The 60,948-nt window shown below is 41.4% G+C and overlaps 1 protein-coding gene across 6 annotated transcripts; it reads left to right on the forward strand.

Moving 5' to 3' along the window:
* The first annotated feature begins 30,220 nt into the window (after positions 1-30,220).
* KMT5B (lysine methyltransferase 5B) lies at positions 30,221-57,548 on the forward strand. Of its 6 annotated transcripts, none has more exons than XM_083863599.1 (10): positions 30,221-30,663; positions 37,394-37,630; positions 38,243-38,390; positions 47,561-47,726; positions 48,943-49,052; positions 50,701-50,867; positions 51,507-51,526; positions 51,679-51,815; positions 53,549-53,745; positions 55,066-57,548. In XM_083863599.1, the coding sequence occupies exons 2-10, from the start codon at positions 37,477-37,479 to the stop codon at positions 56,529-56,531; spliced, it is 2,565 nt and encodes an 854-aa protein (XP_083719725.1). In that variant the 5' UTR covers positions 30,221-30,663; positions 37,394-37,476; the 3' UTR covers positions 56,532-57,548. The 6 variants fall into 6 exon arrangements, with proteins under 6 accessions (XP_083719725.1, XP_083719726.1, XP_083719724.1 ...); XM_083863600.1 differs by lacking the exon at positions 30,221-30,663 and adding an exon at positions 30,907-31,342; XM_083863598.1 differs by lacking the exon at positions 30,221-30,663 and having other exon boundaries at positions 37,254-37,630.
* The last annotated feature ends 3,400 nt before the right edge of the window (positions 57,549-60,948 follow it).

Genomic DNA, 60,948 nt, shown 5'->3' on the forward strand with positions numbered 1-60,948 from the left:
CACCTCACACTGACCATGATATTGCCAGTAATGGCATGTTTGTGTCTCTTAATTGAAAAATCCTTTTCCAGTTTGCTGCACTGTGTTAAATCCTAAGAACATCTCTCATGATGTAGGAATCTCTTTCCTTGCTCTCTATGCACAGTTTTCCTGCATTTTGTAAATGTTTTAACAGTGACCTGGGTCTCTTACAAGTTCTACATATTTCTTGCATCATTTGCACTGATTGCCACACCACTGATATTGTCTCCTGCTTCTCATATTTCTGCCCTCCATCAAGTTTCATTCTGTTAACTTCTTCCTAATACAGACAGCTATGAGCACCAAGTGACCTTTTCAGCACCTTTATCTTAAGGAAAGACAGAGCATCCAGCATCTATCTAGTCAGTAAACTTTTTAATATTCCTTAATGATAGAAATAACTTCTTAGTCCTGAACAACTCACTGTATTGTTTTCCCTTTGCTGTTACCTTGAGCCCTTCCATGGTAAATTACTTTTTTTTTTTCTTTTGGCAAGAATACTTTAGCACTTCCAGACTTTTCACAAAAAGTCCTGCCTTACTCCCACACTCCATCACACAGTGTCACGGTTTCATGTCACACAGCTGGGTCTGCACTGTGGAGCAGCCTTTTCCTGCTCCTCCAGATCATTGTCCCACTAACTTTTCATTTCCATTTTCTACAACCACACATCATTTGTGTGTCCCGTGATTCCCAAGGCTGCTCAGGCTCAAGAGCATCTTTCAGTATTTCATTTCTTTCCCAGTCTCTCACGTTTTGTACTGCTGTTTTCTTGATGAGCAAGACAGGTTTCATGATAAGTCCTTCATGACAAATGAAAACAATAACTGGAGTAAGGTTTGTTTTTTTTAACATCTGCTCTTTCCTTGATGTAGTTTGTCACCACACTCTGTCCCTGTGCTCTTTTGTTTGACATTTAGCAGCCTGGTGTGCTGAGAGACACACTTGAAGCCCACTCATATGCCACAGCTGGATCTTTGCAGAACTTCTTATCAAACGTGCATCTCATTATGTTTCAGGTTTCAGTGCAAACACACTGTTTCACTGGATTATCTGAAACCTGCTGACTTTGAGAAGCTTTTGGCTTGACTGGAGTGGTAACTTCAGGTGGAAGTAATGAAAAATTTGAAAGTTTTGCTTGGATTCACCCCAATTTGACCCCAAAAGCTCAATTCTAAGCTGAATCTTAAAGGGTTTAAGATAAAGCACAACAATCTGAACTCACGTGACATTAGACATTTCCAGTAATGGAATAACACTTGAAGCTTCATCATGTTTATGTCACTGTAATTCTGCTCTCCTCATGTAGCTGCAGATTGCTGTAAAACCAAATATAAACATATACATTTTTCAGCAGTATTTGATAATGAAATTCTGAACTGATAGTTCACACTTGAAGAAACTGTTATTATCAAATAAGTGCAATTCTACCTTTTCAGATTGACTATTGGGACTGGCCTTTGCAATATTGTGCTCAGCCAGTTCATCTTGTTGATACAAATCTGATTTCCCTCAGTGACACATCCATTGACCATGCACCCCTTATACAGAAGAGAGAAGAAAAAAAACCTTCCAGCTTTGAGACTTTTCCCTACCTTTGTTGTATCAAATAGGTCTGAGTATCAGAGCGTTCCATGAATAAAACCTTCACCCAGTGCCATCCTGTCTCTGTTTAAAGTCAATATGAACATGCTCATGGCTAAGGGCTCTGGGAAGAAGTGTTGCCATTCTGAACACAGTTTGCAACATCAAAAGATTTCCACATGGTTGAAAATTTTCACTGCTCCAGGAATTCCACTGTAACACAACGTGTGTGTCAAACCAGCTCTGCCTCTCCTTTAGCATATTAGTGTCCAAACACCAATCTTGGTAAACTACAATCCAGTGTCAACAAAGCTCAGAGCTGAAGAACTAGCCTTCCTCCCCTCACTCCTGACCTGCAGCTGTGTTTCTGCTGGCTGTGCTCTGGTCACACAGAATTTTGTGTCCTCAGGAGGGGCAGCAGGGGTGCTAACTTACACAAAACTCAACTGCTGGGGGGCCAGAGAGGTTTTGTGGCAACAGGGATTTTTTTGGGGCTCAGCCTGTGTTTCCACTCCCTGTGAACTTCACTCTCCGTGTGGCTTCAACACAAATGGCACGAAGTTAAGCAATAATGAGGGCAATCTTTTTGTCATGCTGAACTGGATGAACTGTGGAGTTACTAGAGATCTCATGCCACCCTTACCAGTGGAGAGGATTGTCCCTGAGCTGTGATCAGTCTCCCCCTAGATGTTTGCTTCTATTTCCTCTTGTCTCTTCTGCTCTGGCATCTTCAGTTCCCCATTTACAAACCTGTGTATAACACTGAGGGTCCAAAGAACACTAGTGCAAGGGCATGTGTAAATATGTGTGTAGGAGGAAGGGGGGTGGAGCACTTCCAATTTCCAAAGTGCTTCTAGATCAGTCTGTGGCAAATAAGATCTACATTTAATGCTATTTTTATATACACACATATGTATATGGGCAATCCTGGATGCACAGACTGGGGAATGAGATGCTGCAAAGCAGCACTGTGGAAAGGGCCCTGGGGGTCCTGGTCTGTGGGAAGCTGGATCTGAGCCAGCAGTGCCCTGGCAGCCAGGAGGGCCAACCCTGTCCTGGGGGCACCAGGCACAGCAGGGCCAGCCAGGCAGGGGAGGGGATTGTCCTGCTCTGCTCTGAGCTGGGGCAGCCTCACCTCCAGTGCTGGGGGCAGGTTTGGGTGTCACAATGTAAAAATGACACAAAGCTGTTAGAGAGTGTCCAAAGGAGGAACATGAGGATGGGCCTTGAGGAGAAGCTGTATAAGGAGCAGCTGAGGTTACTTGGTCTGTTCAGCCTGAAGGAGACTGAGGGGAGACCTCACTGCAGTTACAACTTCCTCATGAGGGGAAGAGGAGGGACAGGCACTGATCTCTTCTCTCTGGTAACAATGACAGGACTCAAGGAAATGGCCTGAAGTCAAATGAGGGCAGGTTTAGGTTGGATATTAGAAGAAGGTTCTCCCTCCAGAGGGTGGCTGGGCACTGGAACAGGCCCCCCAGGGAAGGGGTCACAGCACCAGCCTGATAGAGTTTAAGAAGCATATGGACAATGCTCTTGAGGCCTGTGATGGGATTCCTTGGGTGACCTGTGCAGGGCAGGGACTGACTTGATCAATGACCCTTGGGGTTCCTTCCAACTTGATATATTCTGTGATTCTGTGATGTATATGCACATATATGAATGCAAGGTCCATATCCTATCATTTATGTAACTACTCTCATCTTCAGACTGTCTCACAGTAATAAAAACATCCTTCTGAGTTAGGATAAAGGGGCATCTTCCCTTTCTAATATGCTGCAGAGCATAGTGGTGTGAGCTTTATCTACAAGAATAAGTCTCCCCAGCCTAATTTGTAAGTATTGATTGAAACTGAATGATTGAAACCACTGTAGCAAGAGGCAAGCTTATGGACTCAGGTAAGCAAAATTCATTAATTCTTCCTGGAGCAGCCTACTATATCATCATCCTTAGGTTTCTGCTAGCCCTGCTGCAGCAGGAGCACACCTTGCAGCCCAGCTGGCAGAATGGGAGAAGCTGCCAGGTGCTGCAGTTCATGGACTCATGTCTCGGTTCAAAGTCCCCTTTACCTGTAACTGAAGCTGAAATGTTTGTCTGTGAACAAGGGGCAAGTATACACTCCTTTGCCTGCATTTTGGACAATGGACAGTCCCATCCAGCAGCCACACATTCAGAGTTAGTGCTGTCTGAAACCTGTGTGAACAAACATGAGTCAAGACCTCATGTGGGATATCCATGATGGTTAGACTGGAGCTATGCTAGTAGCAGGGTGTTTCTGGACACCAGATTTTACTGTGATCCATAAGGACCCCCCCATGGCTATCCTTCAGGGCAGGGGATTTTCAGCAGGCAGCATTACTAACCTCTCCAGCTTCAGAAAACTAAACAGCTGGACTTCTGAATTGACCAACTCTGTGGTTTAAGTTATTTTGCACCCCACTGCCACAGTTTCCTTACCTCTAAACTGGCATGTGCTGCCAGGCAGAAAAAATACACAAATACCCTCCTCATTCACAGCTCAAGGCAAAGGATCAGCAGCATTCTGGTTCTTGTGTCCAGATGAAGACATCAACTAAAGCAACAGAGCAGCAGCCCCACCATTCTTCTCTCCCTTCCTCCCATCTAACTGTGCTCAGTGATAAAATTTACAGCCTTAGTATTTGGAAATGCCCCAAATGCCTTTCCCTTGGATACCACGTGCAAACTGAATTAGGTCGTAGTTTAAGAATGTTGTTAAGAAATTTAACAGCTCTGCAGAAACAAGTGCAAATCACCCAGTCCTCCACCTTCTTCCTCCAGCCACTGGGACAGTCATAAAAGTGCTATGAGGCTACCACAGAACCAAATCTGCTGTAGTCTCTGTGGATGGAATTTAAATTTTGAAGACAACATTTCAAGAATGTAAAGGCTTCATTAACCAATGAAGACTCAATGAGCAGGAAGGAGGGACAATAAGATATCCATAGCTAATGATAAGGTTTGTGTTACTGTGGAGATCATTGGTGTAATATGGAGCCCAAAGCACACATTAATTTTTGCACAGCCTGCACTTGAGAGCAATAAGGGATCAAATATGTCAATCTACTTTTTCACCTGGGCTTCCCACTTGTCTGCCAGAAATTCTTTGTGGCCAACAAGAGCTATGATTCAGGTTGTCCCATGTTCCCTGAGAAATCTTTTTTGGAAGCTTTTTGGGCTAGGGAAAATGAGTTTGTGATTCTTCTGCCTTCCTGTTAATGATGAGATGTGACAGACCCAATCCACTATTTCAGATTCTGAGATTTTCAAGGCAAGGTTTTAAGGCTTGAGTAGAAATCTGAGCATGCCCTAAACTGCCATGGAAACCCAACAACTTGTCAGCTCAGGAAGGATCACTGCTACTGTGTGGAGGCTGAGCTCGTGCCTGATGACATTTATGCTGCCTGTCCATGGGTAGCTCACTTTCCAGAGACACAGTCCTCTATGGCTCCTTGAAGGTACAGGGATGGGCTGAGTTTCAACAAATGCTGAAGTAAGCACACACTTCCCAGTTGACCCCAAGGGTCATTGAACTTACTGAGGTTTGGCACAAACCATCGCATTCCCACAGGTAAGGGAAATTTACTTTATCAGCTTTACCTTATCAACTTCTTAATGAGGAACACCTCTTAGCAAAGGGCATTATAAGATGAATATTTTGTGTCCGAGGGCCCTGAAAAAGGGAGTGAGTCACACATCCTTTTTCCATCATGCTTTGCAAGATGATGGAATATGACTTCAAGCATCACAAAAAAATACTCTTCTTTCTCCTCTTGAAGAAAAATGTTTCTTTTTCTTCCATAAAGAAGACTGAAGCTTTGGGGCATGACAAGTTGAGCTCATTGTGAAAAGCAAGAGGCCAGCATGGCTGATTTTCAGAGCATAAAACTAAACCCAGTGTTAAATAGAGAAGTTTATTGCTAGTCCTAAAATTAAAATCATGTTAGTCAATGCTTTGATTTTGTCAATGAATAGACTATTTCCCTACAATGGTTTTCCAGATTAGATTGATTCTGTAATTGAAAATAAAATGATGCAGAGAAACATCAATAACACTTCTATAAGGTTCTGGTACTATCACCACCCTGTGTCAGTCAACAGCTCTTTGGTCTCACAGTTCAGTTAAAACTGGGATCCTATTGGCAGAGATTGTGTTGTCTAGGAGTGTTTTAAGAACTGGGCTATATGATTATACTTCTGATACTGTGCAAGGGAAGCAGAAGGCTGGTTTATGCCTCTGGGCCAAATTCAATTCAGTAATTTGCCCCATAGACACAGCAGATATCCCTCATGCCAAGTGAGATTGCACATGCTTGTACTGGGGAAGATTTTGAACTACCACACACCTCCGAAATAAACTCCAAAAGACTACATTGCAATCAAGAAATGCATAAAAAATCCTAAATAGAGTTTAGAATTGCTGATGTTCAGAAATTCTTGAAATAATAATGTTTTTACAGTTTAAATATTAAAAGAAAAACTCAGACCTTGTCACCAACACAGGACCAAGTGGTGAGAAGGTGATTTTGTTACATGAAAAGCAGTACAGGCTGCTGTGTGCACCCATGGCCATACTGCAAAATAGAGTTCCAAGTGCAGCATGTCCTCAATGTGAAAATGGACAAAAACATCCTACCTGCATCTTTCAAGGGAGTGAGAGGTTACTGCTTAGGTCAGATGTTGTGGGTATTTCTGCACAAAGGAAGGATAGATAATAATGTGTACACTGGCATAATGGACTTTAGCAACTTCCAAATTTCTGTACTGAGATCTTAGTTTTTACAGTACCATTCCTGTTTCTTGTCAGGAAATAGCTCATGTCAAAATCCAAAAGTATTATGATCAACACTCTATCTACAATTTTGCAAGTAAAATGTTATATCATTTGCCTTTGAAGTGTAAATTACTTTAGCACCTAAGAAAATATGATTCTAGGGAAAACAAACTGCTGATCTGATCAAAAACACCAGAATTTTCTCTGGTATCCTCTCCAGGTGGAGACAGGTATCTAGGCAATTCTATTCTTCAGCCAAAAGTTACAAGATCCAACTCAAGACTTCCAGCAAGAAGCTTTGTGCCCTCTGTTAGATGGGAAGGGCGGAGCTAGGCAATAATAGTGATCCTTTCTGATTTAATTTCGTAACTGTGCCTTTCTGCAGTAGCCCCATGGGAACAATCACACAGATCTCTGAAAGCAGCAGAGCTTATAAAAGAAGAAGTAGTGGGAAGGCAGGATGATCCTCATGGCAGAGCTGACAGTGGTGGCGGCTGTTGCTTAGGAATGCACAGAAGAGAATTACAGAATGTCTGGGAGTGCTTTCAAGAAAGCAATGGCTGAGGCTTTGTCAGAGAGTCTTAAAAAGCTGAATCCTAAGGGAAGAGGAAAGCAAACTGCTAGCATACACTAAATAAGCCCTTTTGTGAGTGGTTGGGCTTTTTTTTTTTTTTTTTTTTTTAGTTTGTTGTTGTTGTTTTGGTTTGGGTTTTTTGTTGGTTGGTTAGTTGGTTTTTTAGGTTGGGTGTTTTGGGGTTTTTTTTGGTTGGTCGGTTGGTTTGGAGGGGTGGGTTTGGTGGGGTTTTTTGGGGTTTTGTTGGTTTTGGGGTTGTTTGTTTGGGTTTGGTTTTTTTTGTGTGGGGGGGGGGGTTTTGGGGTTTGTTTGTTTGTTTGTTTGGGGTTTTTTTTGTTTTTGTTTTGTGTTGGGGTTTTTTTGTTTTGTTTTGTTTTTTGTTTGTTTGTTTGTTTTGTTTTGTTTTGTTTTGTTTTGTTTTTGTAATTTAAAAAGTAAATTGCCTGAGTTTTAGAGCAGGTGGTGTCCGTGCCTGGGCAGTGCAATCAGGAGCTGCTCCATCGGCAGCTCAGCCCGAGCACTACAGTGCAGCAACAACAGAGGAGTTGAAGAGAAAATAGCGGGGAGGAGGCACAGACTGCACAGAGATTAACTCCTTCCCTCCACTTCCAATCTCTCTGCAAAATTCTGCCGGAGGGAGAAGAGAAAACTCCATTTATGTTGCTTCCCCTCCTGTATTTGGCCAGAAGCACACTATATGACTGATATGGGACCTTCTGCGGAGGGACCTGCTGGTCCTGTCCTTCCCTCCTGGCATCCTGCGATGAAACCGGTCCCTTGCAGTGGAGACGACCATACAGAGCTCGGAAACACCAGCCGGGTTTTCCTTTCAGCTCTCATCAGATGCTGCTCGGTCCCCTTAATTCTTTGGGTTAGTTCCCGTTTTCATTATCTCTGCCTTTGTCTTGCTGCTGGTGGCTGCATCTCGGTCCAGCTGAACCCGGGCTGTGCAGAGCATGATGGCATCCCAGGCACAAAGGTTTTGAAGTTGTTTCTCTCAAAAGCGGACGGGAAAGTATTTCTCATCCTAAGGAACAACCTCGGGAGGTGAAAAGCCGATCAGGTGATTCTGCCGTTTAACTATTTTCTAGATGGACGAAGAAATATCAGTGTAAATTAAACACCAGTGTTCACACACGCATCCCCACCCCAAGCCCACGCTTCTTATTTGCCCTTTTTGCCACTTTGTTCCAAAGGTTTTTGTTTAGCCGGGATGCTCGGGGAATGGCAGCATTTCATACCAATAGCTGCACACTGATACAAACAGAGCAGAAACAAAGGAACTGCCTCTTACTCGTTTACTACAGTCTTCATGGATTAGAACAAAAAACCAAGCCAGTAGCCATCCAAGACACCAAGAACCAGAACAAACCCTCAGCTAACCGGTAATTTCCACAGCTTTGAATTCTCGGTCTCACTTTCTCCTGACATTCTCTGTGTTGTGTTTTTTAAGAGCAAGTTTTCAAGAACAAAGCACTGCAGAGAAGCAGCTAATATGCACATACGGTGCCTTCTACTTGGCACCCAAGTTTTTCTCCAGGCTGTACTGGAATAATAGTAATGTACAGAGATTAGTCAACCCATGATACCAAAAGCAACTCAAACATGCTAAAGCAACCTCCTAGAGAACAAAGTAAAAAGAAAGTAAAAATTACACATTTTGCTTAACAGCCACAACAACAACATCAAACCCATCAGCAAGTATGAGATTTAATAGCCAGGGCATTGTCTCTTTCAATAAGCAGTATGAATATGTATCAATTGGCAGGCTTAGGATAGAATTCCTTGAGATGGGGCAGCAGGGGTCTAAAACAGGGAAATCAGCACTTGAGCCTTCTCCAGTTGCTTCAGTTTCTCAACTGTAGCAATTCCTTATGCTCTACAGGTCAAATTTATAGTCCTGTGGGACCCAGGGTTTATGTAGGGCTGCAGATTATGCATTCCTGCAAATGATTTGGTGGGATTGCCACTGCTGTGTTCCCCACAGAATGCATCTGCATCATACCATTGAGGCAAAATTAAAGGAAGGTATAAAAAATTGACTACTGCATATTCAGCTACAGCTTTCAATGTGTGCAGGTGTGCAGGTGTGGGCCAATCCCTGAAATAAATGGAAAGTGAGAAAGCACAAATATTTAATCACCATTTCTTGCCAATGCTGCCCCTCTGTAGGAAAAGTGATGCAGAACTAGGACTGCACATTTTCACTTTTTCCATATGAAAATCACAGAGGTCTCAATGCAAGAGAAAGCTGAGAAGGCCAGAGGAAAACAGTAGAATTAACAGGTAGATCCTGTGAGAAAACCTTTTCTACCCTGCCTCTGTAATCTAGCTGGAGCATCTGCTATCCAAGTTGACATCAGCAGTCTGGCTATAGAGAAATGCCTCCTGTCCCTTTACAGCTCCTGATGTGCTGCATCAAATGCTGTCAGTTCAAATTAAGCACTGCTGTTTTCTCCCTGTGTCCTGCCTGCTGTCTGACTGTTGCACTTCTGTGTGCAGCTGCAGTGTATGCAGCCTGGCAGAGGCTGGTAACTTCCCTGCTCCCTGGATAGTTTGAGGAAGCAGCATGGCCAAGTGGGCAAATCACCACAGTAAGGATCTGACTTGCCCAGCTCTGCACATCTCTTAAACTGGTCCTTTCCCTCCCTGTTTATCTCCAACTTTTTGTTTAGACAGAAAGATTGCAGTCTAGCAGCCATTCAGGAGTCTTGTGCTTGTGCAGCCCCAGAAAACAGATTTCCAGACTCAGCTAAGTACATGGTCTCAAATGAAACGGAGCAGCACTGAAAATGAGCAGAGTGCACCCAGCTTCTGCTGTACTGTATATTTAATAGTGTTCCATATCCAGATACTTCTACTTTCTCCAAAGACCAGTTTTCTACTGAGGTAAAACATCAACAGGGACCATTCAAAAGGTACAAATAGATACAATACTGAAGCAAGGATTTTTGGAGGAGATTAAAAATCTCAAACTGTCAAGACGTAAAATTATATTCTTCTGAAAACTGGAATATACAAAACCCATACATAAGTTTTTCAGACCCTGTGGCTTGTCCTCCCAATCCCTGGGTTAAATATCTTTTTGGATCTGAGACTGTCATGGTTCAATACCAGGTGGCTGCACAGCCAGACAGAGCCACTCACACAATCCCCACAGTGGGATGGGGGTACAAGTGAAAAGGGTAAAAGTGAGAAAACTTGTGGGTTGAGATAAAGACAGTTTAATAGGGAAAGCAAAAGCCATGTGCATACAAACAAAACAAGTAATTAATTCACTTCCCATGGGCAGGAGTTCAGCCTTCCCCAGGAAAGGAGGGCTTCACCATGTGTAATGACGATTTGGGAAGGCAAATGTGATCCAACCCTTCCTTCTTCTTCCCCCAGCTTTATGTGCTGAGCACAATGCCATATGGTCTGACCACAGAATATCCCTTTGGTCAGTTGGGGTCAGCTGTTGTGGCTGTGTGCTTTCCTAACTCCTTGTGCACCCCCAGCCTCCTTGCTGGTTAAGTGGTGTGAGAAGCAGAAAAAGGCCTTGATTCTGTGAAAGAACAGCTCAATCATAACTGAAATATCCCTGAATTTTCAGAGCTGTTTCCAGAACAAATTCAAAACACAGACCCACACTACCTATTGAGAAGAAAATTAACTTTACCCCAACAAAATCACTCTTCATTTCCTCTCATCTCTTAAATGACGTCACTGGACTGTTGAGCAAAAGAGATTAGATCACAGCAAACACAAATTTTCCTTCATAACACACTGAAGATCATCTTTGACACCATGCCAGACTCTTAAAGGCTACCAAATTAATGCTGTTTCATCTCTACAAACTAGCAGGCCCTGAGACTGCAGGACTTTTAGAAGCCATGTGTGCAAGGTTTCAGACTGGCTACTTCAGGAAGACAGTTATGGGTTAGAAAAAACCCCTTTTGCTCCAATAATATTTTAGGGCTTCATCTGTTGGACAAAATGACTTGCACAGTCCAAGCTTTCTTCCTATGTTCATCCTGTAGATGTTGCTCTTTCAAACATCTCGCCTAATGTAGCCATTGAGTCCAGCTGCCATTATGCCCCTAAGTCCGTGTGGCGATGGGAATGTCTTCCCTACACCCATCTCCTTGGAGCAGCTCCTTGCCAGGACATACTTTTGATTTGTCAAGACACACACTTCACTGCAGAGCTGTCCTTTGTTGAGCAATAAAAGGAGACTGCCTTCTCTTGCTAGTACAAAACAAGTGGCTCAGAAGGAAACATCTCTTCTCACAATTTATTCACAAAGCCTGATCAAAAGAAAAAAAATAGACAGAAAAAAGTGCAGGTTTAGGTCCCTTAAAGTGTCCTGAGAATTATATACACTCTCTATTTGATTAGACTGTAGTGTGATATAATGGGAAACACGACTGGAGCTATAATGAACCCTCAGGACATCTTGACAAGTTTCCAGACAACCATAGTCTCTTGACTATTTAATTTGTGTTTCTTTTCCCCTTGCATTTCTTCTCTGGTTCCCAGTGCAATAATTTATCTTGTCCACAGACCTGAAAAATATCTAAACACTGTGAATACTGTGCTCTTGCCTGCTTCCTATCAGGCAGAGCATTGCCTTACTACTGAAGGCTTCAAGAGGGTTTCCAGCCAGGTAAAGAAGTGCAACTGACACTTGCTGGGACTTGCACACACCCTTTCAAACCCTTTGGAAGGAGTGTCTCAGAGCAGGTTTTCCCACTGAGAGACATGATCTTCCACCTCTTGACCTCTGGAACGGAAATTAAGAAGGAATGTCTCAGTAGACCATACAAGTGTGAGAAATCTTGCTCCTGATACTGCTGAGAAAATCCTCTACTCCACTTTTCTTTCAATCCTTCTTTCCAAATTGAAGAAACACTTTTCATTTGACATGTCTATTAAATTTAGAGACACCCTGCTGCATAAGAAAGGCTGATGCAATGAAGGATCCTGCAGTCTCTTTCCAGCATCTCATAGTGCTAAAACAAATACCAGACATTCACCATGGAACACCAAACAGGTGAGCACAACCCAGCTCAAACTGGTCATGCCATAGGGAAAACCTCACTCACAGCAATATGGAGATTGAAAACTGGTGGGCTTCCAATGTCATCATAGCAGGGAGTATAAAAAGAGCTAGCCCAGATCCTGAAAACTCTAAAGCATATGCAGCAGAAAGATTCATACAGGCTAATTTACACCTGCTACTCTGCATTGAGTATCTCCTTGGAGTTTTCCTGAAGGCAAACACAGAGGGAGAGAATGTCAAAAATTTAACATACTTTGGAGTGTTTACTATGAGGACAACTAACAATGATCCCTCTGTGATCATATAGCAGAATAAATTGACTGGAAAGAGCAGGCAAGAAGTGTTTGTTAAAGCAAAGAAATCTACTGAACTTCATTCTTTCCTCCATTTTTTTGCACAGCTTTCGCACTTTTATTTAGCAAGTGTTGTAGTGCCTCTCACTGAACAAGAATTAGGTGTTAGAATAAGCCCCTGCCAATAATGCTGACTAAACACTTGTGATGCTGAGCAGATGGAGAAATGCAGCTGAGTGGCATCACATGCATTTTATTAATTTCTCCTTTCTTCTTCTGTCCTAGTCTTCACTATTGAAATAAAAATCGCTGCATCTACTGAGTCCTTACCCCTATAGGGTCAATATCCAATTGCTATCCAGTAATATGGTCTACTGCTTTATCAGTCCAGTCTTACACATGTCAAAACAATGCTTTCATCAATTTTGTTGTGAGGTAATTCATCAGTCTCCTAGACAACATTATAGTAGTACATAGGTCTGAAAATTAGGCAAGAGAAGCTGTATTCTAGTTCCTCTGTAAGACATCTGGTAAACAAACCTGGCTCCACAACTTCTCTCTTCACATATTTCAACTACCACCAGATAGTTATCAAACCTCTGTAGCATAGCCAAGTTCTTTTTTGAGTCCCTTCTTTTTCCTCATTGTCTTGTTTGAATGGAAATGCAATTCCTGGTTAGAACCAATAGCTGAGTATTATCACTAGGTAATTTTTAGTCTTGTTCCACACACACTGAAGTGACCAAGCATTTCATTTTAATCCAGATGTTCCTAGTTCTTTATTGAAAGTTGCTAAGGTAGGTTTGACACATTTTTCTAACCACTCTGTTTTTCCTTAGCTTCCTGTGGACATTTTTCTCATTCAATAAAAAGCCCTTCCTCTGGCAGAATAAATTATGTTGGATCAGACATTTTTTTAATGTCTGGCACTTGTCCTTGTTAGAACAGAAATCAAATAAACCCATAGAGAAGATTCCTAATTGTGTAATAAATGGTCCTTGTTTAACCCAAAGTTGTATGTATGAGCAGAGGCTTCTACACAGCTGAAGTTGCAACAATTTTTAGTTTGCTGGTTACCACACATTTGTTGGAAGTCTTCAGTGACATCAACACCAATGCCCAAATCCTAAGAGGTTACTTAAGCAACAAAATGGAAATTAGAAATCTTGTTACTCATGAGTTTGCAACAAAATAACTTATTCAAAGTGATGACCAGGACACACAAAATTCAGCAACTGTGAAATGCAGCCATGCTCAGGAACTTCAGGCCAAACTCTCTTATAAAACAGGTTGAGTTATGATGAATATAACTGCCTTGAAGATCTCTTAGAGACCACCAGGAGCTTGCCACATCTGTGCAGCAATAATCAAAAGTAGATTCATCCTTGTCAAGATTTGAACTGGAATACTGTCATATATGAAACTTGAAGTTAATTGATAATTATTTCTATAGGCAGTAGTGTGTTAAAGTCTTATAATATGGGGACTGGAATCAACATAACAGGAAGAAAGTAGCAACTAAGAAGAAAATTCAGCAGAGAAATTTGAGGGGATAGTAGCTTTTCTCATATCTTACTTATTACTGAAAGAAATGCACCAGCACAGGCTGGGGGGAACCTGCTGGAAAGCAGCTCTGTGGACAAGGACCTGGGGGCCCTGGTGGACAACAAGCTGTCCATGCCCAGCAGTGCCCTTGTGGCCAAGAAAGCCAGTGGTACCCTGGAGTTCATTAGGAACAGCATTGCCAGCAGGTCACAGGAGGTGATCCTGCCCCTCTACTCAGCCCTGGTGAAGCACATCTGGAGTGCTGTGTCCAGTTCTGGGCTCCTCAGGACAAGAGAGACTTGGAGTTCCTGGAACAAATCCAGTGGAGGGTAAAAAGAGGGTTAAGGGACCAGAACATCTCACTTAAGAGGAAATGCTGAAGGAACTGGACTTTCAGCCTCAAAAAGAGAAGACTGAGAAGAGACCTCATCAATGTTAATAAATATCTGAAGTGAGGATGCCAAGAGGAGAGAGCCAAGCAATAGGAAAAGAGGCAATGGGCAGAAACTGATGCACAGGAAGTTTAATCTGAACACAAGGAAGAACTTTCCTGTGTGGATGATTGCAAGGTGGATTGCTGAGAGAGGGTGTGGAGTGTCCCTCACTGGAGATATTCAGGATCTATCTGGACACAGTCCTGTGCCCTGTGCTCTGGGATGGCTCTGCTTGAGCAGGGGACTTGGATCAGATCACTCTGGTGTCTTCCAACCTGACTCATTCTGTGATTCTATGAAATGGTCTCAATCAGACAAATCTGGTTATAGACTTATGGCATTGTGAGTCTAAAGAAATCGAGATTCAGTGCTAAAGCATGAATCTGTAATACAAAATGCTTTTTTAAGTAGAATTAAGTTCAATATTTTGCTAAATCAGTAAGATAACTGCCTGACTGTTGACTTTGAAACATTTCCATCACCTTTTTAAGAAAGAAAATTTAGTATCTTAATGATTCTCCCTACTCCTGAAATACTTTTCTTCTTTAAATGAGCCATCACTGATAAACACTCAGAGATGCACAAGGAATGCACAAAGCAAGAAATGGTGTAATACAAGCACGCGTTTTGTTCTCCCTTTAAAACATACCGCCTATTAAAGATAGAAAACACATCTCTTAGTTTAGCTCCAGACCATTCAGAGATGGATGAAATATTCATTCAGAAATTCAGGAATTAGTTCATGTACAAGAGGGGAGAACAAAATGCTGTTGCTGAAAGGAATAAGAAAAGGGAGGGGAACCTTAGATATGAAACATAATATTCCCCGGGCTATTATGTTACCCACTTGTGTTAACATCCAATATTTCTTCTTTTAAATTGCAACTTGTATGCCCTGTATTTTAAGGCATCATATTATACTGTCATATCGAGGATTATTTAAACAATCCCAGTAAGTAGGTCAGTCAGCAATTTACTCTTGGCTTATTAGAGGATGCTAAAAGAAAAGAGCAACACTGTTATTTGCTATATGAACAGCTGGACCAAAATCGTTGGGGGAGAAAAAGTCAGTAGTTGAGGAAGTGTCTTTTTTAAGATTTCTAGCATAATGAGAAGTATGGTAAAACCTTTGTTTACCACAAAAATTTGTGTAGGGAGCAAACACAATTAGAGCAGCCTCCTTTGCACAGCAGGTTGGGTTAAGCATCAGGAGGAACAAAGCAAAGAAGAGCTCTGAGGACCCAGGGGACCAAGATGGGGGATGCATTTGGTCATGTGCAGCCTCATTAGAACAGGTTTTTCCACAACCAAAGTGGAAAGACTCCAGAAGCTGCCACTGAGAGAAAAAAGAGAAAAGGATCTCAGTCAAAATCCTTTAGAATCACAAGCAAGAATCATTCAGTTATGATTTTGACATACACAAAGGCAAAAAATTATTAAATTGTGTTTACAAAACCAGAACAGCCTTCTGGCACCAGACCTCAGATATTTACTTGGTAACTAATCTCCAATTTCCCGATGTTCCCACTGGAAATTCTCTCCAGTACTGTAATGCATCAAATGAATTCTAAAGAGACCATATTGATTTTGATGTGTGGCTGTAGGTAAATATATAAGGCTCAAATAAAGCTTTTAAAAGGCACTAGCTGAATGGCATAGAAGGGGTGAAAAGGGCAAAGATCTGGCCTTAAAGCTGACAGATCAAGGCTCTGACACTCATTCTTCCTTTTGAAAGCAGCATCAGCAACTCCTCCATGTGAGTACTGCGTGGTGAGGGATTTTCACGGGTTTGGATAGAGATGGTGGTAATGTCCTGCCTGTGAATCCTCATCCTCACCATCACCCAGAATGGGCAATCGTGTGCACTAACACCAAGCATTCGTAACTGACGTAAATGGTCACATTCTTTTGGCTCCGTTATTTTACATCAGTATAACTGTGCCTGGGGTGTGGTAATAAACCAAAAGTTTTGCTGATGTTGGCCTCAAGAGCTTCCTTGAATGCTAGCTCTCAGTATATGGTTTGTCTTTTCCTTTGCTTAGAAACCTTGCTCCATAAAAACAAGTTTTATTCATGAACCTAGCTCTTCCTGGCCTTCCTCAGTGCAAGAGACTGATTTTAAAAGTTCAACTTCTTTCCCCTCCCTCACAAAGAATTTTTTTTTAATAACCTCTGAAGCAAAAACATAATTAAATTTCCAAATCACTGCTACAGGATTTTATGGGAGGTTTAACTTTCCAGAAGAGTCTGCAATAAATCAGAAAGGCTTTACTAAGGTGATTTTTTTGCCCTTATAGGAACATAGAGAGCAAGTAAGATCATCACATTGTTCTGCTATAGAAAAGAAGTAATTTAGGACAGTGAGCAAGAAATGGGTAGTCAGAACGTCAGTAGTGGGACAATCCCTGGTCTCTATTTAGTTCTCAGTTTTCTAAGTTCATAGCCTGTGGAGGGTAACAGGATCTTCTTAATGCTAAGCAGTTACAGAATACAATTTTTGAACTTATTACAAGAAGCAGCTTTCCACAGAAGGCAGTATGTCCAAGTCCCCACTGTTCAGAGCATTAGGAAACTTTGGACAAATGCATACACACAGGCATCTGCATTTTTAAGGACTCAGGAAAACAAGTATAGACACAAAACCTGAAAGTCAATAAATTAGGATACCAGCTTGATGGGGAAAAAACATTTCATCAGAAATTCATTTTCAAGGAAAGCCCTTGATCCTTGTCTGGCACCTGTCTTGTGGCTGAAGAGTTCATTAGCCCAGATACCTCAGTCAGGCTTGTAACCAGCAGTATCAGTTCCTCTTCTCCAGGTAACTAGGAATCAATCCATTTAGGACATCATGTATCACATTTCATCTGGCAATTCGGAAGTCAGCAAAAATTGCACAGCACAAATAGTTGTTTCCTGAAGAAAACACTCTGCCCATTGACTCTTGAAGTTCATGGCTAATTCTGAGGCACAAGCAGTGTGAAGAGCACAGAGTTTGTGTGAAATCCTTCAGGTGGCACAAGCATGGACTGCTGTTTTCTCCACATTCCTAACCTAAATTCATTCCTGACAGCTGTGGTGACCTCATCTGTGTGCAGCCCCATGTCCTGCCAGCAGGATAATGCATAGCTGACTAAACAAACCCAAACAAGAAATTCAATACCTTGCAGATGGCATGGCCCGCGTAGTCTCACTGTTATCTTGAAATGGTCTAGCACTGAGGAGAGGCTGACAGAAAACCTGACAATTCTCAATTCACTTTGAGATGAGGAGGATGACAGAGTCAAAACAGGTAAGCCAAACTTATTAGTGCCTTTTGCCAAGGCCATTAGAGAACGTGTGTCCCTGCCACAATGTCTAAGCATGTCAGTATTTCCATGGTCAAGGGAATCAGAGAGATGATCCAAAAGGATCAAATGTTGACCACAGGCAACCACAAAACTAATGCAGTCACCCAAGTTTGTACAGGGTACACAAACTATCCAGGCTCCAGAGAGTCAGAGGGCATCAGGCACCATGAGGGATGAATCACCTTCTTCACAATTCTCTTCTAAAATAGGAGGACTAAGAGCAGACTCATAAATAAGTCTGCAAACAGCAGGAAAGCAAACAAGGATCCAGCAATCCCTTGTTTGAAAGCAAGCTTGACTCTGTGCTGTCCTTGCCCCCACAAAAATGGCCTTGTCAGTCTGTCCTGTCTATACCTACCGTCTCACCACAAGAGATTACAGAGACACAATGCATTAACAGATTTCCTCAGAAAAAAATTCCACTTCAGAAAACTTTTTACTTCAAAAGAAACTGGAAATTCACATAAAAATCAGATCATCTGACCCGTGAGATAGGAGAAAACTTTCCACAACATGAAACAGACAGATGTACAGCTAGAATATGGCAGCAGGATTTTGCAAAATTCCTGCTCTGTAGCATCTGTCTGATATCACGAATCAATAGATTACTGGCTTATGACCTGTGGAGCTTCCATTCCTTTACGGAGCAGAGAGGAATATGGTCTAGGACACACTCTAGGACAACTCAGCAGTACAGCACTGAGGCATTAGCTCCAAAATGCTGATGAAAAATACACCAAAAGTAGAGCCTTTCCTGGAAATTCCACTTACTAGTATTTTAACCAAACACATTTTTCTGTCTTGAGTAAACAAGGATATGAGGAAAAAATGAACAGCTAAGAGAGGTTTCAATATTTTTTTTTATTTTTTATGTCTAGCTTAAGTAACAAATAGCTGGCTTCTACACTGATGACTTCTCACTTGGGGGGGTGGGCATTTAGCTTTCAAAAGCTTAACAGGGACTGTAACTAGACCACTGGTGCTTGTTTGTCAAATTTGTAATCTAAAATCCCATCCCCAACACAAAGCAATTAGAAGAAGAATGCAAAAGAAGTGTCTGCATTTCTGTGTGAATGCAGAAAGTGTGGCCTCAAATCCACACACAGAGCCCAGGTTGAAAGATGCAGCAGCCCCAGGAGGGGTGTCCAGTGCCCAACCCGAGCATGGCCAGATGGTCAGGGCAGCTCTGACACGATGCCTGGGGGAGGAGGATTCACAGGGGAGTGGCCTCTTTAGGGCAAGGATGCTGAGACTGGCCAACCCTGTCCTACACGCTCTGCCTGCTACACCTAATGCATGGACACTGGAGGAAAAGGATAAAAGCCTAGAGAACAGGCTAATGGTTTTTATGGGGTGTAATAGGACTAGCAAACTGGGGATCATACACAGACTATAGTCTCACAAAGAAGCTGAGGCAGGGTAGGATCTTGTAAGCTAGAATCCCAGAGTTTATTTTAATATTAAATAAAAACCGCAAAACAAAAAACATGTAATTTAAAGCATTGATCTGTTCTGTGTATCTACAGTTTCTGGGCAAAAAAGGATAGCAGAAACCAAGAACATACCTATATCAGATGTTAGGTGTTACAATGAAAAAGTTAAAGAGAATTTATATTACTTAACCGTAATGAAAAGAAGAACAAGACCTGTGAGGGAGCTATAATAAAGAACAAGTTCTGATTTCAGTTGTGAAGTCCTTTAAAGACATGGCTCTCACATACCAGGTCTAAGGCTTTCTTGAGGAGAGGAATACACTACCAAAAGCAAAACTGGACTGGAAAAGGAAGGTTATTCTTCTGTACTTTTCAGTTTCAGCACAGAAGCTGTTTCAAAGCAAAGAATAAAGTTGCTGTATTTCTTGAGGCAGCTGAGGAAAACCTTCAGGGTTTGCTGTGAAGGTGCAGTAATCTCTGCATTCAGCACAACACTGCACATGCAGCATCTTTGGCAGCTGAGCCTTACACACAGTGCCCTTTATGCACAGGAACACAAGGCAGTCCTTAATGCCTGATCTCAAGCCTGGAATTCTGTCCATAAGACAGAGTCTATCAGACTACTTCAACATTTAATACGACACTGCTCTTACCCTCAAGGTTCCTCAGTGAAACTAGGGCCTTCCCACTGACTTTAGCTTTCCCAGAAAAATCACTGCAGCCACCTAGACAGCTGTTCCCTGTTCCCTACAGATTTGAACCTAGCAGCCTTTTCTTGGGACTAATCATTTATTACCTGCCAGTAAGTAGCTGTTTTTCCAGAGTATCTGGAATGTGAAAAAGGCTGTATTGATAAACTGGGCTCTGAGCCCCTGAGAGAGAGAGAGCAGCCTCACTCTGCTCACAGCAGGTCAGGCAGATAGGACCTCTCATGTTGGAAGCAGCTTTCTGACAAGACAGCACATTGTGTTCCTCCTTCTGTGAAAAAACACTGACTAGAAAAGCCAGAGAAAAAGGGGGTTCCCATCAACATTCAGAAGAATCAAGAAAAATTTCCCCTATGATCAGATGTTCTTTTGCATTCAGGTAATGGGAACGAGAAAGGTCAGCAAAGCAGAAGCAAAACTGATTTGCTTTATGTAGATGTGTGCAAGCATCTGCTCTGATCATCTCATCCATGTTCTCACTAACTCTGAACAGGGAAACTGCTTGTTTATCCTGGTGTGTCACTGACCAAGTCTCCCTTGGTTTGTCTCCACCTCCCCTTAGAGGCATCTTGGAGTTCTTCAAAGAAATAAATGGCTTTGGGATTTAAGTGTCTGGCCTTCAACTACAGACTCAGCACCCTCAATCCCGTGAGCCAGACCTGCCCTCAGCCCTGGAGCACAGGCTGCTTCTTTGTCAGTGCTTCATTAAAGCAGTATCTGCACACTGGGCCCTCCTTGCTCCTGCTGGTGAAACTATACCCTCCTAGAAAGCTGATCCAGATCTTCAAAACCCGCAGAATTTTCAAGAAAGCCAAAATTTCCAACCAGCCTTCATCTTACAAGACCTATCACTGCACTGCCATGACCATGGTTACTTTTGTCAGAAGGATGAGAAGACATGTCAGAAAGTTACAGCAAATCAAAAAGAACATTTTTTCCAGTTCATCTAGAAAGCTGGATACAAGTTCTTTCTTCCTCTAAATAAAGGGAAAGGAGGAAAATGTGAAAGGCTGAATTTCAAGACAATCTTTTACTGCAATGCACTTTTTAAACACTCTTAAATCACATAACAAACCTTTGGGGTAGACTTCTTTAACTTACTGATAGGGTACAAAAAAAGATTAGAAAGACAATGAAATAACAGAGGAAGACAGGAGATTAGTCAAATGTTTCACATGCAAAACTAGAATTGCATTGAGGAATCTGTCATCCCAGCCTCTCCCTATCCTCTAATGGCACCATTTCCAGCAAAGGATTTTGTGTTTTCATTATGCTCCCTCTGTAAACTGCTAGTGAAATGTTACAACTAAGAAAAGCAGATAGACAGTTTCTGGGACCGACCAAGAGGAAGGTGCTGTCTGCAGAGAAACAAAGTCAGAAGAATAGGCAGGCATGTCTAGAACACATTACATCCTCTCTTTTCTGATTCTATCCTTCTGTCATTTAAAAGTATCAGCCCACTCACCAACTTCAGAGCTTGCAATCCTGCCTCTTGCATCTACCACTTTGTCGTCTCAGACAAATGCCAAAGTCATCAGGATGGAGTCTGTAAAGGAGGGGGAAAAGAAAAAAAAAAAAAAAAAAAAAAAAAAAAAAAAAAAAAAAGCAAACCAAAAAACTACCACACCAAACCCTGTCAAGCCAAAAAACCCCCTTGTTGCCAAGGCAAAGCCCAGTCCAGATGTGCTGTAATTTCTCACTTGCCTGTATGAAAAAATGAGTACGGGTAAAATTTCCATCTCTTGCCTTCCATTCTGCCTCCAGGAATAACACAGTCTTTCCATACCTTAGAATAGAGGCATCAAGCCTCCCCCATGTACATTCATAACAGTAACCAAATTTTTTTCCATGCTTCGGTCCCAGACAGAGCTGAGAGGAGAATGAAAAGGCTTCTTACAGTAACATATTTCAATGTGCTTTACAGCCACAAGGAAGCAGGTCAATTATGACAGTTCCTGAAGTGATAATAACTGAGGCAGTTTACTGCATTGCTCATTGGAGTCCAGCAAGACTTTCTGTCATATTTAGGGAAGACATCTTCTCAAAGCTGTAATTGCATTGCACTGAGATACACATACTTATCACAAGCACACCGAGGGAAAGCCTCAAAAGTAAGCACAGAAAAATGATCTACTTTTCTTTCACTCTGAGTAAACAAATTATTTATCAGAGACTTTAGCAGAACTCACCATTACATGAACAAAGTAGGCAACTGGGCATTATGACCAAAATTTTGAAAAGCAGTCAGAGTGCCCACTTTGTGACATTTTACAGTGATCTCTGATTGCCAAAAGAGCAGAGCAACAATCTCTCTCAATCAACCTAAGCTTGGTACCTTAAATGGGTAATGATTTTGAAAAACCAAAGGGAAAGTCACTGAAAATTCCATCTCTACAGAGTGAAATTGCTTTGGATCTTCATGAACCTCTCCTGAGGCTGATCAAGTAGTTTTATGGCCAACATCATGTAAAATGGTGTGACACTCCCATCTGCAGAATTGTAAGGGCGACACAGCAAAGCAGAGACACTGCACTCTAAAGTTGAATCACCAGAGGAACACCAAGACTCCTGTATGCCTTTCAACATCAAATAAAACCAAAGTGGTTTTTCCCATATAACTGATAGCTGGTACTGTATCCAAATGTCTAACAAAAATTGGCTGGCTTTGAAAGAGATTTTTTCTGGCTTTCTTCCAAACTGTTCTCAAAGCTACCTCCATAAGATGCAAGCCTCCAATGTAACAGACATACAAGAAAAAAAAGATGCTCAGTAGTTGCATATATTAAATCCTGAGACATTTTCCACTGCTGCAGGTGTTGATGGATCATCTGGTCCAAACTTACTCCAGCTCAGATTTTTTATTCTTCCCCAAAACACATAAATGAAGCAAAAATGGACAGAATTTTTTTAAACTCTTCATCCTTCCCTCTCCTAAATTAACCTCTTGCATTCTTCCAAAATGTGTAATCATATGGTAGAAGACATTATTCCCCTTTCTGAGCAAGTAGTGAACAAGAAAACTCCATTTCACTTGATGGAAATGCTGCAGAGATGCACTCAACTTATTTTTTGCCTCTTGACAAATTCTCTATTTTTTTTTCCCAAGGAGAAGAAAAAAATCCTGAGCCAGCCCTGGGATATGAAGTCAAAATCACAGGCACACAAATTACCCATGTTACTGCACCATTGCTGGGTAAGGCAGCCTCTCTGGAAACAATAGCTGGGGCTTGAGGTATCCACAGGGAAAAGGGAATATTGTGCTTGATTTACTGCCCTTCTCATGGGATTTACTCTTGGCAAAGTGCCTGTGTGGTTTATGTCAGAAGAGATACATGGTTTGCATGTGCATCCAGTGCTCACTGTGAGGTAACTCTTTAGTGCTGATGGAGCATAAAAGGACTGAGCATCCCATAAATTAAAAGAAAAAAAAACCCACAAAAAAACAAAACAACAAAACAAAATCCAACCAAAAAACCACCTGAGAACTATCCTCCATCAGAAAAAGCCAAAGGCCTGACAGGCTCCAGTAGGAGAGGAAGAAAGATGAATACCCACTCATCTCTCCAACAAATCCAAAAGCAGCGATGAGAAGAAATTACTGTTAGATTCCACAATTAGATAATGGCAGAACAGTGTCAGTGCATGAAAGTCTGCAACAAGAACAAGAAACAAGCACATTTCTGGATCCTTTTTGACCCTTTTCTGCTCTCTGGATCATTTCAGAAACAGGCACTACTTTTTCCAGGTGTGTACTAGCACAAGTAATGTAGATAAATAGAGATAGACAAATAACACTTTGATCAGCATACTCTGGTGGAATCAGATCAGTATCCATCAGAAACACCCCATGATCCTGTATGTTTAAGACAAACCAACCAAACAAAAAAAAAACTTGCCTCAAACTCAAAATAACTCCCTCCAAGAAAAGAAAAGCATGCACCCAAACATTTTACAAGGACAAAACCTGCAAGGTGAAATCCATGGTTTTGCTCTATCACTTGACACACAGGTTCCCACTGCTGTTCACATGGCTGGAGACTGTTCAGTAACAGAACTGCAAATACCATCTCTTTGGATTCAGCAATCTGCAATGGATGAATGAAATTCCTTCCTCCCTTCTAACAGGTGTGGTCCAGGCAGCCCAAAGAGTCTGCAGAGCAGAACACTGCCATTTACCATGAGAGATAGTAAGCAGTGCATTCCTTCTTCTGGTGGCCACTCAGGATTAGGTCAGCTGTAACTGCTTGTCTTCTTTGTCTCTCTTTTAGAGGACTTGGGGAACTGAGAGCATCAGGCATCTTGCTGTTGTTTGTGGAACAAATTGTCTCAGAACTTGCAGGATAATCAGCAATGGGGAGAAACACTCTGTATCATAACTCCTTGGGACTCTGTAGTCTTGCACTGATTTACTGATTTGCCTGTCTGTGCAGGGAGGAAAAGGCTGGTTATTAAAAAAAAAAAAAAAAAACAAACCCACCCTCATGCCAATATAATGAATTTCTGAGTAACAATGGAGCTTTGGGAAGACAGTAACAATGCCTCCCTCCAAAGCATGAAAATCACAGAGATCAATACAGCTTAAGGGAAATACTTGCCAAGCTCTCAATGTTTTTGCATAGCAGCCTCCATACAAACTGCATCCAAAGTGAGCAAGCAAAGCAAAGACACAGAGAGAAAAGGTAAAGCAACCCCAACCAACCTAAGCTGAGTTTGAAAAGGAAAGGAATGGATTCGGGTACAATTCAAGAGGAAACGGAGGATGCTCTCCCAACTGCCCTGGAAGTTGCAAATCATGGGCCAGTGGTGGTCCAGCTGGTCATCTGCTGTATGTACAGTTCCTGTGAAGTTAAAGGTGAGCCAGGAGAGTCGAGCTTCCAGAGATGTACTACTACAAAACTATACGCAATTTTAAAAGGATCCAGAAGCAAGTATTTCATTCCAGGAAAAACAAACAAACAAAACAAAACACCACATCTTTATTTAAAAATATCTTTTTGATACCTGTCTGTGTATTTGTACAATAGCTAACATTGTGGGTCCCTGATGTGATTGGTCTTTGTCCATGACACTGTAAGAGCAATAACAGGCTCACTGAAATTAGTAAACTCATAATGAATTGGAATGACTTTGCCTCAAGGCTGTGAACAATACCGGGAGCCTGTTTTTCTTCAAGTTCTAACCTTTGTTTTCTGTATAAACAACACCTTCCTTCAATTCATACCTCTTACACAGAGACAGGTCAGAAAGACAGACATTGGTGAAGGAAAGCAGGAGCAAAGCAGTACTTGCTCAATAGCAAACCAGCATTCCTTGCTGAGGACAATAACTGCAGCACTATTCCAAGGACTGGTGCAATCTAACTATCAACAAACAAAACTGATCTCAGAGAAGAGAGAAAACTGGAAGGGTTTTCACTGGGTTCTAACTGGCATCCAAACATTTGCTGTGAGTTCTCTCAAGAAATTCTGCATCTTTAGCAAATGCCATGTGCATAGTTATTTGCAAATGAATTCTGACTGTTCCTTCCTGCCATACAATTCTTCATAATTTATTCTCATCTCCCTTTTCCTCTTCCTCTACAACTTGAATTACATTTTGGAAATGCATCCCTTGTTTGAGAAACAGGATTTAATATCATCCTAATCAGCTCCAGTTCTGGGGGGAGGGGGGAAAAGGAATTGAAATTAATATTGTTTCACTTGCTTGCATATGTTCATATGTTAAAAGGGTGTGATAAATCTAGGATCCATATTCTGAATATTTTTTATTTTCACCATTCAAGAATTTTATGGAAGAAAGGAAGGTTTTCTCCCTGAACAGGGAGAGTCTCCTCCCTGCACACAAAGACTTTTGGTTTCCAGGCACCTTTTCTAGCCTTCTCTGTCTGTTGCCTTCTTTTAAAACAGCAAAATCCAGTTATTAGAGATAGCACTTAAAGCTAAACTCTGTTTAGCTCTCAACCCTCTTGCAGCTTTTTGTGCTGGACACGGCCCAGTGTGAGCAGAGGCTGTGACTGCAACACTGAGCGACAGAGGTTCCTGGACCTGAAGATAATGACATTGTTTATATTTGATGGTGGGAGGAAACAAAACCCAAAACAGGACTTGTGTAAACCTCTACAGATACTGATTAGCTGATTTCAAAACTAAAGAAAAGGGATGATGTTGATATGCAGCAGTTTAGAAAATCTGCCTTTAATCACAGGCAGGCATCTGAGCTTTTATAGCCAGCATTTCTTCACTGTGCCCCTGTATTAGTCACAGAAGAGATCCCTACAACCATCAAGAAATTCAAACCTACACATTTTATAAATAAAAATCTGCAGATCCTAAGTGAATACAAGGATGTAATTCAGTCTAGGATTTCTGCAGCTGTTAATAAATCACTCAAGCTGCACTCTGGCAGCTTATGACATCAGCAGATCCCCTCAAGTGAATTACAGCCATTAATTTACACAGAGGAGGCCATCTATCATCTATTATTGACCATCTGCTACTAAGAATATGTACATTTTTGATAAATTAATAAGACTTTGGCGGGAAACATCTTTTATTTTCTTCCTAAGTATAGTCATTTGTGATATCCAGCTTTGGGTTTGTGACTGTCAGTCAAAACCAACTTGTGACATCAGCCAGAGGTGTCACACCTGATGGCCTGGGCCCACCTGCCAGCACCTCAGGCCAGGCACAGTGGCTGGAGTTAATATCCTGCTCCTGCACAGAGGGAAGGGACTGCTCCCCTCACAGGAAGGTATTTACTCACCCAGCACAAAAAGGAAACAAATTCTCAGTGTGATGACGCCAACAGAAGAGTGCTGTTGTTTGCAATGTGAAACCTGTTACCTCTTTGCACATCATTTCTTCCCAGTAGTGAAAGTGATGGCTACAGAGCATCTCCTTGCCCTGTACAGAATATAAAACACCACCAAAAATGAAAGAACAGGCTCATTACACCTGATGATTTCCTTTGGCTCCTTCCTTGTAACACTCTCTGCTTCCTCATACTCGGTGATACTGCTGGGCTTCAAGACTGTCAGAACTGATGGTAAGGATTTGGGCACAGTATTTCCAGTCCAGAATTCCAACACAAGTTCTACATAAGACATAGCACAAGTCATGGTGTGCTTTAAAACTTTTATGGCATGAGGGTGCCTTAGAGCCTGGCAGGCGTGCTAAAGAGCCAGAACTTACATGACAACTCGGCTTTGACACTGGCACAGGAGCACTCCCAGATGTCTGTGTCACAGCTGCTGGTGCTGGGGCTCTGCAAAAGCTCTGCAAAATACAAGTCAGAAATAAAACCCCAACACCTGCATGGCAGAGTAAAACTGTCAAGCAGATGATGGACCTTTCAATCGTGGTTGTATGTTTGCAGTTCTCCAAATTACCCACTGCCACGGCCTGCAAATCAGATTTACAAATAAAGTCAGGGGGGGCACACAGGCACAGAACACCATTTGTTCAGCTAGAGCTGTATCTTTTTCAGCTTAAGCTGGATTTGGCTTCTTTTCAATGGCAAGGTTTTGTAGCAGAGATGGTTTGGAAAAGGAAGGCTCAGGGCTGGATTCTGACCCTGCAGCCATGGGCAGAGGTCTGGGCCCACACAAAGCCCCAGAGATCACAGTGCAGCAGCTTCTACCCACAGCTCAAGTCTAAAGTTCACCTTTTGCTGCTTAAAAGATACGGCTTGTACAAAATCACTCATCACACGAATATTTTAGTAACCACAAATTTTCCATAAAAACTGGATGACCAAAAACATTTACAATATTAGAGCTGTGCTGTCATAGCATATACGGGATGCTGAAAATGTCAAAACTATTCCCAAGGTGGGACCATCTATAAAATCTGCAAAAAGCAAAATTTTTTTAGAACTGTAACAATTCAGGAATACTACTTTGGGAATTTAAAACTACTGATTTTTGCCAATGCACACTGAAACTTGTCTAGGGCTTGGTGCATGCTGAAAATCTTTTGGTCTAATAGTACCAGGAAAAAGAAAACCTCCAGAAGTGACAAAAATCAACAGAGATATCTTGAGTGATGTGTGACTGACTGAAATTTTTATACCTTTAACAAATGATTCCATCATTCCCATCCTTTGATAAGTAGAAAACAACAGAGGTTTACTACCTGAGATTTTTCATCTTCTGGTGAGGGTCTAGGCTGATGTGGTAACATTAACTTAGAAAGTAAAACCAATGTTGAAACAAACCTAAACAGTTTCTAAATTGAAGTCTGAACATACTATACAAAATATAATAAATTATCCAAATTACATTTAGTGGAAGATAGTTGCCATGTACCTGCTCATTTCCCAAAAAAAACCCACAAAAAAACAACTGAACAAAGCAAAACAAACAAAAAATCCAAACCAAACACACCAAATGGCACATATAACATAGTAAACTTATTCTTGAAGCATCCTATCATGGTTTGACCATGGTTTGATCACCCAGCTTTCTTATTTTCAAAGACAGTATTTTGTTTTATTGAATCAAAGGCCTACAATGTAGAAGAAATAACAAACCCAACTGTAACTGAAGTGAAAATAATTATTATTTTTTCATTAAATTTTTGTAATTGTTACCAGAAGAACAGATGAAATAAGTCTCAGATAAATGAATTCTGGAAAAAAAAATAAAAATTGTCCTTTCAGATGTAGCAAGGGCTTTGTCGCCAGATCACCTGCTGGAGCCTAAGGAAAGGACGTAAATAGGGATTTCTCTGCTTTCAACCACACTAAGGATTCACCAGCCATTGCCAGAGCTATGGAAAACTCTTATTGCCATAAAGACTGAAGTCAGCATCTTGCACTCCAGTAATATCCAACCTTCCAAGAGGACTGTGGCCACTCCCATAAACCTACAGAGCAACCAGGTGTACCATAAAGCAATATACACATGTTGTTACTAATATCATACTGCCACTGCTTGCAATGCTGCTGACAGCCCATTCTGGTTTCAATTAAATCTTCTAGATGTTTATAATTCACCTGTAAAACTCTATGTTAACCTGGTTTAGCAACTGAGCAGGCAAAATCTCAGCTTCAGAGGCAATTTCTTGTTATCAAATTAGAGTAAAATCAATTTGCCCAGCAATTTGGCTTGTTGAGACACACGGCATTTCCAAATATGGTCTCACCGGTGTTATTAAAGCAAAATTAAACAAAGTCACATGCAAAATTGTGTTAAATTGAAAATCTTTAGCATCCTGCTATGCATAAAGCTGAGGATTTGGTGGTCTGGGTGAGCAGCTGTTGACAGGATAAGGTGTTACACAGAAAAGCTTTCACTCTTCCACAGGCCTTTCTGGTCGCCTCAGAATGAGCGCAAACAATCCAAATGCTTTGGAAAACTTATAAAAATAAAGCTCCTATTTGAAAATACTTCGTACTGCCACAACAAAATACACAATCTGCAACATGAAATATCACATCATAGAATTCCTGCACTTCCAGCAGGAAAGCGTGGGCCTCTGAGCTTTCCAAGTCAATGTAGTGTGGGGCGCTCAACAGCGACTGCCCTGACAAGCCTTTTTTCCCCGCACAAACTAATGCGTGATGTGCCGGTGCTGGTGGCGGCCCCGGGCGGTGTCCCGGGCGGTGTGGCGGCCATTGTCCCGCCCCGCTGTGGCCACACGGGCGGCGCCGCCTTTGTTCGGGCGGGGGTAGTGCCGTGCCCCGCCGCCAGGGGGCGCTCCCTGCGGGCCGCGGCCTCCGCCCGCCCCGGGCACGGGAAGGGAGAGAGGGAGGCGCCGTCCCGGCCCCTCCAGCGGGGGCCATTTTTAAATGCCTCTGTCAGGCAGCGGCGCGGGGGGGAGCAGGTGCCGGAAGAACTGAGTTTGCGGTCCCACTCCCCTCTCAGACGGGGCAAGGAGAGCTGTCGCCTCAGGGGCCCCCGAGAGCGGCCCGGCAGGGGAGCCGCGAGGCGGCACAAGGAAACGCATCCCGGTTCCTTCCCGGTGCGCGCCCCGCGGCGGGGAGTCCCCCGCGTTTAAAGGGCAGCACCGCGCGGAGGGATCCCGGAGCGGGACTTCTTCCCCGCACACACCGCCGTGCGGGGCGACCCGCGCCTCGCTCCCCTCCCTCGGCGGGATCCCTCCGCCGCGCCGGGCGGTCATGGGCCCCGCGGCCGCCGCCGTCCCCGCTCTGCGGCCGGACGGGCCGCCCCGGCTGCCCCTGCGGTGAGGCGGAGGCGGGAGGAGGCCGCGGCGGCGGGGAGCGGCGCGGCCGGGGGCGGGCTGCGTTTCTCTGCGAGCGGTGTATCCTTCCGCGGCGGCAGGAGTGCGCGGCGGCGGGTGTCCGCGGTGTCCCTCCGCCGCCGGGAGCGCAGGGGCACTCGGCGTCTCCCCGGACGGGGCGAGGAGGTCGCGGGCTCCGCCGGGAGGAACAAGAAGAAACTTCGGAGCGCGGCGGCCGGCGCGGCGCTCGCCCGGCTCGGCAGGGCGGCGGAACCGGGGCTCCCCGCGGGAAAGGAGGAGAAGGAGGAGGAAGCGGCGGCCGGCCCGCGCCGCCACCCCGCGGGGTCTCTGCCGGGGAGCCCGGGGGACTCTTTCTCGCGGGGCGCGGCGGAGGGATCTCCAGGCGGCTCTCCCCGCCGCCTCCCCCCTGCGCCGCTCGCCCCTCGGCGCCGCCATCTTGGATTTTAATCCGCCATTTTTTTTCCTCCCCCCACTCGGAATTATTTTTTATCACTATCGCCGCTTTTTTTTTTTCTCCCCACTTCCTTAGTTTTCCTCCCCACTCCGCCCCTCCCTGGCTCGGTCTTCACTTTCCCCCCTTCGGCTTCCTCCCCTCCCCCTCCCCCCCCCCGCACCATTGCCTTTGATGATTCATTTTCCCCCAGTGGCGGCGGGGGCAGCGCCGGCGGCGGGGGACCCCAGCGCGGGGCGGTGAGTTTGGGTCTCTGGGAAGGGGCTGTGCGCGCTCTGCGGGGCGGGGGAGGCGCCGGGGCCGTGAGGGGGCTGCGCCCCGGAGCGCGGGGGGCCCGTGAGGAGCCGCGCCCGGGGTCGGGCAGAGCGCGGGGCCGGCGGGGCAGGGCGGGGGCGGCTGTCGGGGCGCCGGGAGCGGCGGGGCCGCGGGCGGAGGGCGGCGCGGGCGGGGCCGGGGGCGGTGGGGGCCGCGCGGGGCCGGGGCGGGCGGAGAACGCCAGGGGGCGGCAGCGGGCGCGGGGGCGGCGCCGCCCGGCCCGGACCCGGCACCGCTCCCCTTCCGCCGGCCCGGCCCGGCCCCGGCACCGCTCCCCTTCCGCCGGCCCGGCCCGGCCCCGGCACCGCTCCCCTTCCGCCCGGCCCGGACCCGGCACCGCTTCGGCCGCTTCCACCTTCATGGTTTTACTGACCCTCTCGATCTCGCCTCGGTTTGATGGACTGGCCGGACTGGTTGCCTTGGGGGTTTTTTTCGGTGTTTCTTTTTTTTTTTTGGTTGGGTTGGTTTTTTTTTGGTGATTTTTCGTTGGAGGATACATGCCATTAGGGAAGGGGCGAGAGGCAGGTCGTTGCTCAACATCTGTGTCTGAAAGTTTTAAGTGGAGTTACCTTTAAGACGTTACTCTCGGAAAGGCGAAGAGCGGTGAGTGAAGGGAGAGTGCGTGGTGTTTTGTCAGGGTGTGTCACAGGCGGTGCGAGAACCTGGAGTGCAGAACTTTGTGGAGTTTTCTGGTGCCTTAAATTCACTGCAGAGGAACACGTCTCGGGACAAGACGGCAGCCTTAATTTGTGCCAGGGGAGGTTTAGGTTGGACATCAAGAAGAATTTCTTCACAGAAGGAGTGATTAGACGTTGGAATGGGCTGCTCAGGGAGGTGGTGGAGTCATCGTCCCTGGAGGTGTTTAAGGAAAGACTGGACGTGGCAATTAAGGCCATGATCTGGTTGAAAGGGTGGTGTTCAGTCACAGATTGGACTCGATGATCTCAGAGGTCTTTCCCAACCTAATTGATTCTGAACCTAACTGAACCTGATCAGTATTTAATAGTGTAACTATAAATACATACTGGCAGGTTTTTATCAATGAGGTTAAAATGTATTGTAGGGTGAGTTCTCATGGAGCCATGCCTTGTTTCCATAATCTGACCACTATAACTATGGATGCAGCTGCTTCAGTTGTCATTAATACTGAACTTTTCAGATCTTTGCTTTGTTCCTTGCTAGTAACAATATGGAAGGAAATCAAGGCTTACTTGGTTGAAAAGTTGGATGTTATTGTTTCTTTGTCAGACTGTGTTCTTATTAGGAGCAGATAGACACAGACATCTCTGCTTTATACCCACTGGAGCTCACAAACTGGAAATTCAGACTTATTTAAAGCAATTGCCTAATGTATTGCATATAAAATGAATGAGTGGGATGATGTATTCTGGTGTACTCGGTAACAGGACTGATGAGGGCTCCTGGATGCTTTTTTTGCTCTGTTAGCACTCTCCAGTTCCAGGACTACACTTCCCAGCATGCCCCTCGCTGCAAACAGCACATGCTTTATGGCAACAGACCGTGTGTCAAGTCAGCCCGGTAGTTGGGAGGCGTGATACTCCTGGGCCAAACCGGAGCTCTGGTTTGAGGATGCAAAGAAGTCCCAGCTCGAGTACTCCTGACCACTTCCCTGACCTTGTGTGTTCCCCCTGCCCCATAACATCCACTCGTGGTTCAAGCCAGCCAGGTTCAGATTTGTCTGGTGACTCCCCTGATTTGTTGACCAAATCATTCAGGTCACTTGGCTCTGCATTTGTTTTGCTGGCACAGAGGAAGGACGGTGTGGAAGTGAGCACAAGCAGATGGGGAGGCAGCAGCATCACTTTTGGAGTTACAGTGGTTTGGAGTCTTCACTGAACTGTTTGATCCAGCCATGTTGGGGCTGCCCTGAACTGAACCTGAACCCGTGTAACTCACATTATTAATACACAGAGTTAATTTGGGTTATGAAGAGGTCCACAGAGTGCTGGAATTGGTGGAAATGTTTGTGTGAATTGGCAAGTGGGAGGAAGGAGGTTCTCCCTCTCCTGGAAGCAGCAAGCTTTTATATTGTCTGTGTGACTGCTGAATGCTGGAATGAATTTTGCAGTGACTTGGGAGAATCACACAGGTTTGGGGGTGCTGTGCTCAGCCTCACCCTCAATACCCAGTGGGGGACATGGCTGGACAGAGGAGAAGGGGCAGGAGCTGCTGAAGTGTAATTCGCTCTCTGACATGCGTTTTGTGCTGGTCCTGAATTGCTTCTGTGCCTGTAGGTGCTTGGATTGGTATCCAGATTGACACAAAAATCATGTGGCTGCACGAGAGAAAAGGGGAATGTACAGGCTGAGCTGTTGGTGAGCGACTGGAGCCTGGGTTTGGGTCAGTTTTGGATCCAGGTGTGCTGTCCCAAACCTGCATCCTGGGGCTGCAGTTCTGCAACAGCCTCACTGGCCTGAGGCAGTTCTGACAGAGTCTTACAGCCTCCCAGTGCCACTATTAATCCCTGTCCTGTTCTGCACTCAGCTTACTCCCAGCACTAACAAGCTGAAAAGAAACACTCAAAAACATTTTCTGGAGATCCAGTTTACTGAACCAAATGCAATAACCAAAATAAGACCTGAGACTGTTTTGAATAGCTCCTTATAGGTGTGCAGGATTTCCTTCAGCTTTGGTTTTCATCAGTCATTCTTACTCTGGTGATCCCATAGCAAAACTAGTTGCACAGTTTTGCTTTCTTCCCAAATTCAAAGGTCTGTTACTCTTTGTAGGGCTGTCAATGATGAAACCTCTGTCTTTTCTCTTGGTTCCTCTGATTTGTCCAGAAGAGCTGAGGCTGGGGGGTTTTGGGGGTATTTTGGTTGGGGGTTCTTAGTTGTTGGTTTTTATGTGTTTATGTATGTGTCTCATGTTGGCTTTAGGTCACTGTCTTGATGAGGAAAACTTCCTTGCAGCTATTGTTAATTAAAAAAAAAAAAAAAAAAAGGCAAGGCAAAATGTATGTGTTTGAGTTCTTAAAAATAATTCTAAAACATCCATAAACTGTATTTTAAAGGAGGTCTGTTGCCTGTCTGTACTAATTGTGTTCGTGCTTCAGTTGTTAAATGGTGCTTCTGAATGTGACTGACATGCTAATAATGCTCAGAAAGTGTTAATAGGTTTAATAAATTTAGAACCAAGTAAATGAAAATTGAGTTTTTATTTTTAAGAGTACTGTTGCAATGAAATGCCAGATACCTCAATTGAACTCTATCTTGGCATTTGAGGAAATGTGCCTGTCAAACTACTGTAATAGAATTCTTAAAGGCAGTGTCATTTGAAGAGTAGTGGTGTTATTAATAAAGGGTTAAAATAGCAGTGTGGTCATTTATATTGAAATTCAAAAGGCCCTTGGAAGCTGTGATTGTGGTGATAAACTTCACAGTTACAGGTAGACCTGAAGTCCTAAGTGTTGCAGGTGTTGTGTTAGAGTTTGATGGCAGAGCTCTGTGCAAGAGTTTCAGAGTATGTGGTGGTGTAAGTATGTTTGAGTGTTTTCTTGAAGGGGAAGGTAATGTTCATCTCTGCCTTTTCTCCCTCAGTTCCTAAAGGACTTGTCAGTATGGATCTGATGTAGAAAGCAGTGAGAACAAATCACACGGGAAGATGCATTAAATAGCACATGGTGGTGGATAGTGGTGCATCTCTTGCTCCCTTTGAGGTTTTCTGTTGGCATTAGCAGCTGTGATATTCATGGGGAAAGGAATCCTGGCTGTTGTTTCTGGCTTTTGATATCATGTCTGGAGAGCAGGTTTTGGGTACTGGGATAAGGAGTCACAGAATGGGTCAGGTTGGAAGGGACCTCAGTGGTTCTCTGACCCAACCTCCCTGCTCAGGCAGGGCCATCCCAGGGCACAGAGCACAGGATTGTGTCCAGGCACATCCTGAATGTCTCCAGTGAGGGACACTCCACACCCTCTCTGGGCAATCTGTTCCTGTACAGTGAAGTGGTTCTTCCTCGTGTTCAGGTGGAACTTCTGTGCATCAATTTCTGCCTGTTGCTTCTTGTCCTGTTGAATAGAGGCTGAAGAAGTGCTCTTGCAGTCTTCAAGTTTGTCATTTGGCTGATAGTAGAAAATAGAGGCAGCAGTAGATGGAAACAAAGGTTTTCTTGCTCATTAGGCTGATGAGCCCAAACAATGATTTTTCACCAGAATTCTGCTCTGCATCACTAAATTACTTGATTTTGCTTGAGGAGGACTTACACTGCTGTCTATATCAGTCTATTTTGGAGTAGAAGAAGGTATTTTTCCTAATGTTTAGTATAGTTTGAGTATCATTTTGTGGCCACGTTGCTTCTTACCTTTGCATTGGTACCTTCCTTGTCATTGCTGCTACTGGTTAAGCAGAAGTGTGTTAGCACAGACAGTTCTCACCTGCCCAAACAGCCCTTGTGAGAGATGGGAGAACACCTTTCCTTCAGCCCACTGTGGCTGCTGCACCCGCTGATTGTCAGAAAACACCACAGTAACCATTTCCCCCAGACTGCTGGATACAATATAGGATTCACCTGCAGTCAGACTTTATGAGATTTCATTCACCTGTCCTGCTCTTGAGCTGTAGCACAGCACAGCAGGGAGTTCACTCCTGGTGTACAAAGAAAGACACCAGGACTGAATTTCATGCAAGTCTTTAATGTAGTTTCTGTTTTAATGCTTTTCATTACCAGTGTTACCAAAACATGGAGGAATGAGGGTTAATTAGAGTTTATAAACCTGTAAAATTAATAGATTGAGAAGTAAGAAAAATGAAGTTTGAGAGTGGGTTTGTCATTAAGTGTTTACATCAGAGTCAGTCACTGGTAGATCTTCACAGAGTTGGTCTTCTGACAGAAGTTCAGGTGGGATGCTTAACAAGCAAGTTTAAGGGGGTTTGGTTTGTTTTTGAGGTTTTGTTGGGTTTTTTTTTTTTTTTTTTTTTTAAGATATATATTATCATAAACTTACATGTGTATGTTGTCAGGCAAACTGTGAATTAAAGTCTATCTAAGGGTGTTTTGGAGGTGCCTTGTGATAAAGGGCTGGGTCTGCCTATAGTTGAATGAATAGAATTAATCTTGAGGTTAAAGAAAATCCCTTCTATTACTGACAGCAAGAAAATTCTTAGTCCACTGAAAGGATGTCAATTCTTTTTCTTGATATTGATGCAGTAACTGAGCCAGATTTGCTCAGTGTGATTCTGTTGCACTTTGTTGATAGTCTTCACTGCCCTTCTGTAACAATTTGTAAAAGGTTCTAAAACCTGTCAGTTATTGGGTGATATGTTCTAGTAAGATGTTTGAGCCAATGCATCTGTTAATATACAATACTCTTGTCTTTACTGTGTTTCCCTAATCACCTCAATCTTCTGCATCTTTGTAAATAACTTAATTACAAATCATCTGGCCATAAACATTTCTTTAGGTAGCTGGATCACATAGGTGTCTTACAGAAATCAAATCATTTACTACTCTTACCTGTTAAAATGCAGAAGTTCTACAAAAGACAGTTTTTCAAACATCTGTTAGTTTGTTGTGACTTTCTTCTACCAGATTGAAATATGTGTTACAATGGCCTGTTACCAGCTGTGAGCAGAGCATTGATTTTTTTTTATATAATTACAGTAAGTAAAAGGCACAATTTATTTCTTTGTGAGGAAGCAGTAGGGAGGAGGGTGAATTAAAATCAAGTGAATGAATTACTAATGCGTAAATGCAATTGTAAAATAATTGTGTAAATCAGATCTTTCCCTGCAAGTTATACAGGGTGAGACACAACTGTGTACAAAAACATTATTAGCTTTCTTATAATTATTTATGCAAAAGACATTGAGACTGCAGACAAAAACTAGCATGTGCTTTGCTAGACACTTCTGTACTGTAAAATTTCAACTCTACTTGTGACCCCACTTAATATTGGCATATCGAACCAGGTGTGTTGTGACTGGTTTGTTTTGTAATAAGGAACAGTAAGAATAGTAGCCTGGGTCCTCTAGGTCATCACTGAGGATTTCTTGAACTCTGATTTTTGAATAAAGCTTTAACATCTTTCCCCTAACCCCATTCCAAAAATGCTCATTTTCTAGTTAGGTTTTTTCCTTTGTTTTTCTAAGCTCCGCTCATCTTCAGTTCTTGGAGGACGTTTATCAAATGGTCTTTGCTGTAGAGTTCCCAATAGGTTGTGAGGTTTACTTATTGGGAGATAGAATCTAAATTGAATATGTATTTGAAAATACTCTGGGTCTGGAGTCACAGAGCTCTGGCCATGTTTATCCATGTGTATGTGTGCTTGTATATCCATGGGTATATACAGCTCTTAAAAATGAGCTGCCATTAGCAATTTGTCAGCTTCAGAATTCCATCCTTGCTGCCAGATGTTGTTGTAAGTTGTGGGACAACACTTCACCTGTTCACAGTTCCGTGTGCTGGTGCTAATGAACGACTTTTCTTTCTTCCTAATGCAAATGGAGATTGCCATCTTTCCTCCCACCTTTCCCCACTTTTTCTTTGTGGGGGGAGGGGGACAGGTGGGGGTGTGTTTCAGCTTTCTTTTACTATTATTATTATTGTTGGGGTATTATTACTATTTTTTGTTAAACTGTGTCTTGAAAACAGTTTCCCAGTAAGTTCTAATCATGTTTATGTTTTACTTCTTGTAGGAATTGGAACTGAATTTATTCATCCACTTCTCCAAGCCTTTTGAAAAGTGACTAAATGCAACTGGGTCAGATTGTCTGTGGTTATGAAGTGGCTGGGAGAATCCAAGAACATGGTAGTGAATGGCCGGAGAAGTGGAAGCAAGTCATCTAATGACCACACACAGACCAAATTGCAGCATGCAGGAAAGGAGAATCCAAAGACGGGCAAAAATGGAGTTGAGAGAAGATCAAGCAGATGTATGTACATGTTTCTGCTGCTTAGTGCTATGATTCACTCCCTAGTTTGCAAGCCAGGCTTCTGTTTTACCTTAATTCATGAGGGAGGTCTGCAGTCAGCATTGAGCTAACATCAGAAATATTGGTCATGTTTGTATTTTCTGGGTATCTTAACTCCTTTCAGGAATACAGATCTCTTCAGATCAGTTTAAAAGTCAAGAATAACTGGGTGCAAATTAATTTTGAACTACTGTGATTATAAAATGCATGATTGGCACTAAGTGACAAATAGTATGATTTGAAGTACTGGCCCAGCTTTCAGTGAATGCACTTGTAGAAGTAAACCCCATTTTTTAGTCAAGTCACTTACATCGATAGCCATTCTGCAGTGGTTTTAAGGAATATGGATTCTTATTTTTGCTATTGGTCTGGGATGGAGGATTAAATGCAAATTAAAGTCCTTTATTCAGATGTCCTTTAAAGTCCTTTATTCTGCTTCTCCAGGTATTTCATCATCTTCTTCAACTGTTCTGTATTTTTGGCTTCCAGCCTGTGTGTCTGTCTGTCCCCAAGTGTAGCTGGGCTCTATAATGTCCCTTAATTGATATGTAATTTGTGTTCTCTTATTTGCAGGTAGTGGTGCTTCAGGATTTGAGGGTCAAAGTCGTTACGTGCCTTCCTCTGGAATGTCTGCCAAGGAACTCTGTGAAAATGATGACCTAGCAACTAGTTTGGTTCTTGATCCTTATTTAGGTTTTCAGACACACAAAATGAATACTAGGTAACTTGTCTTTATTTTTCTAGAAAGGAATTCATCTTAGTTGATGTAAATCAGCAAAACCACGGAATTTTGTGCATGTTTTAAGAAAGTGAAAGAAGGCAAATTTCTGAGTAGCTTCTGCCTTTAAAACAGTGATGCATGTGAGTCTGGAACTCAGCACTACAAATGCAGCCTCTCACAGTGCTCCATCATAGGTCCTTCCATTAGTCTCGTGTATTTGTGCTGTAGAACAGGTTAGTAATAGGCACCATTTTCTAGCTTAAACAGTTAACTAATTATTAGTTTGAAGCCAGTAGTCATTTGAAATATTTCAAAGGCAGAAGCCAGTGTTTGGTAACTTTTCTGTTCCATGTGCCTGGATGCTTTTTTTTTTCCCTTCCTTACTCTTAAGCATCAAAAGAATGATGTAGCTCCTGCGCAGTTCAGTGTTGGTGCTACTTGATCTAAAGGAATTGCTACTCAGACGTGTCTGTGTGGATGAGATAAATGAATGTACTAGCTAGAAACTGGCTTACCAGAGTTGCACCTACTTTTGCACTGTTACATATCTGTCTGAATGCTTTGGTTATGAATTCTGTGTGGTCTCAGGGTTTAGCTGTTTGTGCTTCTCCCTCTGCTACAGGTGTACCACTGATGATAACTGTGTTCTGTAGATCTCTTCTAAGCTTGTTTGCCTACAAGATTGATAGCTCAATGGGGAAACTATATATAAACTCTAAGTTTCTAAGGAAAGGAATTGTGGGTTTACTGCTGTGCAATAACCAGAGCTGGAGTTTCCAGGCAGCACATCATGGGAAACAGACTCTCAGCCCTTCAAACTGTTGCTGTGACTATTTTTAAAGGACAGTTCACCTCTGCAGCACAGTCACATACATATGGTGTCAGTTAAGCAAATTGTGTGTATGCAACAAACTGATCGATTCAAAAATGACTTCTAGGTGAATTGGAGTTGTCATGTTGCATAAATAGTTGCTGGTATAGCCTGACAGCATCAGCTGCACATGAAATTGCAGCAGTGTGGTCCTAATAACTGTAAAGGCTTACCCCAAAGAGATTTTTCCTTTTTGCTGGAGAGTGCAACATCCACCTCCAAGAAGGATGTTTGGAGTTTTTCCTCTTCCCTCCCTGCAATTGGTTACATTAGCAAATTGTCCAAGTAGATATTCTTACAGTTCAGTTTGAAGTGTCTTTGTATTTTCGTTAGTTAATCAAGCTAAGAATATATGCTGAAAGGAAATTTTTGGTTTGTTGCATGAATGACAGTCTGCAGTTTATGCACGGGTTGTTAGTTCTTACACTTTTAGTTAAGGAAGTGATGTAGTCATTGTTTAATAGTTGGAGAAGCTACTTTCATAAATCGTGTTTTATGTTGATAAGTTGTCAACTAAAATACTTCTTTAATTACTATTTTGAAACAAAAGGCTACACAAAGGCCATCATCATGTATTTCTTCCTTTCTCAGACTTGGAGAACAGTTACAGGCAGTCTTCAAGAACAGTAGTTTATTAACTATCTTGGAGCACTATGGGAAATACATAGGTGAGGCTTACAACTCCTACCAGATGCACACCTTCTGCCTCTGTCATATTGTGCTATTGAGAAAGTTTCTAATCTTATAATAATTAAAGTCTGGGCATCAGCATAGTTCTTGTTTATCTTTTTGGTGCAGTGATGACACCTGCTCGTTAGTGTGGCTGTGATGCTTAGATTATCTTTTTCCATCTAGTAAACTTTAGTCTTTCTAGAGCTCCTGAGAGCTCCAGAGCTCCTTACTGTTGTTTTAGTGGCTTTGAGGGAAGGTGGGGGGAAAGCAGGTGTGAAAAAACTATACTGCTTCTGAAATGCCAAGTACCAGTACCCAAATATTATGATGTAATAGAAATGAAAATTTGCAGTTTATGTTTCAGTATCTTCTGCTTCCATGCTATGGAGTCATATAAGTTGCATAGTTCATGTATGGAGGTATGCTTAAAATAAAACAGCCAATTATGGTGGCAAGCAAGGATTTCCTGTTCCTTGTTCTGATTCATTTGAAGATGCCCTGTGAACAGTGAAGGAACAGTGTCTGTGTCACTGTTCTGCTGGGCTGTATTGGAAACATATGAGAGGTTTGTATTTTTGCAGCCCATTGTAAGTTGATGATCACTTACTGAAGTTCTACTTCCTCTTACCTCTGGAAGCCAGGTCTGTATTTTTGTATACATTAATGTCTTCTCTGTAAGCACTTCTTCTACTTAATTCTTCCAGTTGAAGAGTTTGTAAATTTGATTTGTCCAGAGTATATTGATAGAAGAAAAATACCTCTCATAATGAAGTATCTAGATTGATGTTAAAATGTCCTTGTTTTCCATCTTTTTTATATTGAGTTAATGATCTTACAGTAGAGTGGTGACAGGAACATGACTGTTACTTTACTTGCTGGGTTTTTGTGTTTTGGTTTGGAGGTTTTTTCTGGGTGCATAAAAATAAAGTCCTGCAGTTTGTGAACGCCCACTGTCTTGGGAATAGGGCTGTTGGCTCTTTAAACTGTTGAGTCAGGAATGTCTCAAAGAGCTGAAGACTGTTTCTTAAAAGCTTAAAACCGAATCCCCTAATGTGTTTGTGCAGTGTTCCTCTGAAATGTTTTCTTGTCACTAGGGATTTGAAGGACAGTATATATACATGTAGTTCTGGAAGTGTCCTCAGTGGCCTTACCCAAAAGTATTTTTTTTCATCCTCTTGGATTTCCAAGAGAAAGCAGGTTGTTTTCAGAGCTTCCAACCCTCTTTACAGGCCCAGTTGTCGTTCTTTCATCAAATTCGTAGCTCTTATCTCAACAGAATGGCACCTTTGCAGTTAATAAAAGAAACCCCATGTCTTAGAAAGTATGTTCTTGTCAAGTATTGCTGTTCTAAGATGTTCTGTTGCTTCTTGTACAAATCCTGTTATATCAGCCTTTGTTTGTTTGTTGTGGCAAAAAACAAAAAGTCATTTTGCAAGCTACATTTCCCAGGTTGAAGGTTGACAAACGCTGGAGATTAAAACAGACACTTGTAAAATGCCAAGTGAATTCTTGCCTTACCATCTTACCATCAAATCTTGCCATCTTACCATCTCTTATTTTTGTGTGCTTTTCCCCAGGCTGAGCACTGAATCTTGAAGTCACACGCCTTAGTGGCTCATCTGCTCTTTATACTGTCTCACATACAAAGGTGTTACTGTTTAAACCTTAAGCCAGATTCCTGATCCTGTTGCTGCTGTTACCAGTCAGAGTTGTTTCCTGGTTCCCTAAAGCACCGGCATCATGCTAAGGAGCACTCAGAGCACTTCCAATGTGTCTCTGAATTTGCAAGTGATTTAGGAAGTGACATATGTTGTGGTCTGTTGGCTGCTTTTAGCGAAGTTACAAACAGGTGTGTGATGTGGGTGGTTTTGTCTGATTACATGGGACTAAAGGATGAAGCTTTAAGAATTTCCATGTTTTCCATTGGAAAGATTACGTCCTTGGGGAGGAAGTACAGGAAGCTGCCTTTCTCGACACTGCCCCAACAGCAGTCACTGACTTAAAGTGACTGAACTTGACAGGATACATCACTCTTCATCCCTTGGAGTCACCACGAGGCAATAGAGACCAAAAGCACAAAGCAGTTCCATATAATTGCATTAATGAGCCTGTGCTCAATCTCCTCTGCGTTCTTTAGTTCATTTCAGTATAATAATTAACGGGTTCAGTATTTATCTTGAGTGAGGTGTGGAGAATGAAAAAGTGATGTGGGTTCTGCTAAATAAGGTTATGTGGCCATGCAGTTCAGCTTCAGTGTGGTGGTGCTATGGAGATCCTGGATTAGAGGTACCCAACTCTTATGTAGTGATAGCCTGTTTCAAAGTGAAGCTTTTACATTCTTCAGACTCCAGTGTCTCTATACTTTACAAAATTGTTTTGTTTGACCTTTGCATAAAATCTGATTTTTCCTTTTTTTTTTCTAGATTGTTTTTACTGATAGCTTAATTGAGTAAAGTCCTTTACCTTGCTTCTGGTTGTCTTCCTTCACTGTATATAAATCACACAGTGATTATATTGGAACTGTTTTGCTGTTCCAAAATGTTTTTGATTAAAAAAAAAAAATTGCAATCAAAAAAGTACCCTTAACAACCATGCCCTGCCCCTCAACCCAACACCCATCACCTTTTACACTTTTCTTACTTGTACTTTTAGTTTCAACAAGAAGTGTTGTTGCGTCTTCAAAACATGGAGTGGCTTGCATCCAGTGGTCATGTTAACTGCTAAATTAAATTTATCATGTGGAGTGTCAGAATAGGATTAGAGGAGAGTATTAGGTTGTTGGTTTGGGGGGTTTCTTGTGTCCCTCATATTTATTTCTTAAAAGTACTTCTTCTTTAACCATATTAAAGAGAACGAGATTGGGTGTCTTAGAATTTTCTTTATTTCTTTTCTTGGCTATATTGGAGTTTTGACCACATTGAGGTGTATTTAGTGTCAGTTCAAGAAATTTAAGTAATGTGGATTACTCTCCTCATTAAAAGTGCTGCTTTTAAATTTGGCCTTTGAAAAACATGAGATCTTTTTCTGTATGAAAACAGAAATAAAAGCAGAACAAGTTGATCATAACTTGTATAACTAGCTTTGAGGAAAAAATACTCTACAAGGTTGGGCAGGGAGGAAGCCAAAATGTATGTTAATTAAATAAGTTGTTTATGCTTATTTTAAATAGATGATTTTCAACTATTTTTCTGTTGCCTTGAATGCTTAACAGGCTTGCAGTTTTACATTTTGTGCTCAATCTCTGGTACTAGGTGAACATAAACTTGCTGTTTTCCAGAGCTACTTAAATAGAAATACCATCCAGACAAGGTGCCTGCGTTAAAAGGCTAATGGGTTGATACAGTTTTGATAAATTCACTCTTCTTGATGTTCCTTAGTCAGAAGTTAAGAAACAAGGTTTGGAAGTCAAACTCTTTATCGTGCACTGGTATGCTGTGTGGAGTTCCAGACTGGATCTCTTGCAGGATCAGTTTTGGTCCTTTTTGTTCAAACTCACTGCTCTCAGTGACTGAGACTGAGAAAGGTACTGTGCTTCTGAACTTACCAGAAACTCTCCTTTAACTTCCTTTATAGGCAAGCATCTCACTGACCTTTGGCTTTATACCTTGGAGTTCCAAGAGTCTTTAAGTACTCCTGAGGTAAGAGAAACTTGAGAGAGAAAGAGATTTGCTTCCCTAAGCCATTTTCCTACATCTTCCTTGTTGAGACCATGTCAGTTTGCCCTTAACTGGGATGAGATCATCTTCTAGCTGATTTTGAAACTGGAGTAGCCACTGCTTCACCAGATCTTGTTGACTAGGAAAAAATAAGTACTTCCTAGGGAAGCATGAGAAGTTTCTGTTCTGCAGGTTGTCAGGAAGAAGGGCTGATGATATTTCTTTAAAGACACTGTCATAGCTGAGGTTTTCATTCTTTGCTCACTTCTAACACCTGACTGTCTTGCAGCAGACTTCATGTCTCATGAGACCTGACCTGTGAAGCTGCTCGTAGGGTGGCTCAAGGAGTCTGCCTGTGAGCAGATTCAAACACCAATGTGTCTTGTTCAGTTTCCATGATGGAATTTATAAAGGTACTGTTCGGAGGAGGAAACCAGAAGTCTGGATAAACAATTCTGATTTGAATTGCCTCTTCATTCAGAGACTGGGTTGTCTGGTTTGTTCTGTTGGTTTCCTTGTGCTTTTTCTATCTCTCTTCTTTGAACTAGTCTCTCATTTTACTGATATACTTAAAAGTCAGTTTCTTTGGCTCATTTTATATGTATACATTTAGCTGTGGGGCCTTTTCAGGCTCTCTTCATGGTGGAGCTCAGAAACAGTTGTGTAGGCTCTTCTAGCAGACGTGTAGGTTTTTGGGGTTTTTTTAATGGCATGTGTAAATGTGAAAGTCCTGTAACACCAAAATGGTAGTAATGCAAGGTTGCTTCTCAAAATCAATTAGCTTTTTGGTTGCAAAAAAACTAACAAATAAATAAATGTATAAATTATACTCCTGGGAGAAAGAATCTCTCAGCATCTATCAACAGACCCAAATTCTTGAGGAACACTGGACTTCTAGGCTTTCTTGGCTTCTTCAGTGTCTCAAACAAGAAGGCACCTTTTAAAGTATATATGGAGATACACCTGTGAAAGACTAAAGCTTTCTTGAGGAGTCTGGACTGTAGAGTTCTGAATTTGCTTATGAACTTCATATGCTCTCAGTGCAATTTACATGTGCTGTTGAACTGTGAACAGCCCTTTATCTAACTCAGGCTCAGTGTGCACAGTGTCATTCTGTTTCATCTGTTTGGGAACCCTTGAAATGAAATGTTGAACATAATGTTGGTTTTCAGCATCTTTCCATGCACTTGTGGATACTTCTTGTTTATTTGGATTCCTGTTTATCTTTTCTCATGACCTCTGTCTTGTCACTGTGTAAGAACAACATTTTGATAGAGGTGCTGCAGAGAGTCCTTGGTATTAATTTTTGACCCCCCCGGGTGCAGAGAGTCATGTTCTTTGAAAAACCCAGTTCCTGTTTGGAATGCCTGCCATGCAGTCCAGCATTCGTCTGACCTTGTAATGTCTTGGGGGTTCTACAATCTCTTCATCCTTTGCTTGTTTCCAGCCACCTTTTTGACCTTTGCAGGGCTTGGGCATACACTATTTTACTTCCTAGGAATGGTGTTACAAAGTTTCTCCTAATCACTTCAGTGAATTCCACCAGCAGGGTGGTGCCTGAGACAAGAATCCATAGAGACACCTGCTGAATGTGATCCATGCAGGTGTGCCAGTGACTTTCTAGGGCTGGGGCCAGATTCCAGGCTATGTAAGGTAGCTGGTTAGGTGGACACCAACTGTGAGAATAATGAGTTGTGAAAGACCTAAAATGTGAGCACTTGGGGCTGTAAGATGCACTTGGAATTGCTAGAAAATGTAGGGTGTTGATTCTTTTTCTGTAGGTCTTGAGAGCCACTGTTAAGCTTACCATCTGCCCTCCTTTTCTTTCTGTATTTCTTTGCCACACTGGTGTTTCAGTTGGGATATTGCTTACTTTAGCTAGTAGCCTAGACCAAGCTGCTCAGTGATAAATAAGTATGATGATGTCTATCAGTACATACATTGCCTTTCTCAGATGCTAATGCAATTTCAAATGTGATGGTTTTCCATCCATCTTTGCTCTTGCTGGTAGGTCACTTAGCTGAAAAATTATTTCAACGTGTAAAATACAGTGTAAGGGAGAGGGCAGTCACCCATGTAGCCCAGCAAGAAAAGACATAGCTGAAGACCAATTTTATCTGCAAATCCTGTGGGTTTTTCCCTTGCATAATGTTTGCAAATAGAGATGTAAGCGAGATATTACCCTTTCACATTTGTGCAAATTGGTGACCTCTCTACTTCTCCTGGTGTAAGTGCAGTTGGCCCCTTGCTGGAAAAGTTGTTTCTGGTGGAACTGAACGTGAGTGCAGGTCATGTTCTGAAACTAGTCAGGTTCAGTTCAGGCTATGTGATTTTAAATTCCCTTTATATATGAGGAAGATCTGTGAGTTATGACTGTCAAATCTGGGCAAAGGCTTTCTGGTTTGGAGAGCAGAGATATTAATGTGTGTGCATGGCAAGTTGAGGTAGACTCTGGTGTGCTGTGGAACAAAAATAATGATTGTGTAATCTCTGGTCTGAGGGAATTTTCTTGCATGATAGGGTCTTATCAGATTGTTAGGTGGTTAGCTTTTTGGGATGATGATACAAATGTATTCTTTAATAAAGAACTTGCTTTGAAACTTCGTGGCATGGTGTGTGCTACAGTTGTAAGCAGGCATCTGTTTCTTGAGGGACTCCTGCTGTCTTGTTCCATGTCATATCTCAGCTGAACCTGATGTCTGCTCAGAATTCCTTACTGTTATGTCACAAGGAAGTCTTTCAGATGGAGATTTGAGAGATGTATAAAAGCAGTAGCATGGAGTGCTGATAACCTGTAGAAAGTGAATCTGCTCTTAGGAGATTTGTCTTCATTGTATCAGGAGCATAAATACAGCACCTTCCTTCTAAGGAAGGAAATTAAATCCTCAACTTCTACTTCTGATTAGACTCTTAGTATTCTACAAAGTGAAACAAAATCAGGAGGTAACACTTTTTTGTTTCCTTTAAACAAGTTGCATGAAGAAGCAAATCTTATGTGGTCATTTAAAAGAAATTTAGCAACTTCAGCAACATTCAGCATTCTAAGGTGACAGTAAGCCAGTTCATATGGCAATTTAGAAAACAGGGTATCAGTGAGGAAGTTGATTGAGGTTTCCTTCCATCAACTTCAAGAATTTCCCCCGCCCCTTGTTTACTTTTGTAATGAAATACAGATTCCATTTGGCAAGTAAGAGGAAATAAAATCAGCAGCTCTTAGTGTGTTTAGCACTTTTGTCATATGCTCTATAAGCAAAACATCTGAGTTGTAAAAAGAGCTGCAGAAAACTGTTTCTCATGATCCTGGGAAATCTTTATCTTTGTGAAGAGTCCCCTGGGCTGTGGGATACATTTAAGAATACCCACACCCCACTTCTGCCCCAAAGCAGAGCATGTATGGGTATGTGCTCAGTCAATGGCAATTTATAGGGATTTGGCAAAATCTTGAAGTGCTGCTTTCTCTTGGTGGTTTTGCAGCTCAAAAATGAAGCTTCCAGCAGTGGTGCAGGTTTTTTCTGTTGCTTTTTCACACTGAAGATATGAAGGGTAGCCTTTCTTCAATTTCAAGCTTTGGGAAGGAGGCAAAATTCTCTGCTAATGTACAGGTGTTTGTTTTCATGTTTACATGCCCAAGATTTCCTGTTTAAATTCTTACAGTTGCACTAAGTTGTGGAACCTTAATCTTCCACAGATGTAGCATCTGCCATGTGTTAGTATTTGTAGATACATCTTGTGTTGTCATTAAGAACTGTATTTTATATGAATGCACATGTTAAGTTTACAATCTACATAAACCCATGTAGTGAATTTATCAATATAAAAAGGCTTTGGGTTTGATAAAAGTTGGTCAGTGTCATCATGCAGGGAGTTAAACATTTTTATGAGTAGCAAAGGAACTGTGTGCTGTGAGTAACTGAGGGAGAACTGAGAATGACTGATGGTGGACTGGAATAGCTGTATTTTTTTTATTTCAGATTTCGGCCTATTAAAGGAAGGCAAGAAGAACTCAAAGAGGTGATTGAACGTTTTAAGAAAGATGAGCACTTAGAAAAAGCCTTCAAGTCCTTGACGTCAGGTGACTGGGCCCGGCACTATTTTCTTAACAAGAACAAAATGCAGGAAAGGTTGTTCAAGGAACATGTAGGTGTATTTGTAATTAATGTGCTTTTTCAGATGGTTGAAAGGCAAAGAAAATGTAAAAATTTCTTTAAAATGTAGCAATAGTAAAGCAATCAAGTGCTCTGATATATGCTTATTGTTTCTTAAGAGAAACTTCCTTTGTTTTCTTTGTTTTTTAAAGTCTAACTAGACACACCCTTTTTTTTTTTTTTTTTTTTTTTTTTTTTAGCTTGCATTGTATTTTATTCATAGAGTGTAGAAAGGAAGGGGTTTTTTTCCCCTTCATTGTTACTTTGCATTTTGATTTGGTTGGGATTTTTGTTTTTTGGGGGAGTTTTGGGGTTTGTTTTAGGTTTTTTTTTTTTTACTTAGAGCTGTTGTAAATCAAATCGGGTTACAAAGGAAGATAAAAGGAAAAGGGAGTAGCCTTGTTACCTCAAAATACCACAGTTATTATGGGTATAGGGGCTTTCTGTGGGATTGTTACTCCTCCTCCACTTCCCACACCCCAAATCTATTTTCTAAGTAGCATAAAGTTTTTTGATTCTCAAAGTTCAAAGCAACAAAAACATAATATTGTTTACTTAACCAAAAAAAAGATGCTTCTTCAGGAATGAGTCTATTGTTTCCAGATACAACCTAAAGAAATTTACTTTAAAATGCACTAAATCTAGTAATGCAAGAAAGAGTTAGCAGAAAAAGTTCTGCTTTGTTAAAGTGGTTTTTAGAGTAATACAATCACACCTCAACAACAACAAAAAAAAACGGTTCAACAGTCCTTGAATTCAGCATCTAAGTTTGTTGTGGAAGTAATATATTTTTTCAGAACTTGAAATAATAAAATGGATTTGTATAGATTATTAGGTCTCAGTGCTTCTTAAAAATATGAGACTTCTTGAATGCAACTACTTAGTGATTTAAAGAAAAAAATTGTCCATTTTCATTAGTTTGTACCACTCCAGGAATCTTTAATTTTCTTAAACTCCTTGGATAATCACATTACCTGTGTGAGGATTCCTGCAAGTCACTGTGAAGAAATAAGATCAACATATGTATAATTTAAATGTATAGAAATATTATAAAACATATAAAAATGTATTTCAACAGACAGTATCCCGCTCCAGTATCCATTTTGTGTGTGTGCTTTTGTACAGTTCACTTTCATTATTTATATAAGAAGTTCCTCACTGCTCTCCTTTTGCATGTAACAGACAAGTACTGGGTTTTTTCATTGCAGGTATTTATTTATTTACGAATGTTTGCAACTGACAGTGGGTTTGAGATACTGCCTTGTAACCGGTATTCTTCTGAGCAAAATGGAGCCAAAATCGTTGCAACAAAAGAATGGTAAATACAGTTTACTGTTGCATTCCGTTTCTGTCAATTATTTGGAAGAATCTGTAAAAATATACTATAAAGTGTGATTTAGAATTAAAACTGCAACCAGCAAAATAGATAGTTTTGTATTGTTACTTGCAAATTGAATTTTCTCTCTGTTTCTGCTAAGTACTTAATACAGGATCCACACCTCTGGAAGATACTCCTTTGTATATTTGGGTTTTTGCGTATAGTGTTCATTATACATTGGGATTTTTTAAATCTCGTTTTCAGACAGATAATTGTTTTTCTCTACTCAAGAGTTGTTAGCCTTCCGTGAGAAATGTGATATTATGGCAGATTTGTTACACAGCAAATAATTGTGGGGGAAATGACTTTTTTGCCTTTTTTTAAATGGGTGTTATTTGCATATTTTGATTGTGCAAGATAAATCTCTCCTGGAAACACAAGGCTGGAACTGCGGTGTATTTCCCCATCTCATTTTGGCACATCTGAGTTTCATTATAAGCCTGTGTGTGGCAGCACCAGCAGAATCTGGCTTAATTCAGATTTTAAAATCACTTCAAATGTAGACACAGCTTTGCTGTGTGACAGTACCCACATTTTGTATCAGCACACCTGAAGTGAGATGAGATAATGTTCACACTGGGGTTGAGTGGCTGGACACCCTGCTGGTGCCAGCACAACCTCCACATGTTGTAGAGGAAGCTTTGAACAGGCTGAGAGGCCAGTTCCCAGCTCTTCATGACCGGAGCTGAAAGTTTGCAGTCATGATACAACCCCAAAAATACTGACTAAGGTTTTTTTCTTGGGTTGTTTGTTTGTTTGTTTGGGGGGGGGGGTTTGGGGGTTTTTTGGTTGGTTGTTGTTGGTGGTTGGTTGGTTGGGGTTATTTTTGGGGTTTGTTTGGTGGTGGTTTTTTGTTTCGGTTTGGTTTTTTGGTTGTTAGAGGTTTGTTTTGTTTTTGTTCTGTTGTTGTTTGAATTCACAATTGGCTGATTCTTTGGGGTAGAAGCTTTGTATGTAAGCGTGTTGAAAATAGATTAACTTTTCATGCTCAAAATCTTGAGTAGCCGTGAGAAGTGAGTAAGGAGGGCTGTTCTTAACCCTGCTCTAGTCATGGTGGTACGTTGGCTGTCCACACACAAAGGCTTTGTGGTTTTGTTGATTTTTGTAGGTGTCATTCCCTTTCCTCACTCTATTTCAAAGACCAGCTTCATGGTGAAGAACTGCTCATGAGAGAGGAAAACATCTTGCTTGAATTCCAGCCTTTGTTTGAGTCACTACTGGGCCTCATTTAAAAAGCCATGGAGCTTTAAGAATTTTCATTATGCTGGGTTTTCCTGGCCACAGGAAGAAGTTTAGGAAACACAAGCAAGAGCAGCTGGAGGAAGTCAAAATTTCTCAAGTGGTGATGGGGAGGGAGAATACACAAATGAAAAGATCTTGCTTTTGGTTTGAACAATTGCAGAAGCTGAAGTAATCAACTCTTGCAATTTCTTGCCTGCAGTCTCAGGAAATTGTAGAAACAATGGTGGTAATTGTTTCTGACGTCAGATTTGATGTAACTGATTCTATAACAACTTTTCTTTCTGTTGAATTATTTTATAATTTTGGCACATGTGGTCTTATTTCTCATACTCTTTTTACATTAAAGGAAACGAAATGATAAAATCGAATTACTTGTGGGCTGTATTGCTGAACTATCAGAAATGGAAGAAAACATGCTGCTGAGACATGGGGAAAATGACTTCAGCGTCATGTATTCCACACGAAAAAACTGTGCACAACTGTGGCTTGGTCCTGCTGCATTTATCAATCATGGTGAGTATAGGAAGCATGTTGAAGAGCATAAGAAATTGAGAAGTGTTGTAAGTGAGCCAAACAGCACAGGAACTTGGAGTGAAGGGTTTGACTCTGGCATACTGTATTACTGTAAGACAAAATCATATTGGGATTTTCCCAGCCAGAGCTGATCAGCTGTAAAACTCAGAGAAGGCTCTAGGAAGTGATGCCTTCTCCCTTGAAAGAGACTATGGAACTGGCAGCTAAATTAGTGGAGCATATTTTGGGTTACCTTGAATTCTTTGTGAACTCAGTCAACAGTAACATCTTTATTAGGTGTTATTTATATGGGTGTTGAACCTTTTGCACAGAAGCTTAGCTAATTGTGTTGCATTTGTCTGCCAAAGGAAGAGCAGGTAGGATTTAAGATGAAGCTGTTTACCCTAGAGGGAAACTGGACATTTGTGATAGCATAGGGAAGAGCTCAGAAACACAGCTATACCAAAGCAAGAATCTTTTGATGTATGGCTTTGTGCAGTACTAACTTAACTCCCAATATTTAGTTGAGATTCTGCAGTCATTGAAGTCAAAGTGAATCCTTACTTTAGATATCTACAACTATTCATGTTTCAGGTCTTATCCACAGTTAATTGACTTTATCTTTTGGACCTTTTTCAGATTGCAGACCTAACTGTAAGGTAAGCAAGAAATTATAAATAAATAAATTACCCCACTTTTTATTTTTTGTCCAACTTTTCTTCCTCAACTGTTCTACTTTTATTTCTTACTCAGATACTGTGCAGCCCTAATGATTAACCTTTTTTTTTTCCCTTCCTGTCATCTCCTCCAGTTTGTATCAACGGGCAGAGATACAGCATGTGTAAAAGCTCTAAGAGATATTGAACCTGGAGAAGAAATCTCTTGTTACTACGGAGATGGGTTTTTTGGAGAAAATAATGAATACTGCGAGTGTTACACCTGTGAAAGGTATGCATGGATGTAAATAGCTTTCAGATGGAATTGGGCATATTCATGTTCTATTTTGTGAAACTGAAAGTCCTTGATTATGAATACTCAGATTTTTGGACACAAAATAATTGCTTCCTACCTATTTGCTATAATGATTTTTCTGTGTTGTTACAGAATAGTGATGATTTCTGAGAACTCTGTGTTTTCTTAATCTTTTCTGTTCCGGAGATTAGCCCAAAATGAGAGAGAACAAAACAGGGGTGTAGAGTCTTAAAACATTTGTACTGAAGAAAATAGAATTGGGAGGAAAAGGAGTTACAGCTTCTACAAGACCATTGTGAACTGATCCCCAACATTTGCTCTTCTTTGCACCTGATAAAGCAAATTCCATTAATGTTTTATTTGCGGACCTGAAGTTTTCTTCTTCTGGGAATAGGCAAAGTAGTTTTTCACCCAGCAGTGTTAGAACCTGGGGGTTTGTGTGTTTGTAAGTATCTACTGGTTTGGACAGTATTTGCTTTTCTCTGTCCATCACTCAGTATTTGTTTTTCACATATGCTGTCCCAACCTGGTTCTTCACAAAATCGGTTGAAAGAATTCAATAGTTGTTTTCTGCTGTGTTGAAACTTCTGTTCATTGTGAGCAGGGAGGCTCAACATCATCTGAGTGAGCTTCACTCACTTCCAATAGGAGAACTCACTGTTACATTTGACCTAACTGTAGGAAGAAAAACACTATAAAGGACAAAATATTGCTCATATTGAGAAACAGCTTAGTGCACCTGCATGTAAATAGTTTAATAATCCTACCTTCATTTTTATTGGCTACGTTAGTCACTAACGAATCTTGAAATTAAAGGGAAAATGCCCCGGTATGGACCTCCAAGCTCATGTGATGTTGGTACATCATTCTAAGTGAAGGGTGCAATCTCAGAGTTGATCTCAAGAGCTCCTGGTAAAAATGTACTTCAGTCCTGGAGACTGTAAAGTGTTGAATAAAGAGGCACCAGAATTGTTCTTCCATTGTTACATGGAATGATGTGGGGGTTTTCTCAAGTTCTTTAGACCATTGTAATATGGACATACCTTCTTTTTCAGGACAAACTAGTTTTATGTATCTGAACATTTTCGTTAACTTGTTGTTTTTGTATTATAAGTACTGGAAAATATTTTTTTAATGCTAATTTTTGGGTAATTCTGACTTTAGGAATCTGCTTTTCAGTTACAAAGCTGTGGTAGAGGCAATCAAATATATAAGATTTTATTTCAGGGGAAGCTAGTAAGCACTCATTTTTTGCTTGTTTCAAGACTGATGAGGCAACAGTCACTTTGTACACCACAAAAAAATTCATATTTAAGTGTCTCAATTTGAACTATGCTGTAAAGAGTGTTAATTTGCAATGTTAAAATGCTGGGATCTGAGAATCTATGGATGTTTGGAGCAGTGGGAGACTTGGCACAGTACAATTTCTTTCAAGCTTCCAAAAGTCATCACTAGGAAGATTTGCATCTCTCTACATATGTCCATGTACTTTTCCTAGGTGATCCTGCTATTCTTGCTGGCCAAGTGAGACATTTAGGCACCCAAGATGACAGGTAGAAGACAGAACAGCCCACAGAATGCTCACCTGTTCTGTGGCTGTTGGTATCATTGATCCAGATACACCTGGGATCCAAACGTCCGTATATGAAACAAAGCTCTAAGTTTACATGAAGATTTATTAATACCTTGTGTCGTCTTTTTATTTGTAGACGTGGAACTGGTGCTTTTAAATCAAGAGTGGGATTGCCAGCACCTACTCCTGTGATTAACAGTAAATATGGACTGAGAGAAACAGACAAACGATTGAACAGACTTAAAAAATTGGGTGACAGCAGCAAGAATTCAGACAGCCAGTCTGTCAGCTCTAACACTGATGCAGATACCACTCAGGAAAAAGGTAATGCAAGTAAGTAAGGGGAAGAGCTTGGAGTCATTAAAGGCTTCACAAAAACATGGAAAACTTTCACAGTGATGAAATTCTTCTCTTAGTGTTGAGATGTTTCTCATGTACTGGTCGTTAAAATTAATTTATTCTGGAATCTGAAGGCAATTTGAACAGCAAATTCATGGTTTTCCACAAGTGTTTGAAGAACAATAGGTGGTATGTTCTTGTTTTGTTTCCTTTTTTTAATATCAAAAGCAAATATTTATAAACATGTCAGTTTAAGTCCTGCCAATAATTTCTGTATTTCAAAATACAGTAAACTACCACAGGCAGTAGTATGGTTTAGAAAAGAAAACTTACATAGTTAGAATTCTTAGGAAAATAATTTTTAAATAAATACTCTTAGTAGATATTATTAAAAAATAGTTGTTTAGAGGTCTTTTAAATTGGGAAGCTCATCCCTTTCCACATCCAGAATGCATAGTTCAAGCACCTCTTGTGCAGTGAAAGTGCAGAGTTAGTAATTTCAGAACAAATTGGAAGGGATTTTTATTTGTAGTTTTCCTGCAAGACCTTTCTCCATGGAGTAGTGAGTATGATTTATTTGCTTTTCCCATTGCCCCACCTCTACCACCCGCAGTATGGGCAAAATACAAATAATTTAAACTTTGATTTAACTGGTAAACAGGTTTGGAGCTACATAAAACACCGCAGTTCCATTTGTCTGCTGTTTGCTGCTGTGATATTAAAAAACCAAAATATAAAACCCCAACCAACCAATAAAAAAGACCCCTAAAAATGTCCCCAAATCTTTTTATGGACTCTAATTACCAGTTTTTAGAGTTGTACCTCTGTTGAGCAGACATAACTCCTTTGCTTGCCACAATAGGTGGTAGTTTCACCTGAAACTGAAACCATTGCATTAGATAAAGGTGTTTGGGTTTTTTTTTTTTCCTTCTCCATGAAAAAAATCCTAGAGATAATATTAGATCATGCTGATCCTCAGATTTTTCTGGAATAATACTCAGGAAAAGCTGTGGATTATGTCAAATAGATTTTTCTTTTTAATTGGTAGAAGAAGAAATTCAGTAAAAACACGACTTGGTATACTGGGGGGTAGTGAGGGGAAGTGTACCTGGAAATGTTGATGTGGCCTGTTTGGCAATTTCTTTCATGTGCTGAGTTGCAAGTTAAGCAGTCTCATTTCTTACTATATACTATCTATCTTGTCTCATGAATTTTTTTGAAGTGCCCCAAATAAATTAAATAACTGCAGTATTTGGGAGTGGGAAATTAAGGATATAGCAGTGTCATAACAAAACTGCTTTTTTTCTTTTTCAGCTAACAGAAAATCTTCAATTGGCGTAAAAAAGAACAGCAAAAATAGAACGTTAACCAGACAGTCTATATCAAGAATTCCAGCATCATCAAATTCTACCTCATCTAAACTAACTCATATAAATAATTCCAGGGTACCAAAGAGACTGAAAAAGCCTGCAAAGCCTTTACTTTCAAAGATAAAGTTGAGAAATCAGTGCAAAAGGCCAGAGCAAAAGAATGCTTCTCGAAAGCTTGAAATGGGAAATTTAGTTCTCAAAGAGCCTAAAGTAGTTTTATATAAAAACTTGCCCATTAAAAAGGATAAAGAATTGGAGGGACCAGTCAAAGTCGCGGTCTCTAGCGGATGCTTAACAAGGCATGCAGCGAGAGAACATAAACTGAATTCTGTGAAAGGTGCTTATGAGCATGGTGACATTGCACCCTGCACGTACATCACGAGGAGGTCAATGAGAACCAGGATGAGTTTGAAGGAGACCTCTGACACAAAGCTTGAACCAAATACATTGGAGAGCTATAAGAGTAACTTGACTGGAACACAATCGGACATTGCAGAGCAGCAGTCTCGTGCGTTAAACAGCAACGATGTGGCTCATGGACCATCACATAAAGGGGAGGGTCGGTGCCAGAAAAGTGATGCAGGCACATCAAAAAAGAAATCTCGACAAGGAAAGCTTGTGAAACCATCTTCAAAAACAGAGGAAACTGATACTATGCACAACACACCTGTGAAGGATGAAGTACCAGATTTGATTAGTTCTCATTCAGAACTCGAAGAGAGGAATAACGTGGTGGACACACCTGTTGGCTTTAAAGACTGTATCCCTGGATCTGGTGGCTGCTCTGTAACAACTGACAATTTTAAAGCAAAAGACAGCTTTAGAACTGCAAAAAGTAAAAAGAAAAGACGAATCACGAGGTATGATGCACAACTTATCCTTGAAAATAGCTCTGGGATCCCTAAACTGACTCTTCGTAGGCGCCACGATAGCAGTAGCAAGGCAAATGATCAAGAGAGTGATGGAATGAGTTCTTCAAAAATAAGCATAAAATTAAGTAAAGACCATGAAAAAGATAATAATTTATATGTAGCAAAGCTAAATAATGGGTTTAACTCAGGATCAGGCAATAGTTCAACAAAGTTAAAAATACAGCTAAAACGAGAGGATGAAAACAGAGGGACATACCCAGAGGACCTTCATGAAAATGGTGTGTGTTGTAGTGAAACTCTTTCCCTTTTGGAGTCGAGAATGGAAGTAGATGATTATGGTCACTATGAAGAGGAAACAGCAGATGAATCTTCATCAGAAGAAGATGATGAAGAGGAAGATGACTATGATGATGAATTTGATGACTTTATTCCTCTTCCTCCAGCGAAGAGATTAAGGCTTATTGTTGGCAAGGATTCAATAGATATTGATATTTCTTCCAGGAGGAGAGAAGATCAGTCCTTAAGGCTCAATGCATAAGCTTATAGGTCTTAAACTGACCTGGATGTCGTTTCTAAAAAAAATAAAAAAGAATTAAAAAAAATAATAATTAAAAAACCCAACAAAAATTCCATTTGATTATTCCTCAACTAAAGAACTTTCTGAAAAACTTAGTGGCAGCACTTCTTTATTCACCTATCAACATAATATTGTAGAAAGTGTACAGCATACTGACTCTTCTTAAGTCTGATTTGTGCAGATTTTTATTGTACTTTTTAATAGCCTTCTTATGTGCAATTCCGAGTTAGAGGTAATGCTCTGTTGTAAAATAAAGGCTCAAGCAAAGTTACGAAAGTGCATCAGATCTTTCCATGCAGGACAATGAGAATACAGTGTGGCTACAGAATTATTTTTGATCAGTAGGAGCGTTAGTTTGCTCTTACAGTATTTGACTAAACAATTTACAAAATCATAGTAGCAGCATATTAAGGTTTTCTAGTATATGTTAATATCACCAGCAATGATCTACAGCTTTCCGATTTATTTGCTAGATGGTTTTTCCCCCTTGGAGTTTGTCAGTTTTAACACTGTATGCTGTCCCAGACGTACTGTTTGTGGCCTTTGTTATAGTAGCAAACCGTTGGTTGGAAGTCAAATTGATTTCTTTAAAAAAAGAGAAAAAAAATATTAAAAGGTGTTGACAATTTGCTGACTTTTTAGTACATTATATGTACAAGGGTAGCAGTATGCAGAATAAAGTTTGGATATGGTGTATTTATTGCTTGTTACGTAAATTAAACACCTTGTATTTAACACTTTTCAATACTTTTAGATAAAATTGTTCTTTGCAAGAATGATTGGTGCTTATTTTTTCAAGAATTTGCTGTGAAATAATGTGATTACGACGGGCAACATTTATCCAATGAACTGCAGCTATCCTAAATTGGTTCTTCATATTTTTCTGTTGCACTTGTAAAATGCTACAAGGAATTTAAAGAAAAATCTATTCACTTTAACTTATGATAGTTTTATCAAATTAAAAACAACTAAGTCACAGCTTTTGTTCTGTGGTAACCTATGATTTGTTTGTCTTTTAAGAACCAGTTGTAAAAGACTGAAAAAAAATGTATATGTTGTAAATATTTGTGTGTTGTGAGAAATTTTGTCATAAGAAATTGAGATAACTTGCCAGAAGGGTTTTTAAGTTTAGAAATACATCCATGCCAATAAAATAGGAAACTGTAAACCTAGTTTTAAACTCTGCATCAGTTGGAGTTCTTTGCTCATACATAGTTCACTTAATACTTCAGATTCTGCTTTATAACAATGAAGAGCATCAGGGCAATCTTTGGCTCTTTGGTTTTTAATAAAAGAATGTTAGGAAACTTCTGGGCACAATGGATTGTTTGTATATATAAATCAGCTTTCTAAGCCATTCCTTTCAAACAGGTGTGAAATGTCAGAGTTGACATAACTGTGTATTGCTTTGGTCTGTGGTATTTGTGTTTCTACTTGACTGTGGATTAAGGTTTTGAGTTTTTGTATCTAGGGGTATAGAAACACAAGTTTCATCCTACAACAGGTGCTGTTGGGTCAGCTGAATCCACTGTTGGCTGCTCAGGATTTTCATGTCAAGTCCAACTCTCTCTGCCCTAAAGATCAAGAGCTTGAATTACATGGCCACTGTGTTACCCAATGGTGAAAGCACTAGTGGAGAGAATTAAGTGTAGAATTGAACCCAATACTTGTAACTTTGTCAGTCTCTGGGAAAGGCCTTGTGTCATGCCAGGGTGTGTATGTTTTTAGAACGTGGGTAGATCTGTCTGTGCAATCCATGGCTCATAATGTCATAGCATGGCTTTCAGTTCAGGGAAGACTACACAAACACTTTGAGTATGCTCACAGCTGTGGTGACTTGTCTTATGGGGTCTTTAATTGTACTGTAACCATAAAATGGGTTAAAGGAGGGAGAGATGAGTTATTAAGTGCTTGCCTTAAAGTCAGAAGTGTCTAGGAAACAGCTGATGACAAATTACATTAATAGAGCTCTTTCCTCCAGAATTCACAGGTGTTGTCACTGCCTGCTGTGCTCTAGAAGCATTTCTGGCTGTACCAGCGAAAGCTGAACGTGGTGTCTGCACACTTTTACCTGCAGCCCTGCTGTGCCCTTGCTGCTCCTGCTTGCAGGTTCATACTCAGTGCTCCCCTGCCAGCCTCAGTGGATGTAGTGGGCGGGTTGGTTTGCAGAAATGTCATTCACCTGGACATGTGAGGGAAAAGGGGTCAATGCAGCACGTAAACATTGCCTGCCATTGTAGGTATTTATGACCAGTGTGCTCAAGAGCAAGGTTAGGGCTTGCTAAGCCAGCATCAAGGAATGAAAGCAGATGACAAAACAGGGAAGAAATTTTATGTGAATCTTGCCCTTAGAGGGAGAAGCTGTTTTCTTGGAGTGGATGATCCTCCTAATTCATAGTTCAGCCAGCCCCTTAATGAGAGTGGCTTTCCTTTTCCTTTACTGTGAAGGTAAGTACAAGTAATTCCAGTAATCTGGAATGGTCATATTCATTGAACAACCTTCCTGTCTTGGAGAATCTGGAACAAAAGCTTCTAGTCATTTCCATGGCCATGTCCCCATGTCCTGCTATACAGATGTTTGTGTTACATTCACCTTGAAAACAGTTAAATGTGTTGCCCCAAGTGGGTCAGGCAGGCAGGGCTTCCACAACCCCAGTCATGCCTCCTTCCCCTGACACAGGAAGTGGGCATTTTTCTTTCATCATCTCTATGTGAATTGGTGGATCTCAATGTTTCCATAACCTTAGTAGCAGGGGAAACTGTTTCTTTGTCACCTGTACGAGAACCTGACAACATGGCCATGTTTCTTTTCCAGATTGCAAAGCACTGTGGAGCTCAGAGAGGTGTGAGTGTCAGGGACCCTGTCTAGCCTTGCTGTCTCATTGCTCAGGATACCAGTAAGAAAAGATGCCACAGCTGAGTAGGTTTGGAGTGACCACAGCACCTTTCAGGAGGTTGAAGGACTGTAGGAAGTGCATTATAGACGGGCTTTGCCAGCTCGTTGTGTGTTATGTGTAATAGGTCGTTCAGCTCCAAAAGAAACACCCCAACCATTGTGAAAGGCTGGCTGCAGATCAGGGAGTGTCCTGTCACATGCAGTTATGCTGCCAACCCCTTACATAGCCAGAGTATGTTCATATCTCCTTTTGGCTGGAATTATTTTTTTTTCTGATTTCTTCTTCCACATTTTGCCTAATACTGCCAGTTTACCTTCTTTAAAATCAGCTCAGAAGCAGAATTTCTTTGCTCCCTGTATTTGTATGGTTGGTTGCCCTTTTTAGAATGAAAGGTTGAATATTTGGGAGCTGTTCAGAAGGAGACCTACTGAAATTCAGCTGAGTTTGCCTTTTATCTTCTAGTATCATGCCTTTTCCTAAATCCCCTTCCCCCATAAGTATTCTCTTGTTTGGGCTGGGTATTAAGTAAGCCTGTAGCCTTGCATAATCTCTGTTGCCCCTTCCTAAACTCTTGGTTTCACAAAATAAAGAGGTTATGCTGGGTTGCTGTTCTTCAGCAGAAACAGGAACATTTATTTGCTCTTTTTTGCCGGCTATAGCTCCCGCTTTGCCAACCAAGGGAACTTTGGTGGCAATCGTGCTTGAGTTTACCTTGTTTACAAATATTTTACAATTATTTTTATTATTGCAAGGTATACAGTTTGTTTCAGTGTTACTCCTCCCCACAAAGGAAATCCGTTACTTCTTCCCAGGCATCTACATTTGATTTAACTGTAATTTTACTTGGATTCACCCTTGCACAAAATTTGATCAGAACAGTTCCTGCCTCAGACACAGAAACTTAGGTGGTCAAGTGGTGGTGTTGGAGGAGTCCTTGTTGCATGTGCAGGTATCTCAGTGCTGAAACAGATACTGGGCCAGTGAAACTCCATTGCTTGGGAATGGCTTTAGCCTAACCAGCAGAGATTTGTGTGTTCGGTAGTGAGTTTCAGTCAAGTATGGAGCTATTGATGGATCCAACAAACCATAGGTGTTTCCACTGGTGCTTTATGATGTTCATTGGCAGTTCTATTTCATAATTAGATTTTTAGTCCTTTTTTGCTTCAGTATCCGTTCATTTAAGAGTTTGCCTTGATGATCCTTGTGCATCCCTTCCAATTCAGAATATTCTGTGGTTCTGTGTAATACCCATGTTTGGCCACACAAAAAAAGAATTGGTAAACTGGTAAATCAAATAAAATGTGCCCAGCAGGTCAAAGGAGTGATTCTAGCCCTCTACTGCGCTGTCTTAAGATCCCACCTGGAGTGTTGTGTCCAGGTCTGGAGTGCTCAGCACAGGAAAAACACAGGGGTCCAGAAGAGGGGCACAGAGATGGTCCTAGGGCTAGAGCACCCTACACTCCATGAGGCTGGAGACTGGG

Source organism: Zosterops lateralis (genome assembly GCF_965231275.1).
Source record: "Zosterops lateralis genome assembly, chromosome: 6".
Classification (NCBI taxonomy): domain Eukaryota; kingdom Metazoa; phylum Chordata; class Aves; order Passeriformes; family Zosteropidae; genus Zosterops; species Zosterops lateralis.

Bases quoted from the DNA above. Each gene is read 5' to 3' on its own strand.
- KMT5B (XM_083863599.1), top strand. From the start codon at position 37,477: ATGAAGTGGCTGGGAGAATCCAAGAACATGGTAGTGAATGGCCGGAGA. The intron at 49,053-50,700 runs GTAAATACAGTT...TTTACATTAAAG, and splicing joins ATCGTTGCAACAAAAGAATG to GAAACGAAATGATAAAATCG. The intron at 50,868-51,506 runs GTGAGTATAGGA...GACCTTTTTCAG, and splicing joins TGCTGCATTTATCAATCATG to ATTGCAGACCTAACTGTAAG.